We start from the raw sequence: 61,871 nt of genomic DNA, 5'->3' as shown, positions 1-61,871 counted from the left end.
GAGGAGAGGATAATAGTGGAGAGAAGAGGAGGAGAGGAGAGGAGAGGATGAGAGAGGAGAGGAGAGGAGGAGAGAGGAGAGGAAAGGAGAGGAGGAGAGAGAAGAGAGGAGAGGAGAGGAAAGGAAAGGAGGAGAGAGGTGAGGAGAGGAGAAGAGAGGAGAGGTGAGGAGAGGAGGAGAGAGGAGAGGAGGAGAGGAGAGGATGAGAGAGGAGAGAAGAGAAGAGAGGAGAGGAGAGGAGAGGAAAGGAGAGAGGTGAGGAGAGGAGAGGAGAAGAGAGGAGAGGATAATAGAGAGGAGAAGAGAAGAGAGGATAATAGGGGAGAGGAGGGGAGAGGAGGAGAGGTCTGGGGAAGGATGTGAAGTATTCTGAGAGAGTGCGTCTGCCTCTCCTAAGGCATATGGTGTTTTTTGACGCCTTCATGAGAAGTGCTAACCCCATCCTCCACTCTCCATCTTCCTATGCTCTCCCCTGTACACACACACACACACACACACACACAGGATGAATACCCTTGTTTGCAGATGGAGGCAGTAAGCATGTCTCGCATCCTCAAAGACGCTGGGAGTGGGTGTGTGGGTGTGTGTGTGCATGCATGCGTGTGTTCTGGTGTATGTGTGTGTGTGTGTGTGTGTGTGTGTGGTTGTGTGTGTGCATGTGTGAGTGAATGTGTGTCTGTGCATGTGTACTGTACACACAAGCAAGCGTGTATCCGCGTACATGTTTGTTTGCTTGTTGGGTTTTTTTGCACAGCAACGGGGATGCTCGGCTGACAAGCGCCACTGGGAATATTTACAAGGATGTAAATATTTTATTAACAGCATAAACATTTACTGTGGTTTGGTGTGTTGAGGTGCAGAGAGATGCAGCGCTCCTCGCTCCCCGCTCCCGTGCCTCCCCCCCCCACACACACACCAACACACACGCTCCCTCCACCCACCCCGGTTGAAAGGAAGTAACAGTGAGTGGCTGGCTGCGTGCGTTTACCCGACTTTGAACCCACCCTGTGGCAGCAACAGCATTTCCAGCAGCGCTCATTTGGCTGGCTCCCATATCTACGACTGATCTAAAGTGGTGCTGGTTGTAGTGATGTGTGTGTGTGTGTGTGTGTGTGTGTGTGTGGGTAGGGGGCATGGCTCGTAATCTTGTGTAAAATGTGCTTTTAATTTGGCCGTGTGACAGCAGCACATGTTTAGCGCATGCTAATCCAGCGCGGTGCTGCGGGCCAGTGGCGCGGGCCTGTTGTCGGCGAGCTAAATGTGCTTAGTTGCTTTTTTTTTTCTCCGAGCCGACCCCGATCTGCGGGGACCCCTCCGCTACGGACAGAAGCTGTCACAGCAAATCAGCAAGTTCAGCAGCGGAAGCAGCATCAGTAGCACCACAGCAGCAGCAGCAGTGCAGAGCATCGTTTCTTGTCACATTCTTGGAGAGAAGCAAGCATCATGCACGTGGCTCATTCATTAAGGATGAGGATGAGGATGATGGGGGACAAAGATGGTGACGATGATGACAGTGATGATGATGAATATTATGGTGATTGTGTTGAGCATGTTGATGAGAAGCAAGCATGAATCTACACCTGGCTCATTCATTAACGATGAGGATGATGAAAGTACAGAAAATCAGTATTTTACCCTTTTGCATGGATTTCCTTCTGGTCATTTGTGATTTCTGTACCAATACGTATTTCTAGTGTCTGTGGTCTGTGTTAGAGCACCATTTCATTCTTCTTGAATTCAAAGGGAGCCTGTCTCGAGACCTTTTGCTTATCACCAGGTGTCAATGTTTGTATAAACGGTATGGGCCCAGGCCTCTGAAGATCATCCCAGGCAAGGAGGGGGGAGTTTTAATTAAAGAACAATAGAGTGGCCAGACCTGATGGTGTGACAAGACAATACCCCACCTTGGCCTATAACAAGATTTCAATCAAGGATGTTCCCTTGTTTCAGCAGAGATATCAGTGATTCCTTGAGGTGAAGCTGGTTTCTCTCCCTTGATGTACTGCATCCTTGTATCATCACTGTAGAGCATAAAGCCTGTTTTGCAGCATCCTGATCGAGTTTCCAGATCATTTTGGTATTAAAAATGTACAATGAGGATGATGGGGATGAAGATGGTGACGATGATGACCGTGATGATGATGATGACGAAGAGGACGGTGATGGTGTTGAGTATGATGATGATAAAGACGGGTGTGGGCGGCGGCGGTGGACGGTGATCGCGGTCCGAGCGCTGACGTCGGTGCTGTTTCCTTGGGAAGCGGTGCAGAGCTGCGGACGTGTCAGTGCATCACAAGCTGTAGCGGGGCTCTGGCGAGGCGCGCGGACGTGGGTGGAAGTGATGCGGGCTGACAGCTCACTTACTCAGGTCCTCACATGATCGGGCCCATGTGACTGGGCATCGGAGCCCCGCGGGGACGCACGAGCCTCCCTGCATCACCGCTCGTTAGCATCACCCTGTGTTAGCGGTGCGCCATCGTCTCTCTCTCTCTCTCTCTCTCTCTCTCCCTCTGTCTTACTCTCCTCCTCTCTCTCTGTCTTTTTTAAATATCCTTTCCCCTCTCTGTCTCTTTCTCTCTTGTTTCCTCTCTCTATTTTCCTCTCCTTCTATCTCATTCTCTCTCTCGCTCTCTCTCTTTCTCTCTCTCTCTCTCTCTCTGCCGTACCCCTGCCAGGGCCGTAGGAAGCAGCACCAGCTCAGCATCAGCCTCCACCACTTTCTCTCCGTTAGCTCCAGGTCAGAGGTCGTGACAGCATGTGTGACCTTTCACCCCCAAAGGGCTCTCCTCTTCTTTCCCCAAATGTTCACACCCCCCTTTGCTGACATGCTGCGAAAAACAAATAGATAAATAAATCACGACGTGTGGTGGTGATATGGCTCGGGGAGGGAGCTGTGACTTCATTAAAAGATAATCAGCATGAATGTTTCACTGCAGATTGAGTTCAGGTTATCTTGCTTGATGGGTTGCGTTTGACTGGACTGAGCATGACAAAAATGAATTAAATAAAACGAGCAACAGGAAAATACAGCAGACTGGAGAATGTGTCCGCGGAGAGAGTGGCGCGAGCCACGGCCCATGCCATGTCCACTGCGGCGGCCGGCCGTGTGCTCTGCCTGGGGGGCACAATTAAGCTGCTTTGCTGCCCGCGCACGCCCAGGATGAGAGGACCGCTACGAGGGCCGGTGGGGGTGGGGGGGGGCCGCGGTGTAACCTGCGGTCAGTGTTGTTGGCTCAGCTTTGAGTCAGATCTCTCAAAACGTGTTGGCCAGAATCCATGAAAGCGCCGAACGAGTCTATTGGGTCATCAAAGTCCGAGTGTTTTTCTTTTTCTACACCTAGTCGTGTATCACGCACCATATTAGCACTGGCTGGAGAATGCCCTGCAGGAATATTCGTAATAACGTGCTGTTGTAGGTGGAGGAGAGGGCTTATCTGTGGCCAAAGCTTAATGGGGCTTACATGAAAATGAGAAGGGGTGGTGAGCCGTATGTCTGGTTTGTTTGTGTGTGAGGGTTATGGTGAGCCATATTGTCTAGTTTTTTTTTTATGAGAGTTCTTTGAGAGGAAAACAATGTATAATTGGCCAATCCCCCTGAGTTTAGCTCGCCCCCTCCAATTCTTTCTTGATGTGTCAAGCTGCCACATTTAAATAAAACACATGTGTCTGTGTTTATCTCTCCCTCCACAGAGATGTAGGACAGCTCCTCAGAGATCCCCAAACCTAAACCCTAAGGCCTTGCCCCTTGGTCACGCAAACGGGCGGAAACTCACGTAGTGCTTTTCCTCCACAGCTCCAGTTAGGCAGCGGCTCTGATGTGAGTCTGTGTGTCTGAACAGGAACAAACAAAAAATCACAGATTTTGGTACTAGAAATCCAACCCATGTGGGGGAAACCACTTGAGACACACATTTGTTGCAGCACAGGCATGATTTGGTTGACTGTAAATCTTGTAATCCCATCTAATATCCTGAGCAGTCACGACAGATGGCCGTCCGTGGCACTTCCTGCTCAGAGGCTCTCAGAGGTAAAGAAAGCTGTGCAAACAGCGACCATGCAGAACATCGCCTGGATCTGAGAACTGCATTCGTCTCTCTTCCCCCTCGGCCTCTGGCTCATGTGTCCACTCCTCGACTGGCCCTAATGGGGGAGGGGGGGGGGGGCAGTGACAGCGGTCGTCACTTACATGCTGCTACAGACATGACCGGAGGACATGGAGCTGCTGATGGACTCAGTTCAGCTGTACAGAGAACGCTGGTGCATACACTACCCCACAGGGTTTATACTCTCTCTCATTCCTCTACTCCGGTCCTTGGATGAGACAGAGTCAAACGGGGCCTGCGCGTGTTCAGAGAAACGTTCAAAACGCAACACATTAAAATTACATTAAGAGAGGCTTGTGTGAATTAATTTGACACTGTCTTGCCTAATCCACTGGCAGAGTGAGTGAGTGAGTGAATAACAGAATCTCTTTCATTCGTGTTTACTTTGCAAGACCTTTTTCCGTTACGGGTTTAAATTCACCGTCTATGCAAATGATATCTTTGACTAATGCCACAGAAATGACGAGAGGCTTGGAAAAAAGGAAGCGAGCGCTCGCAGTTCTGACTCTTAAAAAATGCCCAGAATTTGTGGGCGAGGGCAGGACAGTGTGTCAGCGCTGAGCGGAGCCGAGAGGAGAGGAGATGACCATGAGGATTGTGATGTCTTTGTTGGGGAAATCAAGGCCTCCCACTCAGCATTAATGAGATTTCTCTGACCTTGTAGGCTCAGGATCAGGAATTTACATGAGCTTGTAATGTACCACTAGGAAAAAGGACAAGACACAGCTCAAGGCTGTATGTTTTCTTTTTATCAGAGTCACATGCTTACGTCAAACAGATGGTAAACCTGCAAGCAAATATCAAAAGGCTCTTTGCCATTCAAACTATTTATGATACATATTTTGAAATATTTTCTACATTTACAGTATCAGTAGATTATTCTTGAGTGCGCGGTGACATTTCAGACAGTGGATTTTTTAAAACGGTCTTTCAGAGCTGAGACTCAAGTTCAATTTTGTGGCATTGATGTTCACAGGTCTTAACTCAAGAGCTCTCTATTTGCTCTTATGAGGTCTCTCCTTTTGTATTATCTCCTTTTGTATTACACTGTCCTGTAGCCCTTGTCTTTTGTTTTTTTTTTTGCTTTAAGGTCTTTTATTTTGTTCTTTGCCCTTTTGCATTTTACTGTAAAGCGCTTTGTACATAACCTGACTCTCGCCAGATCCTGTAGTTCGCTGTCTGCTTCACGGCGGAACTACAGTACAAGGGTCTGGTGAGAGTCAGGCTACTTTGTACACACACTCAGTAAAAATGGACTTGACTTGACTTGCCTTATGTGTTGTTTAGGTATAGCATTTGTGTTGACACTGATATGCGTGCATGGGGCCTCTCGGGGACAAGGTTTTCTGAAGCCAACCTGCCATTTGGAGGAATAATGAGATGGAAATCAGGTCACAGCTGACAGAGGTAGAGAAACTAAAATGCTAATGTGTCACAGGAGATGTTTGAAGGCTCAAACTAAGCCTACGTACATTGGTGTTCCTATTCAACATTTGACAGAGTGCCAATGCTGAATCACACCTGTAACCATTCTAAAGACTTCAAAAGTCAGGAAGTCTATTCTAGATCTAATCTAACATCCACATCCTGGCAGAAAGAGGCAGAAAGAGTTATGGTTAAATAGACCGCTGAGAGTATGTTGTAAACCATGAACACACCTGACAAACCAAATTCTGATAACAACTGTAGTGTATTTCTTTTGGGGCTTGTTATTTAAGAATGGCCACAATTTGTGTGATGACAGCAAATCTTCTACTCAAGAACATCATTAGCCCGCAGTCTGCAAGAATGATTGGTCTGTATTCCCAACATGATACTGATAGTTGTATGAAATTAGTCGCTCCTCTCATAAGTCCTGGATTACTCAGACTTAAGTCTCAAGATTTCTCTTTGTAAACTACTGAATAAAAATAATTTCATATGGGTGTCTCGAGGGACCGAAAGTGCATAATGATTTTTTTGTCAGCTGTTCTGTGCATCACTTTCACACCGAAAATAAAATCAGTGCCTGTATGATCAAAGAAAACAAAGCAAGTTATTGTTGCAAGCTTCTTTTACAAGCCTCGTTTTATCATCATGAGTTTCTACTGGTCGTTTTTGAGCAGGCATGTGGAATGGCAGCTCCTGTCTGTTTTTTTTGTTTTTTTTTCGCTGTGCATTTGCACTGTCCCAGAAAGATAGTGGGCGGCTGTAATTGTGATTCTGACAGACACGGCGCTGGTTTAGCTCATTTTATCGCCGACACATTCAAATTCGTTGCCAATTTTACCCATGAACAGTGTTTAATCATCTCTAGCCCTGTCGCATATTTACCTTGGTCAGGGAGCAGAAAACGATTTCTGTAAAACGCGTCCATTTCGGTGGGCGCTGTCGGTGGGGAGATGGTGCGGTAACTCACCGGTGAGTTTTGATGCTGTCCTGTGCGGTCACGGTAATCACGGCCGACACACTGAGATGCTGGGAAGCTACTGTCTGTCAGCCTGCCAAACACACTCATCCTCATGCATTCTGATGCCATTTTCCCCCCAATCCCCAGCCAAGAAAACAAGCAGCAAGTGTGTGTGTGTGTGTGCGTGTGTGTGTGTGTGTGTGTGTGTGTGTGTGTGTGTGTGTGTGTGTGTGTGTGAGTGTGTGTGTGTGTGTGTGTGTGTGTGTGTGTGTGTATCTGTGTGTGTGTGTGTGTGTGTGTGTGTGTGTGTGTGTGTGTGTGTGTGAGTGACATAGATTTTTGGTTCTACAGTATGAGAGAATAGAGAGAAGGTGATAGAGATTATTTTAGGTTGGTCCAAAGCCAACTTCCCTTACTGTGACTGCAACCAGAGCACACACCAGTAAGCAGGCTGCAAATGCCTCACCAGTATGCTCTTAGAAAAGAGCTTTGATACTCACACTGACACTGTACTGACATGGACCACACCAATCATTTAATCAACCTGGTCCAGAAAGCTCTCAGACCACACTGTGCTGCTTCAAATGGTTAAAGGGGCTGATTGGGACATTTCACACCGGCCCTCTGGAACTTGATTTGTGCAGCACGGCAGTGATTGACAGATAGAACTAGTTGGGGTGGGAGTGCCAAGGGGGAGTGACATGTCCATGAGAATGAGGCAGACAGGCCAGTGTGACGTGCAATTACGCTGCTGGAGAGATCACGTCACAGAGCAGCGTGTGGGATTCACCTGTTGCGTCAAAGCATGTTGTTGTTTTTCACTTTCGCCGTGTTGTTTTGTTTTTTTGTTTACCTTACCCTTAGGGCATTCATCAAATCAGAATCTCCTCTTGCTAAACTTGCGTAATCGGGAGAATCCATTAGTCGAGCTCTGGAGAGGCACGTGTGCAAAAACCTAAATAGTACAGAGTCCAAGAAGGAAACAGGCTTAGGCAAGTGCAGCTATCCTGCTTTGGTGCTGTTTGCGTAGTGCACCAGCCGTCCCTGGGGGCGGCAGGATTGTGTGCTACAACAGCGCGCCGTAATGTTCTGCCGTTTGCGAGACACTGCAGCCCGGATCACGATGCCGCCGGGTCTGGCGGGGAGGAGGGAACGAGCGAGAGATCTGGCAGAGAGGCTCTGTCCTGCATTAAAGTTTTAACTTCTTATGCCATCACGCTGTCAGAGCCCCCGTCTGATGCAACAGCATGCGCATAATCATCATGGCTGGGGAATGGGAGGAGGAGGGGAGGGGTGGGGTGCGCTGGGGGGAGACTGAAGACAGGGAGGATGGTTTTGTGTCGCTCACGCCATTGGATCGCCTGGACCTGTCCACCTCTGTCCAACAGGTGTTATATTAAGTGAATAAGTAGTTATTAAGTAGCTGTTAATGTGAAGTAACCTGGCTTGCTGTGCTTGTTTCTGTGTTGAGATGTCTCTCATCATCTTACACTCTGTTGATGGATGACATTCATTCACTAGGGTCTCACAGTCACCAATGAACAGTCAGTCTCTATTTGGACAGCCTTCAACAACCTAACATGTGTAAGGATGGCGTTTCCCACTTTCCAGTGATGCTGAGAGTGGACTTATGTTGCTGTGACCCCCCCACCGTGACGCAAGTCGCGCCCCCCACACCCTGAGTCGTCTGTGCCATCGTGGCCAGGGAGGGGGGGGGGGTGTTTGTTGTGTGACGGTCTGATTGGAGGATAACAGCACGTGAGGGGGAGACGAGGCAGCAGCCTGAACTTCAGCCAAGTCATCACAAGACCTGGCACTCACTGGAGGGTTGGCCTGAATCACAGATATCTACTTCAAAGCCATTTAATCTCCCTCTCTCTTTCTCTTTCTTTCTCTCTCTCTCTCTCTCTCTCTCTCTCTCTCTCTCTCTCTCTCTCTCTCTCTCTCTCTCTCACTCAGTATGCCTCTCCCTGTCATTCAGAAGTGCAAACTCACTTTACTCACTGATGGGTAATACTTCTGCTTTCATCACAGGGAGATCACACATTTGTCAGGTGGTTCATAAGTAACATTCATATTCTAAAGTGGAGCTTTAGTCCTGTGAGTTGATGTGAATAGACGTGGAGAGAAAAAATCATAGAGGTACCTGAGCGTTTTTTTCCTCAAACGCCAGGAATGCAGGTGGATTTAAATTTGATTATTTGATGTGTATCCTCCTAATGTGAATAAGAAAGTTGAAACTTTCTGTTAAAAGTTTCAGAGCGAGGTATGATAAATGATGCATATTAAACCTTGAAACTCACAGTTCACTGACTGGAGATTAGATCTAGGCAGCTCCAGATGTTCAAGTATTCTGACTGTCTTTTTTGCTGTTAATGAAGCTGATGCAGCTCAGATAGCTGAAGCACAGACTGTATCTTCTCATCTCCGCATTGGACACATCATTCTGTGAAATTCATCTCTTTAGTCCAGTTGTAATGAGCAGTGATATAGAGTTGGAACACAGCACAACATCCACAAAGATGAATACGGGAACAAAACGGAAAAATGAGGGTGATCCCGAATAATATGTACCGGTAGTCACACTTTAATTGTACAGACCCTATAGACTCTGTGCTCAGATAAACAAGGTATCTGCTGACACTGTTAATACAAATGTTATGTAGGTGATGGATTTCATTTAGTACATAAAGGCGATGATTTATTATTAGAAAGGTTGAAGTGGAACTTCAGCAAACCATCTGTCCAATCTCTGTCAACAGACCATCCAAATAAAGCGTTATCAAATTGTCTGCCTGTTCTGTAATACGAAGGGAATGTTTCGTAGGAAGCTTGGGGTTGTGAACCTCTGTTCTCGTCCTTCAAGGACACCTCCGCAGCTGAACCTCAGTGTGGCATTGATGAAGTGTAGTTCCGTCTCATTTTTTTTTCCTTTCAGTTATTTCTTTCCATTTTCTGCTTAGGAGGAGAACTCACAAGCTGATGAAGAGTCCCCGAGGGTCAGGCTTGGTTGCCAGGTGTGCCCTTCCAAGTTCTCAGACCTTCACCTTCAATGGCCTGAAAAGAATTTTTCTTCACATCTTCTGGCATTGGGAAATTGTCACACATATCGGAAACTAAAAGATGTTTTTCCAACAGTAAAAATTAATTAAAAACAACAAAACCACAGCACATGCCCCATTTGCAATTCAGAGGTAAATGTTGACACATTGATCTGATTTCAGCTTTGTCAAAGCCAGCAAATGGAGATGTTGTCCTTGTCTCTTGAAATGATCAAAAGGAAATTGAGTCGACTAGAGTCTACATTTGCAGTCGTGATTTGCATTTTTATTGCAACCTATCAAGACAAACAAGGTGACGGACAAGCTGCCATGGCTGACGTATACCCATATTTGCCTCAACAATGACACTGAAGTGGTCCTGTCATGTCAAGATTCACTTTGTTAGGATCTCTTCCCCTTTTTTTCCACACTACTTAAGGCTACGCTGATATGAGTCACCTCAAGTCTGAATGGCCGTCAGTGCTTATAAACGTTCCTCTGCCTACACTACAAGAGCCTGGAGGTCACTGCTTGCTTCAGTTGTGTTGCGGGCATTGGCACATTCCCATTCATTCCAGCTCACACACACACACACACACACACACACACACACACACAGACACTTACACACACTCGCACTCATAAGAGTGCGTGCTCGGAAGGCTTTGAGAGATTCAGGTGATTTCATTTGGAACTGCCACACGCCATGAAGTCGAGAATACCCTTGATGCTTACCTTGCTTCTGGTCTCTCACGCGTCCTCCGCAGTCATCACAGGGGTAAGTGAGAACCCGGCCGGGGTCAGGGCTATGGGGCGGTGACCTGGAGGTGGACATGCTGGACAGGCTGAGTGTTTCTTTTCTTTGCTTTTCTTTAAAAAATATAGCACTTGTTTGTTCAGGCAAAGCTTGTGTCCGCAACAACCCCGAGGGTGAATTCAGAAAATTCTGTGAAATTGTTAGAGAGAAATAAGAAGCTTTCAAGTAAATTTGATAGTGATAGTTTTTCAAAGTTTACATTGGATGTCATGACAGCTTCCTAATATAGTTATATTACTCTTGTAAGCAAATTGCATGTAGTGGTCATTTTTACATTAATTACAATGAAACCTTCCCAACATCTTCTGAAGTGTTGGTGTGACATTGTATTGTGATTCTTAGAGATTATGCAATTTACACAGTAGATATTAGCATAATGCATTTTATGCAATGTTTGGAACACTCACCCCTGATAAGATCTTTTCAAGCCCAAATAATTGGCTTCTTTCACCACTGCGCTTAAGCATGTTCACATATTTGAATATTTTGAACCTTTGCCACATTTGATATCTCCTTCCTCTGACTCTGAAAATCCCACACCGCTGTCGCTGAGGTTGGATTTTTTTTTCTCAGTTGAGCTGAGTAACTAGTTTTGTGTAAACTCTGCTGAATGAGTCACTGGTCTCGACACAGATCGGATCAGTCAACATTGTAAATAATTAATCTGTGCATGCTGTTGTTTTTGATCAGTGGCTGGCTCTGCTCTCTTCACTGGGGGGGTTCCAGTCTGTCAGCAGTATTAGGGGTGGGACAGTGCTGCTGTCAGGATGGGGCAGACATGCAGAGACTCTAATGGAGATTGAGGTGCGGCTACTCTCTGAAACGGAGAGAAAGCAGCCTCCTCGCGAGTCTGTCACACCACATCAGCTCTGCCGCACTCACCACTCTGACAGACCCTCAAACAATGAGGGGGAGAGAGGCTCTCCTGCCACCTGCACTGATGCTCCTCACATCAATACGCAATCGCCCCCGCCACCATCTAACCCTGGCTCTCGTCTGGACGCAGCCCTTTACTTCTTTAAATAGGCATATGGATGAGCAACATCTTGTCAGAACTTGCAGTGGACATTCAGTTTATTTGTGCCTCTGTTTTGCATGTGTGTGTGTGTGTGTGTGTGTGTGTGTGTGTGTCCATGTCCATGGTTGTGTGTATGCTTTGTCTGTCTGTCTGTGTGTCACTGCGTCACTTCATTCATGTATGTCCTTGTGTGTGTCCATGTGTGTATTGTGTGTCATGTCACCATGAATTCACACATGTCCTTGTGTGTGTATGTGTGTGTGTGTGTGTGTGTGTGTGTGTGTGTGTGTGTGTGTGTGTGTGTGTGTGTGTGTGCGTGTGCGTGACCATGGCAGGCATGTGAGCGAGATCCTCAGTGCGGGGGTGGCATGTGCTGTGCGGTCAGTCTGTGGATCCGGACCCTGCGGATGTGCTCGCCCATGGGCCGAGAGGGAGAGGACTGCCACCCTATGAGTCACAAGGTCAGCCGAGAGCCGACCTGCCGCACACCTCTCACACACAGCTGGTCCAATACGTGTCCCCACAGCTCCCGTTAGTCTGTTTTCAGTGCACATCTGTGTTTCTCCGGGAATATGTTTACTGTAGCTGATTATGCTGGGGGTCTTATATAGCTCGGTTTTTAGAATTGCAGTGCATGGTCTCTGCATACCACATTACTGTCAATTGGTTATAAATATAGAGCATCTCTATACTAGCATTCTAGCATTTCTTTGATCTTGTGTATTAGTAGTATTAGTAGTTAGTGTTGTGTTTTAGTAAATACTGTATTACTAAAACCTCCTCACACACCATTTATTAGTCTGTATTGGAGACAAACTGTTAGCGTGGCTTACATAAGTAATGTTATGCCCCTGTCCCCAGGTTCCCTTCTTTGGGAGAAGGCTGCACCACACCTGTCCCTGCCTGCCTAACCTTGCCTGCATCGCCACTCAAGATGACTCCTTTAAATGCTTAAATCCATATAAGTTCCAAGAATACGAACTGTGAAAAAGCTTTATTTTATTTTGTATAAAATGTGTATTTATTTTAATTGTTGCAATTGTTGTATTCATCTTCAGACATTTATGCTACTTCTTCTAGACCAGCATTTCTTGTATTAATTAATAATTGTTTACATTCGGAGTAAATTAAAAAAACAAATGTATGTATGGTGAAACTGCAATAATGCATTTGAACTCTGTGACAATAGAACACTTTGCAGCTCCATGTAGTGCAGAAGACATGTAAAAAGGATTTATTCAATTGGCATCTGTTTATTTTTCCATTTAACCCCCTTGTGTTATACCAATGATGATTCTAAATGATTCATTGTATCAGATTTCTGATTTCTGGCATAACGGCCGGACCACACTGCCACTTAAATCAGCCCAGAGCCTCATTTGAAAAGAGTAGCTTGTTTATGGACATTCCCCATTTGTTTACAGGTACTGTAGGTGTTCTCCTGCTCTGCTCTAGGCATGCAGCACCTCCACCGGTGCCTTGTTTCGCTAGCTACAGGGTCATCAGCTGGGGACCACCGCTCATAGATGTTTCGCCCCTTAGCCCACAACATCTCCTGGTGGCGGGGTAGTGAACAGGGACGTCTCCCTGACCCCCCTTGCAGCTATAGCTTTCGCCAGAAGTGTTCACTCCCCACATCACGTCCCGCCGTCTCAGCCAGAGCCATGAGTGTTACAGTTGGCTCATACAACAACTTACAGGTTACATCATGAGCTAGCTGTAATATAACAAGCTGAGAGCTTAAGCTAAACTAAAGTTTGTCTCCTGGGGCAATGATAAAGTCTTTGCCATCTGTGTGTTCTGAGTGCAAATTATGGATTCGATCATCATTGCCATCATTGACATGCATCAAACAGCCGCCATGTTGTTGGCGGGGCGTTTCAGAGCCGAGACTATGATTGTGCTAGTCATCTTTTCCAATTTGCATTTGACAGTTACACATGCCCAGGGGAGTTCCCCGACTTCAAGACTCCATCAGCATCAATCATAAAGGCTGTTGATTCGCGTGCTCTGTCTTCATCACTGTCTGTGACATCTAGCGGCCTGTAGATCCTTTCACATGAAATGAATATGCAGAAAGACTTTTTGCATCTGCTTGTCCATCGTCATCAGGTAAAGCTCACAGGCAACCATGTAAAGTCATATATTAAAATGAACAACAAAGACTCTGTTCAACCAACTGGCTCCCAAGGGTTGAAAAATGAACAAATGATGCACTCTAAACTTAATTAAAGGCTTCAAAACATGCAAGTATGGATATGTTGTGAGACATGCAGTGTATTAACATAATTATGATCAATAAGGGGTCTGTGGGTTTAAGTACATGAGAAGTTTATGTTGGTTTCTTTCGAATGTATAGGCTATTTATTTCTGCTGGCAAATGGATTTGTCCTGGGTCTTTGAGTGCTTTAGATTGTTGTGGCATATCAGCTGTAACTGATGATCATGGCATTTCTCTATTTCTACAAATCAGTACAATTCATAAACATGAATAAAAGACGAATAATGAAGTCCACATAGGCCACCTGTCTCTTCCATCAACAGTGGAAAAGAGATGGTGTTGATGGGGGTTTATATGAATTTGTAGCAAAAGAAATAAGTTATTAGAAAATGAATCAAAGATGTGTGCTTGTAATCTTGGTGCACAAATATACTCCCCCTTGCTGTTGTATCAAAGGGTGGCATGAAGCTTCGTGTGACCATCCCCAGCCTGGCAGGAAGTCATGTGGTGTATGATTCATTCCCTAGATATAGACAAGCACCATAAGTGCTCTGAGAGCTGGTCAATTTACATGTTACCAAAATACATTGTGAATATTAAGAAAGTCAATTAGACCAAATGCAATGCACTTGTGATGTCTGACTAATTCCCAGTACACACGCTTGTCCAAATGTATCCCATTAGGCAAGGCAACACTAGCAGTAATTAACTCCATGGCCCATAATCCACTAATGTGGGTGGCATGTTTTGGAAATCGTGAGTGCATTTTGAAAATATGGGTATTATAGTGAAGAGGATCAGAAATGTGACAGAAATAATCATTGTTGATTAAAATGTATTCAACTTATTATTATTAAAACCTATTATTTAGGACATAAGGTAACAAAATCATGTAGAGTATTTTCTGTGACAGACTGGTTGGTAGATTCACAAGAGGAAAGATGGAATGACATGTCTGGCCAACATGTTTGGTCACAGTTCCATTCTATTGTCTAATCCCACTGCCTGGATAATTCATCTCTTTATGCTTTTAAATAATATGCTGAATAAAATGCTGAATTACCACTTGCTCTATTTTGATTAAAAGCCAGTTGAGTCTCATGTGTGCGCATGTACTTTGAGATGGCGTTGCAAAAAAAGCACTTCAGCTCAAGGTAAAAAAAAAAAAGGCAGCTCAAGTGCAGATCTGAAATGACTCAACACTTTTCAACAGCAGTGGAGCGGAAACACTTGGCTTAATGAAATACACAGGTGAATTTCAGCACGAGCATTTATCGTGTCAAAACTGTCCCTTTGCATGTGTCAAGAAGTCATAGCATTTAGAAAACTTCTTTTCCGGGGGGAAAAAGAACACTTGGATCACTTGCTTCTAGGTGTCACAGAAGTGACAAGACAACTGATCAGACAGATAGGCAGTTGCATGCTGGGACAAACAGGAAGGGTTTGGGGAGTGAAAACCGACCCAACGTGCCGCTCAGTAGCAGGCAGGGCATCCAAGTCTCCCACTATGCCCCAAGCCTTGGGCACAGTAATCAGGGACATTGAGACAAAGGGCTCCAATTAGGGCACTGGATTTCCACTCGTATCACACTGATGGAGATTAAAATAATGAGTGTTTTTTTTTCCATACCAATCAGTGGTGGTGAGTGTTTACAACTAAGTTTGATCAAATGAACTGGATGAGGTTCCATTTGACGCTGAACTGTGAGTTCAATACGATGAAGATGCACAGATGCACAACGAGGTTGTGCTGCCACTGTATTCGACGGACGAATCACCGTGGTTTGCTGCTGGCTTCACTGAAATTGTAGTGTCAAATGAGCATAATAGGTCAGAACACACACTAATTTAAAGCACAGTTTTACGCCAAGAACAATCATCAGTCATCACTTTTATTTTCTTCCTTTTGTGTTCAAATTAGATTGAAATCTGATGAGTTATTTACAAAGGTCAAAATGTCATTAACGATTCATGTTGAGAAACCAAACAAACTCCCTTTTTTCATGGTCAGGTTTCCTGAGCAGGCAGTCAAAATGACACTGTGGGCTCGTGCACATTTGGACACTTCCATTGCAATGTACCTCAGAGCACCTCCGCACCTGTAGTCCGGCATGACAGCAAGCAACACTGTCAATTATGATGAACACACTTAGCCGAGGCTCCCAAATCATCCTGTTACCACCCTTACCACCGTGTAGGATTTGTAGGACTACACTGCAGATTAAAGATGGGATTACGTCCACGAGACTGGGCAGCCCCTCTCCACTAACAGCTGATCCAACTGTGTCTTAATCCAAAAACTTACGCAATGCCAGGGAACCACAGCAGAAAGGGAATCACTGACCAAGGTGTATCTGTCACATGGCTCTGACAACAGTGTGTCAGCTATATTACAATACAGCAAATACAAAATGATAACACGCTGCATGGGTTGTTCAATTAAAATTTGAACAACCGATCAATAGTCAGTCACGGTTTATTTCATCTTCAGTATAAACAATGCAAATGTCTCCTCACGACACTGCCACTGACCTATGGAGCCAAACAGTCCTTGATCACACGGAAAAAAGAGATGTTGTGGGCCTGTTGGAAAGGGAATGTGAGAGGGAGTCATCCACATACTCATTCATGTGATACATACACTTGCAAAAGTTGAGGTTTGATATTTCAACACAAACAAAATCTACCAAGATTTTTATCAAATATAATCGCGATAGAAACAGATAAAAGCAAAACCAATTTACATCATTTACATTATAATACACAGCTTTGTTCAATTCAACAATTATCTCCAAACAAATATACATACATGTTTATATTTATGTGAGAAACATCTTCAAATTATTTCAGTTGTCAGAGTCAGTCATTATTTCAGTTAGAGCCATCATCACCACCCTTAAAATCTAAAATAGAGTGCACTGTTGAAGAAGGGGGGAGGGGGGGTTGATCACAAGGTTCAGACCCATATTAAAGCAACGTGGTTTCTCAGATGACACAATATGGCTCCATGGGTGTCTGGGTACCCACACAACAAGGAAAGCAGGCCCTAAGACGCATCCTCAGTTCTTTGTTGAAAATGAAACAGATAATTGGATTGGCTCCCGCTTGGGCAAATGTCAGCCACACGGCCGCCGTCAGGTAGACCTGTGGAATGGTGCTGCCTTTGACAAACACTCGAAGGTAGCACGTAATGATGTAAGGTGACCAGAGGACGAGAAACGCGAGCGTTATCATGTAGTACATCTTCCCTATCCGCTTCTCCATCTTAAACTCGTCCAAAACTAAGAGCCTTCGATTCGCGTTGTGCGACGCTTGTCGGATGCCCACCAGTGTCGGTGGCGTGGGACCTCGTCCAAAGCCTGCAATCCAGTTGGCAGCCGCTTGGCCCGTCGCACCTGGGCCATGAAATGTCCAGTTTTGGCTGATGGCCGGGATCAGCTGCGCGGGTTTCATCTTCCGATGGTCGTAGACAAAACACAGCATTTTGATATAAACGACGTGCGTTGTGCCCACTATGACGGCCAGCATCAACATAAAGCCCAAAGTGTCGTTTGCTTTCACATATCGGTGCTCGAAGATGCACTGTTCTTCCTCTCGAATGAATTTATATGTGCCCACATCAAACACAGGAGGGAATGCCATTGCGATGGAGAGGGTCCACACCATGCAGATAATAGCTACACATGTCCACAGCGTCATTCGTTTGGAATAAAATCTGTGGTGAGCGATTGCCATGTATCTTGTAACGCTGACGCAGAAGAGCATGAATGCTATGTGGAAACAGAAGAGGACTGCCATGAACGCAATGATCTTGCAGCTTATTAGACTGTATGCCCAGATGGAACCACTGCTTATGGATATCATCACGAAGGGGAAGCACACAGTCGTCCGAATGATGTCGGCCAAGCACAGATCGAGAAGGAAATAATACGGAGCCTTGTGTAAGGTGCTGTCTTTCAGCACCAGGAGGGATAGCGATACGTTCCCCATCAGACTGGTGCAAATGACGAGTCCAAGGGAGGCTAGCTTCACCGCAGAGGCTGTGATAGCATAATTCTGAAGCGATGGGTTGCTTTCCCCCAGATCACTTGTGTTCGCCATCTATGCGGCCACTCTATTGACGAGACGTGATAATCCAACATTAAGTGAACCGTAATCTCATTGATTCCAGTAATGTTTACATCACAGGCAAAAATAAAAACACCCCGTTGAATTTGCAGTTGGTGACAAAGATACTGCTATAGGTGCATACAGTAGGTAGACAACAGAAGCAAACATTTGTGTTGTCTGCACTTCAGTCGGTGAAAATTCAAAACACATTTTCGTTTTACGCACAGAAAGATACTAAAATACATCTGAAATCCATCGAATGCGATGAGGTCATCGTTTTATTTCTTTTCTTCAGATTCTTCATTTTAAGCGATGTCGTTTAGAGCAAATAGCTCAGCAAATAGCCTAATCCATTCTTGCATATTTCACAGCTGCACATCCTGACACGCGTTATGAAGACGATGTCGAGAAACATTGTATCCAAAGTCTATTTTTCAAAGAAAATGATTAAAAATTAAATCACCAATTCTCCTCGGAAAGAGGTGGCTCGCGACAATCTTCTGGAAGAAAGATAGGCCGTCACCACCATTGCACTCTGCCAAGGAGTAGGTCCATGCAAGCAAAATCAGTATGGCTCGCTCCAGTGAACAAATTGCACAAAAAAGAGAACACCAAAAAAATAACAATCTTCCGTTCGGAGAAAGGTTAAACGTTCGCATGCAAATCTTCAACGTTTTATTTCACGGATGTAAACAACAGAAGCCTCCAGTGGCAGCAGGAATTGACACGACTTTAAGGAGGCTGAGAGCGATGGAAGTGCATCGTACGTGCTAAAAAGGTGCAGTCCGCATCCTCCGATCAAGACATGGTGTTATCCCTCAGTAGCTTCCACTTTACCAAACAATCGTTCCTTGACACAGACCTTCCCCGGACACAAATATCACTGTCTGAAAGGGACTGGCATGAATGCAATCGTCTCAGTCTGAGTGCTCCGAATTCATCAGGGCGAAATTATCACAAGGAGTCTTTAAAGGTACAGACCTACCATTTCCGCACAGTCAGGAATCAGGTTCTCACAACTTATTTAATGATCACGGTCATAAAAATCAAAACGGTCTACTTCTGACATGTTCTAATTATTTTACAGTTATAGGCTACCGAATTTGATAGATCAACTGCAGTCACCTATGCTAATAGAGCATGTCACTCAATAACAGAACATAGTTTGATTTGGAGGTAATACAGATTTAGTGTTTTTTTTTATTTTTGTTTTATTTCAGTCAAAGTAGTGCTATTACATTACATAACATAGGCCTACAGTTAACATGTCTTAATGTGGCTTTATCAATATTGTGAAAGTATTACCCTGAGGATCCTTTAAATGCACAGACCGACCATTTCCACCCAGTAAAAATAAATCAGGTCCTCCAACTCACTTAACAAATCCAGTGTTATAAATGCCGGCATCTGCAATGTTCCAATCATCCAACCTAATTTGATGATAGATCAGGCCTATAACAGAGCTAGCCACTCAACAACAACAGAACAGGGCTTGTTTTCACTGTTATAACCCAACTTACTGATTTACTGTGTTGTTTTTGTTCAGTGGAGGGCAAAATAATAATAGTAAAAAACAAGTTACTGTATAAATAATTTGTTCTTCCCACACCTCTAAAACTTTTGAATGTGGTGTTCTCAATTCTGTGCACTCCAAAACCACCAGGGCAAAATCACCCCAAGGAGCCTGTAAAAGCACAGACTTACCATGTGTGCAGTTAAAAATCAGGCCCCACTTATTATTGATTCATTGTAGTATAAGTCAATGCAGACCAGAACTTTCCGGTAATTTCCAATAGATTTGATAGATCAGTTTAAGTTATCTATATTAGTAGACCTATACATACCACTGAACAACAGAACAGTATTTTTTTTCTTTAAATGGAAGTCACAATTAGTTTTTTATCCAAACGTTTGTTTAGCCACCAACACTTAACACATTCATAACTATGGGGGTAGCAACACCAACACAAATGACAAATTATGTAAAGTAGACACACTAACACTTTGATCAGTGTTTGACAGTCAGACTATAATGGACTTTTTTTTGGAGATGAAGCACTGACATATCTTATCACTGCCACCCTTTGGTCAAACAATGAAAGTGTTCCTTTATGGAAAGAAATATGTCTCAATTATTTGTGAAAGCACAATGATCAACACATATTCAGCAATTTACAAATGTGCTTAATCCATAAACTCCCTACCTGTGATTTATAAGGTCGCATTTGAATAAACTTACTATGATGCACACATTAATGTCTAATTTGCAATCGGTATGCGCCCACATACACACACACACTCATTGTCAATGTGTACTTAAGTTATAAGGCACATGTTACAGTATTACTTACCATAATACAAATATCTGTATCTTAAAATAGATAATACAATTTTCTGCATTATAGGCATAGACTAGCCTTATTGGTGCACCCTGACCAGCCTGGTGGCAAACTTGAATGCTCCCATTAGACCAACTTAAGTTTAATATCTGTGTTGGTTACACCCCAGTGAAAGAGTTGTCAGATTAGGCATGAATTGCATTTTAGATAAGGTCTCATTTCTAAAAGTGAGGAATAAGCTGTGACCAAATTCATTTTGAATTCTAGGCTATGGGCCAGAGAGGGATATAATGCACCCCCCATTTCCCAGAGAAACAAACAAAAGAGGGTTTGGCTATGCTGAATATGAATTAAATGGCAACACTGAGCATTTTGGGATGCACTACCTATGTAATACATTCCAATAAAACATACAATACAGGACTGCTAAATACAATGGAGTGCCAGCAAACTACAAACACTGTGGCTAATGAATGAGGAAGCCGGTCATCTCTGGGACTGTTGTACATGAGGGCCAAGTATATGCATCCCAGCTCACTGGAGGGAGAGCGAAAGTGTTTTTACAAGATACAGTCCCCGTCCACAGCTTGTGAGTCAGGGTTGAGAGAGCCCGCTGTTCTGACTCAGAACTCAGGGGCTTGTGTCATAGCCCCATCCCATTGTCAAAAGCACAAACACACAAGCACTCTGTCTCAAACCGACTACTTCTGTGAGTACACTTTCGTGCAGCACCCTATGTGCCCTGTGTGCTTACTGGCATAGTGTGCACATTTTAACAGAATAGTGTCGTCTCATATCAAACGCTAAACTCCGTGCACTTCACGGAAATGACGATCGTAACGTTTAATATAATTTTATTGGTGTCCTCTATTAGACCGTGACAAGGTCGTACGGTGTCAAAACATGAACAGTTTATGTTATAACTTGCTTGTTCCTCTGTAAAGTGTGTTTTCCACCGCTGCTGCTTCAGATTTCTCTACCGCGATTTCTACGAGTTTGAAAATACTCCCTCCCCTTCCGTTATATAGCCAAGTCCATTGAGGGCGAAGAGTGTCCATCGTTCCACACTCAACTTTTTTGACCGTTATGAGTGCACCATTCGGGGACTTGCAGTGCCCTTCGTATCGTTCGAAATTTCAGTGTGAACGCCCTCACACATCAAATTAAGTATTTTAAGTGCAGAAGTGCGCGGATTGAGACACAGTGAATGTTCAGCAATAAAGATGCACCACGTAGCACCCGGGAGAGAACCGAGAACTCTTCAGAACGGAAGAGGAAAATAACAGAGGTGGACATCCCAGCTACAGAAAGTTATAGTCCTATATACACTATTTTAAAGGAGGGGTTCGCTATATAGAACCCCTTAGTCCTAGATTCCAATCAGATTTTGGAACCAAAATCCTATAGGATTGAATGAAATCTAATTGGAATCCTGTACTTTTTGATAAGGGACCATGCAGGGTTTAAAGGACAGTTAGGGTTTAGGGTTTTCTTTTATGGACCCTTCAAAATGGTTTAAAGAACCATTTAGGGGTGCCATATAGGAAGCACGCAATATGGTTCCATACACTTAGATAAGTTTACTCTAATTAGCCTAGCACAATTGTGTTATAACAATAATTTGTTCAAGCACTCTTTCTGAATTTGATTGGACAGGCTTGGTAAAATAATTTCTTTCACCGGTCATTGGATAGGTATAGCAGTATGGGTTTTAGATGCTTCCGTGATACAGACCAAGTTTATGTGTAGAATGTTGAAAAAAGGCTTCCAAATAAAATTTAAAAAATGTTGGAATTTAGCCCCACCTTGTGGACATTATATAATTTTCAGCAGGACAGTTATCTTCCAGAATGAAGATTACCGTCTGATTTTGTTGAAATCTCAATGTCGCCATCATATTATGAGTGTGGGAATTGATTTCCTTATCACATATTTTACAATATTACAATAATTGCAATACAATAATATGTAGTAGCCTATTGTGCTACAATTAACACAACTTGACAATATGGGAATGGGAATGATAAAATAATGCATGAATTTATGTCCTTAGTATTGTGTCTATTCAGTTACTTACGCATGGAGAGGTATTTCGACATGTATAAAAGAAAACCAAATCACACCTCTGTTTCAGAGATCTATATAGTGCTGTCTCTGTAAATGTGCTTCACAAAAATGCCATCATGGGCACAGACAACAAAATCACACCATTTGGTAACACTTTATTTTAATGTGTCACTGTTACAGTGTACCTACCTAATTAGGTACAGTGGTACAACCTGTGTAACAACATGTACTATCAGGTACTATCATTGTACTTGTACCTGATTGTACCTGATAGTACATGTTGTTACACAGGTTGTACCACTGTACCTAATTAGGTAGGTACACTGTAACAGCGACACATTAAAATAAAGTGTTACCCACCATTTCATTCCTGTGACCAGCACCTGTCCCTGGACTTGCCAATAACAACATAAGTTAACGTTTTTTAGAACTGCATAGTCCTTTAAGTCACCTGTTTTCATTTCCAGTCATGTGTGCCTAATCTGATGCGGCTCACTTCTCAGAAATGTAAAGTCACTCCTTCCCTCCTCGAGCGCGCAGAGAGGGAAACCATGACTTGCTCTTGAAAAGACATGAAGTTTATTGGATTTTTACCTTGCAGACTGTCACCAAGGGGCCTTAATGACAAATGTTACTTCAACGTTATGTTGTAAGATCTATTATATCTGATATTGGTGTTATATATGTATATTTGTATCATTGCCCCTGCTCTGACTAGTCTACCATAGTGCAGACTGACAGATCAATCAGCCTCCCAGTGCACAGGTAGCTTGAGTTTGTTGCGATTGACTGACGTCTTTTAATAGTAGGACATGATTGGTCCATACGGTCAACAAAACTACGTATTTAAGACGAATTGGGTTTTGTATTCACCTGATCTGACCGAAACATTGCAATGAATAGCTACAATTGCAAGTGAAGACAGTGTGCGGGAGCGTTCTACTTCTTTGGATTTTGGTGACCCTGTGGTCCTTCTCCGACGCACGCATCTCAAAGAGGTGTGCAAAAGCCAAAGCACAACTAATGTTACTGTATGTCAGCATAGGCAGGTTGAGGGTTGATGGGTGAGTCCCAAAACTCTTCCTTGTTGTGTAGAGCATTTGCTGATGGATAATTTTACTATGTCTAATAAATAATTTTGCGCAAATAAAGACAAGAACCAGTGAATTCCAAATGACAACACAATTGTATTATTTTTGCAAAGAGAGAGAATGATACAACACAAAATTCATTCCAGACTCTGATCATTTTAGTCTGGGGCCTTCTTTTATACCAGGGTTTACGTATCTATACAAGAGTTTACGTATCTAGGGTCTTGCCCTTTGACATGCTCACATGGCTAAAACTTGGACAATAAGCTCTGGCCCACCAAACATGTGTCACGGGGAACATTTCAAACAGGGAATCTGAAGAAGACCACACGGTCGAAATGTTTTTCTGTGCTAGAGAAAAGAGATAATAAAAGTAAAAAAGAAGGATTTCAAGTGTGCAAACTTTTTTTCCATTTTTATGATTCACCCTTGTTCTGCACCTTGACCTGGGATGTGCACATACCTTTCCACTATAACATTTCAAACAGAACATTACTTCTGATACAACAACAAATACAGAACTTGTGGTCAAGATCTTGGGTCTAGGGCAACTCTTGTTTCCCATAGATAAATCAGGTAAAAGAGGACTGCACAGAAATGTTGAAACCTTATCTAGTGCACAAGAGTACAAAGAGTACAAAAAGATTAGGCTGGTATAGAGATAAAAAAAAAAAAAAAGAACAGACTTCTCTATCAAAAAGATGAAGTCTCGATTACAAAGTATGATTATACAGAACATGGTTTACAGTACGAAGTTACTCTTTTCTTTATTCACTTCAGTTATTATTTCCTTTAATCATTATGGTTAATACTTCCTTTATTCACTTATGGTTAATAATTCCTTTATTCAATATAAAGGAATACACATTTCATTAATAATTATATAGGAATACACATTTCATTAATCAATGTATAGAGGAGTACATATTTTATTAATAATTGTACTTAATCACATTTGTAATATGTTTTTTGGCTGTGTGAAAATAAATTATTTCTTTATGGAACCATGCCTCTGTTATACGGACCTGAGTATCTTACTGAGTTAAGGATACTGATTCTGAATTATGTCTTTGGGTGCAAATCCCATCGTTGCATAGTCAGCTATTCTATCTAAAAACTATACCACTTGCCACACTTGGTTTGTCAACTATGTTATCCTATGTTGCAGAATTGCACAATTTCCTTTTTCAAACGAAAGTATGCCAAACTAATGACTATCTGCTGATGATATCTTTTGAAGAGTGCCCGATAAAAGGAGGAACCAAGGCGCATACTCAGTAAACAAGCTCAGCATTCATGGAGATGACAGAGGACATCTATCAAAACTTCCCTCAGGGCAAAGATGACAGACATCCTAAAGGTAAAAATGAAGGGACCCTAACTGAGAAATCAGCATTGGTCCAAGATTGTTGGGAAAGTTAACTGATTGGTTTAAGTTTTAAAAGTATAGATTTGTTTATCTATCAGTTCTGAAAAGAAAACAAAGGGTGTGGCATATGGCTTACATGATTATAGCCAACTGAGGGCACTGAGGTCCAGCGGAAAATTAGATTAGAAGCTCAATTTTTGCCTGAATAAAAAAATGAAATAAAACAGCCGTTGAAAACGTCTCATATGACTGCATTCTTGATTCAGTTCAAATATGTTACCGGTAGTGTCTGCTGTGTGTGCCAGTATCGGACATGAGCATCTAGTAACCGCCTGTAGCCATCTATCCTTAAGAGCTAAAAAATACAATTTGAACTGTGTACAGGTCAGGAAGAGCCTTTCATGCACCTCTATTTAAGCAAACATGTTCTTATAACATAGGCCAAAATTCAGCAAGGATATTCAGATAATGGCTCCACAAAGTTTGCTGTGGCCCAGTGGTTCTCAAAGTGTGGGGCGTCATACAAAAGTCATGTAAGTCATACAAAGGCCGACATGGATTAAAACTAGATGTGCCGCAAAGTGGTACAAAATATGACTACGCGCAGTCCTTCACATTCTCTCCGCAAAAATGAATCACGCTTGTCAATTTGTTTCCATCTCCTACTCCAGGGGTCGGCAATAGGCGGCCCGCAAGCAAAAAACATCTGGCCCGTGAGATCATTTGAACCAGAGAATGAAAAAAAAAAAAAAAACACACACACTTTTAAAAATCGGACTGCCAGTCTCAAAAATGCTCTATTTTGAAACGTAATTTCAATTTCAGAAGAATTTCAATCAATCTAAATGCTTAGCTATTTGTTTCATCTGGATACGAGTGAAGAAGCACGCAGCGAGGTGCAGCGAACGCACAACATGCAAAAACAATGAAGTCAGGACAGCGCTGGTTCTGAAATTCCAAACTAGTCCCTTAAACACAAGTTGTCATTCAAACAACGGACATAGGCTTATGGTGATAATTAAAACACGACTTCTTTTAAACAGGCCTGACATCAAACAGGCAATTTACGCACATACAACTGTGAAAAGTAAAACACGAGTTTCAAACATAGCGTGCGTGTTATTTAGGAACGCAACCTTGAAATTAGCATGCTTAGTTTCGTGGTGCCGTCTAATATTGTACTCTTTGCATGCAGAGACACCCTCGTTACAGATCAGGCATGAGGGCTTTGCATTAATAAAACTAGGGAGGATTAAGGCATAGTTCTCTGTCCATTCATCATTAAAGATCCTGTTTTCGCTTGATAGTGCCATTTTTTGACAGCTAACAGCAACGCGTAGAAATGTTTTTGTGGTGTTTTTTTTAAACACACAGGCATATAATAGCGCCCCCAATGACCAGTCGACAAATTTAACCTACATCAGCCTGCTTGAATGTCTCTGCTCTGTCATCAAGAGCGCCTACATTTTTTATTATCACCCCTCCTCCGATATTAATTAATTAATTAAATTAGCCATTGTTTTGGTTGTGGACTTGTGGCCCGCCATGTAATGGCTTGGAAAATATCTGGCCCGAGGCCAAACTTAATTGCCGACCCCTGTCCTACTCCATCCCCTGCTGCAACTTTAAGTATGTAAATTAGTGTGCATGTGTGCACTTGCGTTTGTGTACTGTATGTGTGCTTCTCTATGGAGTTTAGTTTTCACCAAAATTTTCGAACAACACTTTTTCAAATTGAAACAAAAATCAATTCATCAAGATGTCAAATACAAAATTGAAACAAAAAAACATAAAAATCAAAACGGTCCGTGTAACGCTTTGCAGTGCTTTGTTCTATTTGCAGATTTCACATGAAAATAATGAAAAAATGTTTAAAATTTCTATTATTTATTTTTCAGACTACTCGGTAAATTGATGATTGTTGTGTGTTTTATTGTTTTGCATTGAGTACACTTGGGATTTTCTCCTCAGAAGTTCGAAAGTCAAACATTGACTCATATTCTAACTTTGTGTTTTTGCGCTTGGGGTTGGACTGAACCATGAACGCTGGGGGTTACCGGAGAGTTGCGTTGTGGCCCAGAGGTTTCACTTCACCCGATGTCTGCTTGGGTTAAGATGGATGTAATTAATGGGCATAGCCTACTTTTGTCAACTTGTTGTTTAACAGCTTCTGTAGGCATGTTGGTGGAGAGGTTTTAGTTCATGGGTAGGGTTGCTCACATTTATTCAAACCGTCAACAACCGTGAACAAATGCTATCGTAGGCTTGCATAGGCAGCATGAAAGCGTCACCGACTCCGCACCATAGACCCCCCCCCCCCCAACACACACACACACACACACACACCAGCACCATCAGCAGAGATTGCAACAAGTGCATGAGACAAGTTACTGTAGGCTATCTGAAGGACTGTGAAGTCTAACCATCGAGGGCGCAGGTGAGGGAATGAGGAGTTGAGCGGTCCTCAATCGCCTCCAGTCGGTCTAGATAGGCCTACGTCTCGAGCTCACTTGGCATGAATTTGACTTGATAACTCGATCTGTATCATTTATAGCCTATCTCTGCAACTGGCCAGAGGCGCCACGTAGGCCTATACATCCCTTGGCGCGTTTGGTTCAGTCCAACCACGATGCAGAAATGGAAAAATGGAAAATTGGAAAATGGACTCAATTTTAGTTTTGTTTCAAATTCATTATTTACCGTTTCAAAAACCACACTCGAAAGTTAAAATATAGCATCAATTGTCCATTTGCTGAGTAGTCTGACAAATGGATAATGAAAGTTTTGAACCCATTTTCCATATTTTCATGTGAATTCTGCAAATAGAACAAAGCACTGCAAAGCGTTACACGGACCCAAAACTCACAAACAAATTATTTGTGATTCTCCAGTCCTACTGAGAAGCACCTGTGATATGGAATTTAATTTGTGCCAAAATGTTCGAACAATACTTTTTCAAATTCAAACAAAAATCAATTAATCAAAATATCAAATACAAAATCGAAACAAAACAAATTAAGTCAAAGGGAAAAAATCAAAACTCGCAAACAAATTATTTGTATAGTTGCAAAATAAATCTGTCTTTAACTGTTTGAATAACTTTACTTGTCTTTTGATTTACAATAATAATAATAATTTACAGCGACATCATTCGTGATGCTTTTTCAGTTGCGATTCTGGCTTTCGCGCTTGCGCTGCCTGTCTTTTTGCTCGATTCTGGCACAAACTTCACATGAGGGTGGATTTCTCTGGGGTGCACTCCTATTGGCTGATGTGTTTTGACTGACAACTGAGCTACTACGTGTGTGTGTGTGTGTGTGTGCATCAGGGGTCAAGGCCGTGTAGATTAGCTTCGGCATGTTAGCATACGCCATATATGCTGCACGGAGCATTTAGAACCAGCTCCATGCACGAAAATCCGTGTTGGGCACGAGTTCTCATGCGCGTACATGTTGGTGGACGGGTACCTATCTGGCGGCTATACAGCCAATCGTTACTCAGTGCGGGACTCCACTCGGACTCAGGTGTGCGTTCCCGAGCAACTTTTTCTTCTTCTTGTTATGCGGCAAGCAAGGTATGTGCATTATCGCCACCCTCTGAGCTGGATGATGACTCTCTTTTTACAGAATGTCCAATAAAGATCAATGTAGGTCCATGCGTCATTTCCAGCTTTGGAACTTGACTGACCATGCCCACACTAAGCTCATGCACAAGTGTGGGCACGAGCTCTCCTTATAGCTTTCTTCTGTATCTTACGTCAATCAGTAAGCTGGCACTTAACTGGCTAAGTAAAATTGCACCGGAAACAAGCCCCTTGAAACGCCATGTTGAAGCCTGAAAAAATCATTGCATTTTGGCAATTTTCACTAGCCTAGCATTCCCATTGAAATGAATGGGGGCGGGACTTGTTCACTTTCTCCAGTTCTTATAATACCTCCATGTGTGCATCGGTAGCTTGAAGAACAAGGTTAGGCTACTCGGAAGAGTATTGCCCGTATTTGTTGTGGTAATGGAAAAGCCAGCTCTGCTATTAGCTTTGTAAGTTTAGCTTTTACCTCAAACAGACTGTATAAACGCTTACTAGTAGCTAACTTGCTAACAATCACCCTAAGAAACGTACAAAACGAAACTCCTCACCCTATGCCACTGCAAGCGGTAGCATCTGGCTAATAGCTCAGTTCAGCTGTCAGTCAAAACGCATCAGCCATTAGGAATGCACCCCAGAGAAACCCACCCACATGTGAAGTTTGTGCCAGAACTGCAAGCAAATTCTTGCAAATAACAACTGGCCTCCTGTATGTAATGTGCAATTGACGACTATAAAAATAAATAATACATTCAATAAGGTGACGTGGTAACACTTTACAGTACAGATCAGTAATAAGTGGGTAATGTTATGTAAGGGATAACGGCTGACGAGGTGACCGGTTCGATGGAAATAATGGCTAGGTGGAGGTCTAGAACCTAGAGTTACCTCCGCCGTGCCATTATTTCCATCGAACCGGTCGACCTCGAAGGCCGTTATCCCGCTTATCTCCTGTTTGTATCTATCAGCTGTATATTTATTCCACCGTTGCCACTTGTGTAGTGTTAATTTCCTATTACAATGTAAACGTTTACATTGCTAAAACTGTCTTGATTGTGGGACTACTTTCTGCCACATATCAACTTTCTACTTGCAGGACAAAACTGCCGTTACTAGTTCTAAATGGATGGTTGCTATGGCCAAAGGCCAGACGTTAGTTCTAAATGGCTGGTTGCTACGGCCAAAAGCCAGTCGTTAGTTCTATCTCTCCCGTTGTCAAGCGGGCATATCCCAGGATTCTGATTCACTTTAACTTTGAAAGATCGCTACTTTTATAGCCTACATGTCATACAACTAGCTACAATCCACCTCCGTCATATGCTACAATGTTCTGCACGTCTGTATTTCAGCTTGGATGCAACGTGACGGTTCATTTAAACTTCGCAACGAGTTTGGCAAATTAATATTCAAGTGTGATACGGGAACTACTTCGAAGGTAGCAGGTTATACGAAGTTAATGGCCACCCCATCTGCCAATCAGAGAAGAGAATTCCATTGTTGAGGGAGATAAGGTAATATATATGCAATTTCATGGTAATAATATTTTTAAACCACATATTGCAAATAATTAATGTGTAATTTCTGGACAATTACTGTGCAATTACCATTCAACAACAATTCAAATAACTTGGGTAAAATAAAATGGTAATAACTGCTGTAAATATGTACATACCAAAGCAATAAATATTTAGGATTTACTTATTGTGACATTCTGTAATTATACCAACATGATGGTGCTATGAAGGACTAAATTACATAGTAACTTCTAAGTGTTATGGCACAATAACACAGTGGTCAAAGTTTCTGTAATAGTTAGTTTGATGGTAAATTGTGACCTGTTATCTGTTATTATGATGAAATAAGTAAGGTATTTTCACAATAACTATATGGTATCAGGGCTGTAAAATACTGTTTTGTCTTTTCGAAAGGATTTCAACAACTCCCCACAGTGCAGAAAACCTTTCAAAAAGACAAAACAGTATTTTACAGCCCTGATACCATATAGTTATTGTGAAATTACCTCATTTATTTCATCATAACAACAGATAACAGGTCACATATTATGTCACAATAAGTAAATCCAAAATATTTATTGCTTCAGTAAGTACATATTTACAGCAGTTATTACCATTTTATTTTACCCTTAAATCCAAGTTATTTGCACTGTTGTTGTATGGTAATTGAACAGTAATCGTCTAGAAATTACACATTAATTATTTGCAATATGTGGTTTGAAAATATTATTACCATGAAATTGCATACATATTACCATAGCATTACCCACTTATTACCCATCTGTAATGTAAAGTGTTACCGGTGACGTTTACTTGCCACTGCATAATTGTCAATGAAGCATATACTGAGCATAGTTGCATGTGGTTGTGGCAGTGAGTACGACTGATAGATGTGGATCAATCTCTGTATACTCTCTTAATCTTGCCTCAGCATTTGTCTGATTGAATCTTTACCTTTGGGGTCATAGACATACTATGGATGTCTGTCTTTTGAAATTGAGTATTTTTTTTCTGCACAGGAGGCATCTGTCACAGAGTGATCACAGGAACTCTGGGGCTGTTGTGTGTTGTCTTGCTGACTATAGTCATAGTACCGGCAATGCGTCTCACCCTCTGCGCCTCTGAGAGAGACCTGTTACAGACTAATCTCAAGATCTTGCAAAATAATGTTTCTGTCTGGCTCTCTGGTCTCGGTGAGTTTCTATTTGCTTATACAGTATGTGTGCTGTTCAAGCCTTACTTTTTTTAACAGTTTACATCTCCACACAACCCAAATGCTTGTTGAGATCATTGATGACTCAGGTTTTGTTTATACAAAGAGAGTAATGGACAATGTGTTCACAGAAGCTGTCTTGACATTTTGTTATTTAAGTCTTTGACATGGAATGGAGCATTACATTTGCTCTTCTGTTCCCATTTGATTCAGAGAGACGTCTGCGGGAAGGATGGATGTTGTACAATGTAAGCCTATACTACATATCTACTGAGAAAGGGTCATGGGATGAGGCCAAAGAGGACTGTCAAAAGAAGGCTGCACACTTGGTGATCATAAACAACAGAAATGAACAGGTGTGTGTGTGTGAATTAGTGACTTCCTACTTTTTAGCCCTTGTACACCTCCATGGCGATCTGTCGACTATGGCATATAGTGGGTCTTGAAATGTCCGTAAGAACCCATAGTAATGGAATATCCATGTTGTTTCTATTCATAATATGTTTGTTTCTGGCCGGTTGCTACGTACGCTTTACCTTGACAACACATTTGCCGGCCAGCTGAACCAAATTCTGCTATGTAAGCTAACGATGATCAGGTGACGCTGGGTTAACTTAATGAGAGCAGTGATACATTCCATTACATTGATGTTTTTATTCCTTGAAAGTTCACATGCTTTGTGTTATTTTCCATATTATAATTAATAAATGTTGTTAGAAGGCTTGAGGAGCAACAAGATTATTTTAGAACATCATCAATTCATCAGGTCCCTTTAAGGCCTGAACACACCAACCCGATAATCGGCCTTCGGGTAGTCAGGAGCGGTTGGGAACTCGAATCGGTTTGGTATGTCCCGTGCCGTCGGGAGTCGGCGTCAGCGTCGGGGCTAATTTTGGCCAGTTTTGGCCGACCTGACATGTAGAGTCGGCCAGTGTCAGTGTCAATTACCAATCTGATTGGTTGAGTCTACCCTTTGAAACATCTAGGTAGCAGAGGACTTTGTTTAAAACTAACCATTAGCCATACATTCAGCGATGTGAGTTTCAAACTCATTTTGATAAACCTTCTTAACTATTTTTGCTAGAACTAAGTTTCTGAACGTGTGTTATTTCAGGTTATTTCCCATTCACTTTTCGTTTACTGTGCTAATATTAGCTAGCAAGCTAGCTAGGTTCACGGGCGAAAAGTTATTTTCTGTTCCAGAAATCACAAATAAGAAGGTATCCCTTCGATATCTGTTCATTTTAGTACATTCTAACGTAAGGAGCAAAGATTCCAGAACAGAGCAGGATTGATCACTTTTGACAAGCTCAGGTGTCGTCCCAGACGCTGGCTACAGTGCTGATCCTAAAATGTTAGCTGATCCATCTTGCTCCGCTATAGAATCTTTGGTAAGGAGGCAGAACGAGACCCCTGTCATAATCGTCATGGGGAGATTCCTTCCAAACGGCCCTATCACGTCCTTGAACTGACGTCATGGGGCGGGATCCAGCCGGTTGCAGGCGCGCAAAAACAAATGCAGAATTTGACTGCAGGCGTCTTCATATGTCTTCTTCCCGCGAGTTTTGAGTGACGTGACATGGTCGCATTTTTGTGACATGATCACAACATTTCTTCAAGTCAAACAACACGTCTAACCAGCATGCACTGCATATTACGCAAATTACTTGCAGTTTGGAGTCGACTGCATCCAACTGCAGTCGACTTGACAAGTCGAGTGAGCCTATTTTCTAATCGTTCACACGCAAAGGATTGTGGGTTATTTCTTCACGCCGAGGATCCATCGATGCATCCTTCAAAATTCTCAGAAATTCTCAGAACGAAGGACTCAGTACTTGATAGAATTTTAAAGCATCCTTTACTTTGGAACAGTAAGTAAGTAAAGTAAGGTTTATTTATATATAGAGCACATTTAACCACAGCTCACACTGTCCAAAGTGCTGTACAAAGTGCATAAACTAACAAATAAAAAATAGGATAAAATAGATAAGCAAATAAATACATATACAGAACAGTGATTTAGGCTAAGATGACATCAACAGACAACACTTAATTACAGACATAACAGGGTAGACAATTAACGCACAGGGAAGGCCAATGTAAAAAGGTGTGTTTTAAGCCTGGATTTGAAGAGGGTTATTGAGGGGGCATTTCTGATGTCAAGTGGCAGTTGGTTCCACAGCTGGGGGCCAGCAACAGAAAAGGCTCTGTCACCTTTTTGTTTTAGCCGGGACCGTGGGTCGTGGAGGAGGCCTTGGCTGGAGGATCTGAGGGACCTGGGGGCTACATGGGGATGGATGATGTCAGCTATGTAGCTGGGTGCCAGGCCATGAAGAGCCTTAAAAACCAAAAGCAGGGTTTTGAAATGTATCCTTGACTGGACTGGAAGCCAGTGCAAGGAGGCTAGGACAGGTGTAATATGCTCACGCTTTTTTGTGTTGGTGAGCAACCTAGCTGCTGCATTTTGGACCATCTGAAGTCGTGCCACCAGTGTCAGAGGAAGCCCAAGGTAGAGGGAATTGCAATAGTCTAGACGGGAGGTTATGAAGGCATGGATGATTTTTTCCAGATCATTGTATGAAAGAACAGACTTGAGTTTGGAGATTATTCTTAATTGATAAAAACTGGTCTTTACAACAGATGAAATTTGCTTGTCCAGGTTAAGGTGGGAGTCTAAAATGACACCCAGGTTACGTGCATGAGGTTTCAGATAGGGGGTGAGGGGGCCAAGGTTGACAGGGATGGATTTTTTGGGTCTTGAATGCCCAAAGACAATGACCTCAGTTTTGTTGGAATTTAACTGAAGGAAGTTGTTGGCCATCCAGATCTTTATTTCTTCCAAGCAGTCTAAAAGAGGCTGCATGGAGCTGCCAGCCTTAAAGGGATATTCCGCCATTTTTGGAAATGCGCTCATTTTCCACCTCCCCTCGAACAAAACAATCGATATTTACCTTGTTCCCGTTCATCCAGCCATTCTGTGAGTCTGGCGATGCATCTTTTAGCTTCAGCCTAGCATAGATCATTGAATCAGATTAGACCATTAGCTTCTCGCCTGCTAGCTTCATGTTTAAAAGTGACTAAGATTTCTGGTAATTTTCCCATTTAAAACGTGTCTCCTCTCAAGTTAGAAAGTGCAATAAGACCAACTGAAAATGAAACCTTCCGTTTTTCTAGGCTGGTTTGACATGGAACTACACTCTCATCTGGCGTAATAATCAAGGCAACTTGCAAACTACTGGCACTACTACTGCTTGTTGTCTATGGGACTATTTTCAGATGCTGCTTACGATATCACTGCGCCTATGGTACGTTTGCAAGTTGCCTTGATTATTACGCCAGATGAGAGTGTAGTTCCATGTCAAATCAGCCTAGAAAAACGCCAGGTTTCATTTTCAGTTGGTCTTATTGCACTTTCTAACTTGAGAGGAGACATGTTTTAAATAGGAAAATTACCAGAAATCTTAGTCACTTTTAAACATGAAGCTAGCAGGCGAGAAGCTAATGGTCTAATCCGATTCAATGATCTATGCTAGGCTGAAGCTAAAAGTTGTATCGCCAGACTCACAGAATGGCTGGATGAACAGGAACAAGGTAAATATCGATTGTTTTGCTCGAGGGGAGGTGGAAAATGAGCGTATTTCCAAAAATGGCGGAATATCCCTTTAAGTGGGATGTACAGTTGGGAGTCGTCTGCATAGAAGTGGAATGAAATATTGAATTTCCTGATGATGTTACCTAGGGGGAGCATGTACAGGCAGAAAAGTATCGGACCCAAAATGGATCCCTGGGGAACACCGTAGGACACAGGGGCAGATGATGATGTGCACTGGCCTATGGATACAGAGAAGGTTCTCTGGTGGAGGTAGGAGTGAAACCAGTTTAGAGCTATACCCTTAATGCCAACCCACTGTTCAAGACGCTTTAGAAGTGTGCCATGGTCTACAGTGTCAAAAGCAGCACTGAGGTCCAACAGGATCAGAGTGGCATTATCACCTGAGTTAAGGGTGAGCAAAAGGTCATTTGTCACCTTTAACAGGGCTGTCTCAGTGCTGTGACGGGCTTTGAAACCAGATCGAAATGGCTCTAGGATCTTTGTTGTGTTGAGGAATGGAAGCAGCTGTGTCAACACCACCTTCTCCAACATTTTTGACAGAAATGGCAGTTTTGAGATGGGCCGGAAGTTATTGGGACATTTAGCATCCAGATTATGTTTCTTGAGCATAGGCTGGACAACCGCATGCTTGAAACATACAGGAACGGTGCCGGTGGCAAGGCAAGAGTTAATGACTAATTGAATGGGGGGACCAATAGCATCAAAGGCATCTTTGATGATCTGCGAAGGGATAGGATCGTGTGGGGCTGTTGATGGTTTCATGTGTTTTACAATGTCCCATAGATCAGTGCAGGACACTGCTTGGAACCTGTCAAAAGTAACTGTGGGAATGGGTGAATGGGGTGAAGTGTCAGATACAACAGGTGTGAACTTTGCTCTGATGTGGTCAATTTTCTCAATAAAAAACTTCAAGAACTCTTCACAGCTATTGGTAGAAGCCTCTACCTCTGGAGAGACTTGGGGGTTTACAATTGAGTTTATAGTATTAAACAGGATTCTAGGGCGGTTGGAGTGTTTGTTTATGATATCAGAGAAATGCTTAGCTTTGGCTTTTTTTGCTGCAGCTTGGAAGTTGGACAGTGCATTTCTGAATATTTCTAGGGAGACTAGAAGGTGGTCTTTTTTCCACTTGCGCTCAGCTCTACGGCAAACTTGCCTAAGGTGGCGGGTGGAGATATCAAGCCACTGTTGGGGTTTAAAATTAGGCCGTCTGAATTTAAGAGGGGCCACAGTTTCAAGGATAGCTGAACAACATGTGTTGAAGAGTGATATTAGCCGTGTTCAAGTTCAACTCCAAATGACCTTTTGCAGCAACGAGAGCTGCCGGTGGCAGCAGGGGAGGGGATACAAACGCTGCTATGAAGTTGTACACTCTCTACTTCCCGTAGTGTAGACTTGGCTAGACTTGACCATGTGACGAATCACGAGGCACGGACCCGCACGGACCCTTGTGGATATGAGGCGGCATCTAAACACCTGCACATACGTCAGGGATATAAAAGCCAATTAGGGCAAAGACCTGACGTCATGAAGGGAGGGTCTAGGCTCCGCTGCTCTCCGCAGTACCTCCAGAGCGGCTGCTCTGCTGCTCCGCAGCAGCCTGGCCACGCCTTGCTCCCGCGATAAGTTGAGGCCATGTGATACCGACTGCCGAGTCGAAAACACACCCATCTAGACCATCGTGGACAGATTTTTAACCACGTGCATCTTGTGCTGCGCAGTTTTTGTGCTGCGCAGCCAACTTGAACGCGCCTATTAGCTCATCAGGGCTGGAGCAGGGATCATGGGCAGCGATGGAGGCTGTGATAGCATTATCCAAGTAACATTCAGAAAACTTACTTGCAGTAAAAGAGTTAATATGACGAGAGTAGTGGCCAGGGGATCTGGCTGTAGACAGTGAATTAAGTAGTTGAACATAGAACACAATAGGCATATGGTCAGAGAAGGATGCATCCTCAATGCTTAAGTTATCAATGGAGAACCCATGGGACAAAATCAGATCGAGTGTGTGCCCGTGAACATGGGTCGCCTGATTTATGTGCTGGAGGAGACCGAACGACTCCATTACATGGCAAAACTCGCTAACCAAAGGTTTGCCTGGACAACAGACATGAATATTAAAATCACCCAAAATCAACAAACGGTCGTAAGTTGAAGCAAAATGAGACAGAAAGTCTGAGAATTCTTGTATGAAACACTTGACGAGAGTTGATGACGCAACGTCCTTGAAAAAGTGGCTTGGAAGGACCCATCCTTGACTTTGAGAAACACCCGAATAGACCTCTGAAGTTCGCCTACAAAAAAGCTACCATCTTTGCCCAAATAAGGAGATCTGGTATGTTGAGATTTTTTCTATGGGAAAGTAATAGTGCGTTCTATTAACCTTCCGAGGACGAGATCCGAGGACGTTGCCTAGTGACACGCACGAGCACGCCCCCTTTCCTCGGAAGGCGCCCTCGTCTGCTCGTCGAACTCAGAGGAGACCGAGGAAAGTTTCCGAGACAGATTCCAAGATGGCTGCGCCCATATTCATTTGTAAATATTAACGGTTTTCATTGTGTTTGGACCGCTTTGGTGGTTTAAATGACGATTTCAATCACTACAATGCCTTACTGCGTCTGTATCACTGCCTATGGGAATGGAAATCGGCCTTGTTGTGAGTGCAATATTGAATGAAGACTTGTTTAACTGGTGTTGGTAAATGTAGCTAGCGTTGCTAACAGAAGCTAAACACGCCTGGAACTTGGCCAGTGCTTCCGCAAAACGTGACGTCTATGTTCGGACGCGCGAAAGATAAAAAAAACGGTTGAAGTGCAGACGTGACATCACACCCGAGATCCGAGGCATCTCGGAGAGCATAAACGAATGCACTATAACATGAGGATTTTCAATTATCGCACCTGTTAAACTCTCGCGGGGATGATGACATTGGAGATGCAGACGTTTCTCGCTACACAGTTTTGTCCACTGCCGTCTAGTGGATTCTGTGATCTTCGGTAGGTGAAGAGGGCACAGTTTGATCTTTGCTACCCCAGAGCTAACTTACAATGCAACTTACCATAGGCAGTCAGCTTCAATTAACTCCCGGATCTCCTTATATGGGCAAAGATGGCCGCTTTGGGTCCTTTTTGTAGGCGAACTTCAGAGCTCTATTACGACGAAGTATCTTGCTCCGCCTTAACAATCTTTGTCTACAGCAAGCCTCGAATATGAGAACCGTATATTCCTGAATAAATACATTTGTGAAAAATCCATATTTTACTCTAAAGTCATCTACTTTGAGTTACAGCTTCACAAGACCTGGCTTCAGGCCTCACTTGTGTTTCAAGGCCATTTCAAGTATAGAGGGCCAAGGTGTGGGCAGTTCCAGATGTGTTACCGACTGAAAGAGCCTCTATAATCCTTTGCCAGTATCACTGGCATAGAATTCATAGAATTCCTCAGACTGTCAGCTTTCAGTAGAGGTCAGTTTTTTCATGGTGGGCCAAAGTATGTGGGAGCAGTGCCCTCCTGAGTATGTGCAATGCAGGCAAGTCAAGAGACTATGGCTGATTTCCAATCTCTGTAAGGCTGATTTCCCATCTTATAAAACTGATTTTTCCATCTTGACATTCTGACCTCCTGAAGTTGCATCTGTAAGACAGGGGAGACGACCCCACAGCTGGACGCTCTTTGTGGTCAGGTTACCTGTTTGCATTTGACTGTCTCCATTGTCTCGAGACCACAATATGGCCAAGGCTCCCGGCCCCATGCCAGGCACACTTCCACTCCCCCCTCTCCACGCCTCTGATGAACTAATGTTGGAGTCTAAAATGTATCTGTTTCTTGACAAATGATAATGTATCTATGTTTGGTATCATTTTCAATGTCTCTGTGCGAGAAGTAAGAGGGTCTCAGTGGTACAATTGTAAAATAAGTGTAAATATGTTTTCTGGTGATCTAGGCGAAAATTGCCTGTGTTCTAATGAGAAACCTTCCACTCGCCTCTTTGTAATGATAAGAAGATCGTAGGTTACGAATGTAACTATGGATCTGTGAGACCGAGGGATGACCGTCACTATCCTTGTCGCTCGGACCATTCTGAGGCGTTCAGGGATAGGAGACTGACCCGGGAGCATTCTCTGCTATTTATTAATGCAAGTCGTTCTGCTTCCGGAGGTCATGGACATGACTATTTTGACATATGGTCTCGGTGATAGGCAGAATGAAAGTGATCATTCCTTTTTAGACCGTAGTGACGGTCAGAGTGAGGTCGAAACAGATACCCTGTGGAGGTCCAAGGTCTTTCTGTAGCCACAGCGTCTATATGTTAATTTCTAAGGTGGAACTACACCGAATGCCTCCTGAAAACGAGTTACTGAGAACTTTGGAAGTGCACAGGAAGTTTATTTAAAAAGACAAAAAGTTTACAAGCAGTACCTTCATAGAATCTCTCCGCCGAATCTTTTAATCAAGTCGCGATAAGCCGACTGGCGACTGACGAGCACGAACGAACAGGAAGGACAGGGGAACATATTGCAAAAGTAATTCCATAGGAAATATATGGTTTTACTGTCTACATGAGCATGATGAGTAACAAAGCTCAAAATGTTTGCAATATATCCCGTCCTTCCTGTTAGTTTGTGCTCGTCAGTCGGCTTATCGCGACTTCACCACAAGATGGCGCCCAGCGGAGAGATTCTATGAAGGTACTGCTTGTATAAACAGTCTTTTTAAATAAACTTCCTGTGCACTTCCAAAGTTCTAAGGCCGCGTTGAGACTGCAGACGAATCTGATTCAAATCTGATTCCTTCTCATATCCAATTTTTAGGACTGACTGTGCACACTGCCTTTAGCAAGTGTCCAAATCGGATATGGCTCTGTTCAGACTGGGTCACATTAGTAACAGATCTGACAGGTTGCTGTAGCAACAAAAGCAAACATTTCTGCCATCAGGAGGAAATACTTGCTAATTTGGTGTGATTAAACATAGAACAATACAACTAAGTGAGTGTTCATTGAATGCATGCATACGTGTGCGCATTTGCGCGACAGAAACCGAAACTAATCAGTGGCAAGCTCCGCTTCAAACTGTTGGAAGGCTATTTAATTATATAACGGCATTTAATAGAACAATGTGGATTCTTGCAACTTCCAACAGAGCAGAGACTGTATAAGCTCTATTTAGCATTGATGTTAAGTCACGTTTAATATAACATGCAAACCACATCCAGGAGGCACAGACGTGACATCCAACAACACAACACGTTCGTCCCATGATATGTGAAAAACAGGTGTTAGAAACAGCGAGTTAGCAATGTTTACAATGTTTACAACCATACAGCATTGGCAGCAATTGGCAGTAGCGTACAAGAGGCCTCACTTATATCCCAGACGCCACCGCGGTGCAAACCTCACCCACGTCCGCCACCGCCACATCATATTCCCATTCTCTATTACAAATTGGTGTGATGTTAGCCAGGACTGATTTGGTATGTTTGCATCAGATGGCAAACTTTGATCTGTTCTTGCTAGGTGTCCCTGGCTCTTGTCCTTTTTCGCTGCCAAAATGAAGATGCAGCTAAATAACAATAGATAAGAGATGGGTAGTTTCACGTCACGATTACGACAAGTGCTCGGCTTTTTCCGCACATCTCTGTGTACCTCAAAATATGAGATTATTCTGGACATGCCTGTCACTCAGTGGATGGGATAATTGATTGATTGATTGATTGATTGATTGATTTAATTATTTATGCATGTATGTATGTATGTACGTTTTTGGGCTTTTTCCTTTATTTGGATAGGGCAGTGAAGTTTGACAGGAAGTAAGAGCTGTCTTTCCTAACAAGTGCATGTGCAATGTATTTGTTTGTCATGCAGGAATTTCTGGCCAACAAACAAAAGGAATTCTGGATCGGGCTAACGGACAAGGACAAGGAAGGGGACTGGAAATGGGTTGATGGGACAGTCCTCACTACTCAGTAAGGCTAACCTACTCAAATAATAGTCCAGTCAAGGACTCTCTTTTATCCAGCTGATGATGTACATTGTCTGTTGAGACTGTTGTGTTTCTCTGTTGTTTTAGATTTTGGGATGAACTCCAGCCAACTAACGATGGTGGGAATGAACACTGTGCTGAGACCAGACCTCGTGCCTATATTACCAACTGGAACGATGTGCCATGCTCTACACCTAATATTTGGGTGTGTGAGAAAAGCAACACACTTGCAAACGTATAGCACAACAGCAGTAATTAAAAAATGAAAGCTTACTCAGTTGGTCAGTTGGTAGTTGTCACTGATTAGTTGTCAGTTTAATGGTAGTTTCACCACTGCTTCGCCGCTCACCATGCTTCAATGTTTTGTTCTAATATTCATGACACATTTAAACCTTTCCTTGGCCAAATGCAATTCTTCCTGTTGTGCCATCTTTACAATATTATGAGTATGAGAATTTATTCTTGAATTTTCCCCTTAGAGATCAATAAAGTATCTACTGTATCTATCTATCTATTTTCCTTTTAACATATTTATTTATGTATTTTTCAAATATATGGTGCCATTGTTCCTCCTTTGACATTTTGTAAAGGTCTATTAGCAGAGACATCATACTTTTGCAAAAGTAGCAGATAGGTATAGGACTCCTTTCTGCACTTGAGTGAAATATGTAGGCCCTATAGGGAATTCTAGAATGATGAGGCTATTTATGTTTGTTACTATAGTGTGATATCTGGACACTATAACTTACCTTATTAAAAAAAAGTACACTATGCAAGGTTTTCACCTATAGCCTACTGAATATGAATTTAACCTTAAGCCAATTTGATGGTAAACGAACTAGTTACAGGTGAATCGTTCACCTAATAAAGCTATACAGTTTAGAGTCTCCGCCGAGAAAACCAGCCGTGCATCTTTAAGAACAGTGTCCCAACAAATCTCATGAAACGTTACAGTAACTTGTAGATATAGTTCTTTCAGATGTCAATGGCAATTGATCGCCAAACATCACAAAATATCTCCGTCTCCACTGTCGTTGTAGCCTCAATAGCCATTTAACCTCCGAATCATATAGCCTGCCTGTAAAAATTTTGCTTTCAGAAAACTTTTTCACTGCATTTCGGTCATTGCTTTTACCTTACCGAAAGCCATGCAGCCTATTATGTATCCAACTGCTGCCTGCAGCCTACTTCCTAAACTTCAATGTTTTTGTTGTTGTTTTGAAAGTGTCACGAAACTAAATATTCTTCCGATACCTATGTTGTAGGACAATGTTCAACCTCACGCCCAAGTGCTTACATGTTTACGCCTACACCGTGGCGGCTTTTTTGAAAGGAGGAATATTCCCAGCTAGCACGCACACGTTGAATCAACGTTGACATTGGTTGACAGAGTTGAAGGTTGAACTGCGACGTTGATAACCCGGTGCTTCAACGTTGAAACCACGATAGGCCACCTCTGGACCTGACTGCATCCTTATGTAAAAAAAACGAAAAACCTGATCCCACAGTCTCTATTCATGTATTGTTGAGGTTGAGATTTTATCCCCAGAAGAGCGTTAGTGAGACAGAGGAGAGAGTCAGCGAGAGAGAGGATTGTGTCAGTGAGGGAGAGGAGAGGATCTGCGAAAGAGAGGAGAAAGTCAACTCATTGCATGGTTAGGTACATGGTTTTAAAGAGTTACACAGTTGTGTACACATTCAAGAGACCGAAAATGTTTGTGTTACAGCAAATGAGGTGGGCCGGTCTGGTCCAAATGCCAGGGACGTTTTTTTGTCCCAGTCCTCCCCTGGTCGCAACTCTCTCTTTCTATTGCTCTAGGCAAAACAAAGGCGCACATGGCTGACAGGAACTAAAACAGGGACAGGAAGTAAACTAAAGCACAAAGAAACCAGGAAGTGAACAAAACCCTCTACAAACTGAAAGATCCAAAAGACACCAGAAACACAATGTAACCTCAAATTAAAGGAGAATTCCGGTGTGAAATTGAGCTTAACTGTACCGAAACATGTTAAGGTGTACTCACACGTGTTTTAGACGCACTTTCACTCACCCCCAGCATTCCGAACTCCTCCGTTTTCAGCCTAGCTTACAGTAGGCTTGAAGCTATTAGATTGGGCATTACGTAGCCTATGCAGCTAAATCGCTATTTTTAAACCATTAAAAAGGTTCCAAGTAACTCCACACTGCATTGGTTGACTTCTGAGGGTCCTGACATTTAAAACGAGATACTGAGAACTTTGGAAGTGCACAGGAAGTTTATTAAAAAAGACTGTTTATTCAAGCAGTACCTTCATAGAATCTCTCCGCTGGGCGCCATCTTGTGGTGAAGTCGCGATAAGTCGACTGACGAGCACAAACGAACAGGAAAGACAGGGGGACATATTGCAAACATTTTGAGCTTTGTTACTCATCATGCTCATGTAGACAGTATAACTATATATTTCCTATGGAATTACTTTAGCAATATGTTCCCCAGTCCTTCCTGTTCGTTCGTGCTCGTCAGTCGGCTTATCGCGACTTGATTCCAAGATGGCGCCCAGCGGAGAGATTCTATGAAGGCACTGCTTGTAAACAGTCTTTTTTTAATAAACTTCCTGTGCATTTCCAAAGTTCTCAGTATCTCGTTTTAAATGTCAGGACCCTCAGAAGTCTACCAATGCAGTGTGGAGTTACTTGGGACCTTTTTAATGGTTTAAAAATAGCGATTTAGCTGCATAGGCTACGTAATGCCCAATCTAATAGCTTCAAGCCTACTGTAAGCTAGGCTGAAAACGGAGGAGTTCGGAATGCTGGGGGTGAGTGAAAGTGCGTCTAAAACACGTGTGAGTACACCTTAACATGTTTCGGTACAGTTAAGCTCAATTTCACACCGGAATTCTCCTTTAAGACACCAGAACCCTAAACTGTGACACTTGTGGCATGTAGGCTACAGTAGGAGCATTGATTTGACTCATCAGTGGCTCATCAGTTGCTTTCGTCACTGTTCTTGTCTAATAAAGGCTAATAATATGTACAGAAGGACGTCACCGACCTCACAGATCACAAGTTTGTTCCCACCTCCATTTCCTTCCAGATGCCAGGTGGTTGGAGAGGTGTTATTCTGCATCTGCAACTGCCCGTTATCTCTCAGAATGTTCTAAAACAAGTCTGCAACTTGTCTGATGTTGTGAAAATGTCTGAAATGTTACCATAGTCACCATTTGTCATCTTTGTGGAGGCCTTAGATAGAACGATGTGTTCCATACGAAAATTTTTAGGCCTATCTAAGTTTACTGTGTAGTATGTTGTGTGGCTGTATCAATACTGTGTCAGTAACTGAAACCATCCCTTGACATACAGAGAGAGACGCCTGATGTCTTGCTTTGGATCAATGTATTACTCAAACATACACTGAACAGATACGTTAGCTGTGAAATGCAGATCATAACACCAAAAAGCTAATATACACTGTATATACATATTTATACCTTTGCTTGATACATCATACTTTTCCTTCGCTTTGGACAAAAGCGTCTGCGAAGTCCGATAACCATAACCTTTTCTGCGTGGGGTTGGGGCCTAGAGTCTGCCTCTGCATTTGGGTCATTGTACAGATTCGGTGCTAAATAATTTGTGATTGATCAGGATGAAAAAAATGGATATCAAAATGGTAAAATGTTTAAAATTTGATGTGACAAAGTAATGTGTGTAGGCCTACTTGATAGATACTTTTCCACCATCGTAACATGAACAGTGTTCAGCCATACAACCCATTAACATTGAAAAAAATTTGACCAGGTTGAATGTGATGGGGTTGAAGATTAAGTTCATTTAGATATCAATTTAGATATTGTTATACTTCCTGGCTTTAAAAACAAAACACATACTGTAACTATGAATCTCACAGTCACACACAGTCACACATCTTGAAATAAATCTCTATTTAAATGATCTTCCCAGTTATAAAGAGAGATATGTAAAACTTTGAAATGTTGCAATTTAAGTGTAGTTTGATCAATGTTACAGTTATAACAGTAGAACAGCTTGGGACACTGACACTTCTTAAATGGCACGGTATCTGTCGAATTACCCATTCAATGAATTGCGCAATTTCCTTTTTAAAAAGCTATATTAAGCTGATGACTGTCCACCTTTTGGTGTTCGTATCGCATGCAGGAGTACGCAATAAGAGAGAGCAACCGAAGCACACAGACAGGCAGTAGCATTCATGGAGGTTGTGGACATGAATGTCTATCAAAACATGCCTCCTGGCCATCATAACGAGTGCAGAGATAACAGACATCATAAAGGTAAAGGACTCTGATGGTCCAAGGCAATTTTGTTCAGACGGCTAACGCTAGAAACTAGAAGGGCTGTGACAGGTCATTTTGACTATGACTTTTTTTTAAAGAAAAGAAAATGAGTTCTACTGGTGAAACTTAAATTCCAACGGTCACAATGACCATGGTAGTTCAAGTAGTTTTGGAATTCTAGTTTAGTGTTACATTTAAGATTTATCTAAATTATATTTGAAGCTTAATAGGCCTATTCACCTGAATTGAGAAAAATTGTAATGTTGTTGAGTTAGTGGAGTATGTTCTTGCTCTTTACTCTGGCAAGGTCTCCCAGAGTAAGAGTTAAAAAATATTTTTGCCACAAACTGTAGTGTACATGATGTATGGTATGTTTTTCAGAATGTGTGTTTTTCAGATTTTCAGTTGGAACAACTTTGTTTCTTGCAAATAGTAGGCCTCCTGAATGTAATGTGCATTTGACGACCAACCGACAAACCGCCTGTAATTTTCAAATCTGGGCTACAGCGCTGCTTAAATAAATAATACATTTAGGCTGACATTTTCTTCACTACATAATTGTCAATTAAGCATATAGCATAGTGGTTGCATGTGGTCATGGCAGGGAGTAGGGCTGATAGATTCAATTCAATTCAATTAAAAAAAAACTTTATCTATCCCCGAGGGGCAATTTCTCCATGCAGGCATAGTGACATATAAGACGCACGACAAAAGACAAGACAAAAGAGAGAACAGGACAGACAGGGGTGTGTGTGTGTGTGGGTCCCAGTCTCCTAGTACCAGAGAGAGGAGGAGGGGGCTGGGAGCATATTTGAGTTGTGGATCAACCTCAGTATGCTCTCTTACTCTCAGTGTTGAGTCTGATTGAATCTCTGGGGTCATAGACATACAGGACACATCTGTCTTTGGTATTGAGAGAAAAAAACACACAAAAAAACAAGGAGTCTTTTTTCTGCACAGGAGGCATCGGTCTCAGGGTGGTCATAGGAACTCTGGGGCTGTTGTGTGTTGTCTTGCTGACTATAGCAGTACTGGCGATGCTGTTCTTGCATCGCACCCTCTGCGCTTCTGAGAGAGACCTGTTGCAGACTAATCTCAAGATCTTGCAAAAGAATGTTGCTGTCTGGCTCTCTGGTCTCGGTGAGTTCCTATTTGCTTATAAGTCCACACACACACACACACACACACACACACACACACACACACACACACACACACACCATACCCCCCCCCCCCACACACACACACACAATATATACATTTTTAATTAGGCTACTATTCATTTATTATTTAAAGTTGAGCTGGCTCTTGAGCACAAGGAATTTATGGACAATGTGTTTACAGAAGCTGTCTTGACATTTAAGTCCTTGAAATGGAACAAAGTATTACATCTGCTCTTGTATTCCCATTTGATTCAGAGAGGCATCAGCAGGAAGGATGGATATTACACACACCTAGTGTAAGCCTATACTACATTTCTACTAAGAAGGCATCATGGTATGTGGCCAAATTGGACTGCCAAAAGAAGGACGCTAACTTGGTGATCATAAACAACATAGATGAACAGGTAGTGTGTGTGTGTGTGTGTGTGTGTGTGTGTGTGTGTGTGTGTGTGTGTGTGTGTGTGTGTGTGTGTGTGTGTGTGTATGTGTGTGTGTGTGTGTGTGTGTGTTTGTGTGTGTAGCAGCCAGGCTAGCCTCCTAAGAGCTCATTACAGAATTGGTGTGATGCTAGCCGGGCTAGCAGCGCTGTGCAAAACCCCGGGCACGCTGATGTCTCTGGCTCTTGCCTTTTTTTGCTGCTAAACCGACAATATTAGAAAATAAATGGGTAGTTTCATGATTAGTACAAGCTCTGCATCTCCCGTGTACCTCAAAATATGTGATTATCTTTGACAAGTCTGTCATTCAGTGGATGTATGTACAGTATGTATAGTATGTATGTATGTATGTGTGTATGAATTTATTTATTTATTTACTTATTTATTTAGGGCTTTTGCCTTTATTTGGATAGGACAGTGTATCTATATGGCTCTGGGACAGTGGAGTGTGACAGGAAGTCAGTGGGAGAGAGAGAGATGGGGTGAGATTGGGAAATGACAGCACCCCTCCAGATGGGAGGATTATACTTGATCACCTTTTCCATCTGACCCTCTGCCCTCACCCCCAAAAAGTCCAACTGCATTAACCCTCCATGGCAGAGCTGGCTTTAACAAGTGTATTCAATTTAGCATGCTTAATGTAACAGTACGTGTAGGCTATACCCATTTGATAAAATACATTTGCATGCACATCCCTCGATTTCTATACAAAATATTGTTGACTAAAGAACATATTTAACATATCCAAGTCTACACACCACTTATAAATGACATCGTTTTTGATTTGTTTGCATCATATGCAAGCGCAGGGTGATACTTCTCCCCATTCTAGTCCAACCCCAGCCTACATCCTTGTCAAACATCTTGTGCAATGTAAGACACATTTGTTTGTCTCGCAGGAATTTCTGACCAAAATTCAAAAGGAATTCTGGATCGGGCTAACGGACAAGGACAAGGAAGGGGAGTGGAAATGGGTTGATGGGACAGTCCTCACTAACGGGTAAGGCTAACCTTTTTTATGTACTAAAGAAAATAAGCACTGTTGAATGATTGAACCACTGGTTAGATGCTAAACTGCATTTCGTTGTACTGGTTGTACTTGCAGTATATTTTACAACAACAATAAAGCTCAATCCAATCAAATCTTATCTAAATAGTATCCAGTCAAATAATTAAAAAATTATCCAGCTGATGATGAACATAATAATAATAAGAATAATCATCATCATCATCACAATAATAATCATTATTATTATTATTATTATTATTATTATAATTATTAATAATACTTAGATTCAAAATACCTAAGGTTGCTTAACAAAAACAAAAAGAGGTTTAGGGAAGGGGGTGAGAATAGGAGTGCTGTTAGGGGTGTGCTGTGAACAGGTGTGCTGTTTTTTGAGCGCACGTATAGGGAGGGGGCACTGCTCGCTACTTAAAGAACAGTATCCAGTCAAAGACCCATTTTTTTGCAGCTCATGGTGTATATTGTCTGTTGAGACTGGTGTGTTTCCCTGTTGTTTTAGATTTTGGGATGATAAAGAGCCAAATGAGCCAAGCCACGGGGAGGAAGACTGTGCTGTGATCAGAGAACATGGCAACCTTACCAACTGGAATGATGAGTCATGCTCTGCATCAAGGCTTTGGGTGTGTGAGAAAAATCATTTTGTTGCCGGCCTCTCTCGGTGATTACCCTTGTACGTGATCATGCACCTTTTAAAACAGTAATTGAATTTGATAGGACTTGCTAGGTCAAATGTGTTTTGCCTGTCATTGTAAAAGTATAACAATATGTGTTTTTGATGCTTGATGAAATCTAATTCAGACACCAAAATAGGTTTCTGTGTAGGAAAAACATGTTGGAGTTTCAATTAAAGCAGTTCATAGCCCCACCTTGTGGAGCATATTTTTTTTTCAGCAGGACAGGTTTTCCGGAACCATTTGATTTTGTTGAAATTTCATTAATGCGTGTTGTCATATTATGAGTGAGATCATTTATTTTCTTATTTGCATACCAAAAAAATTGGACGGACACACACACACACACACACACACACACACACACACACACACTCAGATATTTTTTTCTTTACTATTTACCTGTGTTCCATCATACTTAGTATTGCTCTACAAAATTCCTTATAAATATATAGCCTATACATTAATAATACAAAATACATTTAATATTTCATAGATATTCGTCATCATTTACCTTCATGACTTTGCATACTTCTTGCATCATTAAAGACAACTTAACTATTTTCATTTGAATTGAGTGGAAGAAAAACAGCCAAAAAGAGCTTCAAGTGACAATGTCAAGTTGGTTGAGAGACTGAGCAAAATGTGTCTAATATATGTAAATTGAAAGTAAATAAAAAATGGGCTTTGTTTGCACTTTTTTTGCTTAATATGTGCTGTGTGTGCTATAACTTTCTGTATCGCTCTACTCTGTAAAAAAGTCAAAGTAAAGACAACATGAATAAGTTAGTGTGTCCAAACAGTTGACTGGTTGTGTGTATGTATATATATATACTGTATATATATATATATATATATATATATATATATACATATACAGTATACTATACTTTGAAATGTATGGTTATGGTTATGGCTATTTAGCAGACGCCTTTGTCCATAGCGACATACAAATAATAAACAATACAATAATTAAAGTAGGTATATAAAACTCCAGAAAATTCCTTGATTAGTTGAGTATTAATTTAACACATGTGGGCCAAAGGATGCAAGATCAATATTTTGTGAAAGAACACTGTATAAACAAGTGAAAGAGCATGTACTTTCTCATGGTGACATGATTTGTTAAAAGCCTTCTATGACCTGTCAGTCATTTCTTTCTCCCACTGATACACAGCAGCTTCTTCCATCCACACTCTGCAAATAGTACTCTGCAACTGAGTGAAAACAGCCATACTGTATTAGCAGAGACATCATAAGAGACTTTGGCATCAGCCACAAAATGCAAAGACAAATATAGCGCGATTATTTTACTACAATGCCATGACAAACTCTTGCACCAATATTGTGACAAACTTTTGTGACAATAGAGACCAAGTTTTACTATACATTTGTGAAAAAGTTCCGGCAATCTTGAGCGACAATGTTGCTACAATTTTTTTGACAATATTAAGGCACACTTCTTTTATGATGATGTTGCAACAACATTTTTGCAAGTTACAAAGAGAATTTAAACAATTATGGTTTACTTTAACTTTTCACAAAAAATATTTCAGAGAAATTTGAGGGTTCTTCTTTTTTCAGAACTAATATGACCATGACCCAAAGTGTGAATAGGTAAATTGACTCAAAATATTTTATTGTTGTAGTGCCCTCTAGAGTTGTGGCAAGGTACTTACAATCTTGTGAGATTGATGCCAGGCAAGGAACCTACACACCATGTTTGGTGCATGTGACCTACAGTTTTTGCTCTACTGTATGGCACACAAACAAAAGGACAAGCCGTGCAAAAACAACTGGGTTTGAGCAGCTGCTCTGCAGACATATTGGCTGTGTTTGACATTACAGGCTAGTAGTCCAGAAGAGAGAAAACTCAGTAGCACAATTACTTTGCAGATCGATTGTGGTAGTAAACGGGTAAAATCAGTCCTCATAGAGGAACAGTGGAACATATATTCAAGCAAAAGGCCACAGAAACAGTTCTTAACAGTCAATTTTAAAAATAATAGTGTTGTGTTAGCAGTGCAGCAGCACTGAACAAGTAGCTGGACTAGGTACTACAGTATACTTGTGCAGTGTATGTACCACACTGCAAATGACTTGGCAAACGAGTTACATCCAAACACAAATTTAAACTGAGAACCATAGCTAAAACAAACAAACAAACAAACAAAAAAATCACAGAGAGGCTAAATTAGAGAACAGAGCGACAACAAGTGTGACTTAAGTGTAAAAAAAGTGGGGGTAATACATACTTAGAGAAAAAGTGAGCTCAAAAGTTACTGGTAAGGTATAAACTATATGTCTTGAGTGGATCCACCAGCATTGAATCAGGTTACCACAGGCTCTGGAGAAGACACAATATGTGTGAAACAGTCCCATACTCTGAGCTATCATCCCCCACTGTTTATGAGTATGAATCTGGAGACCAGATGCTGCAGGAGGTGAAGTGTCTTTGAATTTGTGCTGTTTATGCATTTGGTGTCCACCGAGTTCATGTGCAGGTGGAGGCAAGTGAAAACTTTAAGACACCAGATTCCCTCAAAGCACACATGGAAGAAGAGTGAATAACAGTTCTGCATAATTTGACATTACAAAGAAATTACAGACATTGTTAACCAAAGCGACTTAAAACAATGAAGAACAATAAAGGTAGCCTACAGAGCGACTAGGATATTGGTGCAACAATAAGTGCTATTCCCATAGAATAGAATAACAGTTCAGGTGATGTCAAGGGAGGGAGAAGAGGGAGGGTCAGGAGGATAGGGAAGAAGGAGGTAAATGCTAGATCAAGCATGTCCAGTTGTAAGTAGTGCTAGGAGAGGAGGTACTCTTGGAAGAGTTGGGTCTCCAGTTAAACAATAGGGCAAGCAAGTGTGTCTTTTAAATTCAGCAGACAAAGATACCTGTTAAATTTGTCCCCCTGACTTTCCTCCGACATCAACATTACAGTATATCAACAAATGTCCTAGGACAAATCATTCATAAAAACTTAAAAAACAATGGGACAAGAGTCTGTAAAGGTGATATTGATATGTCATTACAGGCATTTTCCAACATAGCCTATTGTGAGTGAGGTGGTGGGCCTATTTCTCAGATCTAACTCCATGGATTTCATCTCATGAAAGAATACTGCTACGAAGGGGTAGAACCTTCTAGCCAGCTCTGAAGGCCCTCACTATTGCATTCTGTCATCAGATACTGAAGCCCCAAGAGAGTGGTTTACAGTGATCTTAGAACAGCTAAAGGGCATTGCTGGCATGATACAAATTGGCTTAGCCAATCATAATCGAAGACTGTGACTATCAGGGTTTTTTTTTTTTAAGTTGATAGACAGTAGGCCTACAGGGAGTAGTATTCCTCGTTAGTTCATCAATCAGTCAAATAAATAACACAAGGGATTTCTGCTTCCTTCAACTAAAACATGAGAGAGGATGACTTTTAGAAGACTTTTTTTTAACTGTGTCGAGGAACATCCTCTGAGTTTACTTTGCCCTCTGAATATCATGTTTTTGTTTGTAAAGTATATTTACTGTTACTCTAAGGTATCCCTCTGCACTGTAGCTTGAATGCTATTTCTCTTGCTTTGTATAAGAACCTCAGTTGAATAAATGCAATGCATGTCTATCAGCTACTTTAGTGACTTGGGTGTGCTATGGATGCTGACATGCATTTTGCTGTCTGATTTTCACTTCATGAAAATTGGAGAGAAGGTTGCGGGGGCAATGGGCAGATACAATGAAAGTCTCCGGATATAACTATGGAGGACGGTAAACAGGATTCCTCATGTTAGTAGCCCAAAGTAAAGGACTACATTTACAGTAATATAGGCCTACTTGAAGTGTCCTTAGTCTGTTGTTTCAACTGTTACTAATACGTAACTAATCTAACCAGTGTGGATGCTCTTTGTAATGTCTCATCGGTAGGCATGAAGTGATTGTTTCTTCATACTTTTTCATTTAAAGTGGACATTGGAAATACATGAAAGGATGTCTGAATTGCTGCCCATTTCTTTTGTCTAATGATCTACTTTTTATTACATTTCAAATAAACTTCTAATAACTGTCCAGAATGAAGGCCTACTTAGCTCCATGAGCAAAAGGATTCTCGCAGATTGTATAATCTTTCAGTAAGCTGAAAATATAATACAGTTTTAGAAATACAAGTATTAATGACAACACTGGAAATGGAGAGGTGTCGAGCAGTATTATTTCCCCAGAAGATTCGCCAAGATTGGATGATTCAAGCAATATCTGGTGATACTGAAATGTTGCTGGAGAGAAATGAGCTTTAATTTGCTCAAGGTAAAACTGATTTGCTTAAGATAAAATATAGGGTACTTATCAAGGCAAACTGGTTTGATGTAGAGATCGGTTGAACCACTATTACCATCATCATTACAACTAAGCTTCTGTATGAACTACATTAGTCCTGCCATAATCAAAGATATCAGATCTTCATGGGTTGGTTTCAGCCCTTGTGTTCTTGTGTTCATTAATTCAAGTGTATAGGCCTTTACATTATGCAATAATATTATCATTATCCTCGTTAACAATTTTCTTTCTTTAAATTGTTATTGCTAGATTTTTCACCATTCCGTTTACTCATGTTTTTCTACGTGAATGTGCAAGATACAGCTTAAAAAATGAGGTGAAAGTCCCTCAGTAATTTTTATAGAAAACAACTAAATGATTTTATTATTTCTATTATTATTATTATTATTATTATTATTATTATTATTATCATCATTACATGTGTAGGAGTGGCAGGCCTTTGTTGCACTACAGCTTACCATGCTCTCAGCAGCAGGGGAGAACTTCATTTGAAAGCCATCCCCTTTGGAAATGGAGAGTGGATTCTTTTCATTTGCTTAATTACCTAATTAACAGAAAGCTAATTACTTTGTTGTGTGCATGAGTGCATATGGAGAGGGTGTTACATAACTGATAGTAATCCTCAATTAATTTGTTTTAAAGCGGCACTCTATCAAGCCAAGCCAAAATCCACGGCGCATCGGCTTCGGCACATAACAAGATGTCAAAACAAGCGAGACAAAAACACTTTTGTCTTAGACTCCACATGGCTTACTACACCAGTACACAAATATGGATCAGCTCGCTCTTTGTTAAGTGGTGAACTTTGTAGGCTGTTTAATTGTCTTTTGAATGTGTGTTTGAATTAGTGTCACTCTGGGGATTCTGAATGAGGAATGCACATTACTGTGAAAACGACAATCAAATTTGCAATGTGAGCTGTTAAGATGATAAGATTGATATTCTTCATGTTTAGATAACACTGTAGCATTTCTATTAAGCTTTGTTTTTTTAGTCCTTATGCTCCTAACATAACATAAGAAATGCTTTCAGAGAGGCATGATTCAGTTGAATTTGCCTGAAGTTATTTATGGATAACCACCTACAGTATCATACACAGCTTTTTCTCTACTAGGCCTAGGCTATGATCATGCAATTCTGAACTAGAAAAAAACATGACTGATAGAACTACAACACAGTAAGGGATGGATAATGAATGTTGCCTTGATGTCTACAGGCAGAAAATTACGTTGTTGAGTTTTAAACGGCAAATTGGGGCACGTTTTTAAATTGGGAGATATATGTGGCACCTTCACAGCGACTGTGAGTCAATGTCCGGCAGGTGTCGCTATGTACTAAAGGAATGGAATTTTCAGCACACAAAACCACAGGGACACTACAAGCTGCAGCCAATGTGCATAAGCTACCAACCATCGATAAAATTATTTTCTCGTAGACTATAATTAAATGTCCTGTGCTCAATAGACCTTGATCAAGGACAACAACTTGAAATCACATTTCATTAAATAGCTTTTGATACAGATTGTGAGTTCCTGTTCTCGAGTTTTTTCCTCTATATTTCATTATATTACAAAATGTTTGGCCTAAAAAAAAAACAGGCTACAAATCAACACAAGCGTGGACTCTGTAAAGTTGTAGGCCTATTTTTTCAAGTGGAGGTAGTATAGTCTACAACGTGGATAGGCTATGGCTGCTGTAACCTGTAAACAATCTCAGTCTAGCCTACTGTTTCAGCGACCAGTGATCATATTCAAGGGAGAAAAAACTTTCAGCTGATTTAAACTTCCAAAATGTGTAGCCTATAATAAGAGTTTAAACCATCGACCAGAATTTGATCATTGTCATTATTCGTTTGATTAGATTGTCATTCAAAAAATAGCATAGAGTATAGGCTATAGCCTACCCATGAAGAACATTGTAGCCTATGCCTCACATTAAGAACTTGAGCTAATGCACCACTTTTAATGACTTTACACCAACACTGATTGAACCAGGAGGACATTCATTCTCACTGACAACTAGACTTGCTGGCATAAGGATTTGTCCTTCTCCTGAACTTTCACCTTCCGAACTTGCTCCGATTCATTGGACAAAGTGCAGAAAAGGGGGAAAAAGAGCCCCGTTTGCCTCAGCTCTAATTATCCCGCTAGCCCATGCCACTTTCACGTTTTCAATAATACTTTTTAGCTTGCCGGCCATTTCTGCATGGACATGCATGTCGCATTTTTCGAAACTAAGTGGTCAGACGGTCGCTAAATCCATGCCTACTTTTCTTTTACATGTTCAATGAAGATCTGCAATGAATGTTGTTTACCCCAGCAGGTGGATATGACGTCATGCGGACTTGCAACACAAAAAATAACAAACATCCAAATCCGCGATTCCCTTTTTCTTTCAAGGCGCATTAAAGTGTAATAACATCAGAAGGATCGCCCCTCATATTCCAGACAGAAGGTGGTGTGAAACCGTAGAATCCCTCCGTGAATACAGCGGGGATCTCTTGTTTCGCATCAAGAGTTAGTTCCCCGAGCGGAGTAATATTGTTAGTATTTACTGTCGTTGTTGCATGCTTTCTTGGTATACAAGATCGCACGTATAGTTGATTATTTCAAGACCAGAATTGCGCTTGCTGCGATTATCAGCCACAATCGAATTCCGGTAAGTTGACCATGCTCTCTTGCTTTTTTTTACTCTTGATGCATCCTTGTTTGTGCACATGCACATGGAGTTTTGTCTTTGTTAAGACAATGTTTCGGTTATTGTTTCTTATGGTGAAACAGAGTGATAAACAACAACAACCCAATTAACTGCGGGCAGGAGGAATTCATGTCAGGTGTCTTCTGCAGTGGTCTGTTCGGTCGCGGTATTTTATTCCAATAGGTCAGTGATTCAGGAAAAACAGACACGCCGCGACTCATTGCTACTTTTCTGAAAGTTAGCTAGCTCGTTAGCTAGCAAGTTGTTGCTCTCGCATCTCTCTTGGGTCCATATCTTGATGAAGTGTTAAAACAGTGTCCAGACGATGTGGAAACGGATACTTCCACACAGATAAGCATGCATTTGTTTTGAAACGTGTGTTGCAAGTTTGAAACTGAAGATGTGCATTCTGGGCTAAGTAGAAAAGTTTCATACCCGATTTGTTGGGACCATAACCAGGGATTAGTGGCTGGCCCCACGTGTTGTCCTTTACCACAAACATCGGCAAACACCACATTTCTGACAGCATAATGAGCAGGGATTGCAGAATTTGTACGATTTATGTTTTGTTTCCCGTATGCCTATATTCTGTTAATGATAGAATATAGTTTTGCTTTGGAAAAGAAACTATGACACAACATTGTTCGTATGTTGTTTCGTATGATCTGGAATGCAAGTGTGAAACAAAATTCATTTTTCTTTAAACTTTTACTCTACGTGCGAATCTCCTAGTTTACTATTAACACGCAACTCATTTTCGGAATAACCATCGCTCTTTAGTCATAGAATTTATGTAGCGATTGCAACACGATTCATTCGCAGAGTTCCACATTCTGTGCCTGTTGTTTCTGGTTTCCACGCAAATGTTGCTATTTAGACAAGATTACAGTTCTTTCCTCTGAGTTGACCTTCAGACTGTTCTGGAGAACTTTTACACATAAATGTTATCGCAATTCTTTCTTGAAACATGCATTTTCAATCTAATACATAGTCGTTACAGTCTCTGCAAATGATAACAAAGGTTGGAGACTTAACTTAAAGTTTGTTTTGATATTGCAAAGCAACTCATGTCTATTTTAGGCTATGCATCAGGCTACTGCCAACAGATTATCAGATTACTCCCAATAAATTAATTTGCACATAATTAGGGCGAGATTGCTGACATTTATATGTAGTCTAATTGTTGCTTTTTGTAATACTGTTTGCCGAGACATTGGAATGGCTACCAGAGTGTCAACAATATGCTTTGCAGGTTATTCATTATATATAGGCCTAGTTAACATAGAAAAACACATAACATGAACAGTATCTTTTTCTATATTTGTATACCACATTCTACTTAGCCAGAGGAAACTGGATAGTTACAACTATAAATCTGCCTGTGATTACTTGTTAAAACCTTTTCACTTTCATATTTTTTTAAAATAAATTTTCCATCCAATCCACCTTGCAACTATGGTGAAGTGGATAATTCTCCACACATAAAGGGTTAAGATACATATAGACACATGCACATGGTGGTGGATTTCCTGGGACCTACAGTAGGCTATCTGAACGTCACACTTTTCCCATTGTTGTCCTTCACAATTATGCTGAAAAATAAAATAAAAGGCAACTGCAGCTTTAACAGTTAGCAGTGGCAGAGCTCACTTTTTCGTCGGTCTTTGGATTAGGCCAGTCATTGTCTGAGGGGGGAAAAACACTTTTTTGTCAGAGAAGTAAAGTAAACAGCCTCCAACAAGCGAACCTTGACAACCCAGATTAAGGAAAACACTGGAGATCAAACAGCAGCGCTGCTGGGCTGTTGTCATGAGCTGCCTGGGAGAGAGCGAGGCTGCAGACTATTTGAACAGGCGTCGGGGTTTGTGTGCTCACTTATGCAGAAATGGACCTTCGCAAATGCTGACCCAGGTTTAAAAGAACAGGGTGAACTTTCTTTGAAACTCTCCATGCCTGGTGTTTAGCTTTACCTCAGCCTCAGCCCCAGCCCTGGCCTGCCGCTCCTCCTGATTATTCTAGTAATGGCAAGCATAGCAATGCATCAGTGAGTCCTCACAGTTTTTTTTTTTTTTTTTTTTGCAAGAACCGTTAGGGCATCTGATGTATTCAGTCCCTTATCATGCAGTGAAACACTACTTGAAATACATTTAGTCTAGTGTTTTATTACCTTTTTGGCCTTAAGTTGTAATTATTTGGCTATATAAAATAGTGTACGGCGCTGTGTATGAGCTTGTTTTCTTCAGGAAAAATATTCTTTATGGCTATTAATAGTTTCACAGTCTTAATGTTCTGTTCATGCAACTTTATAGAATCTGTTTGATCTTTTCCTGAGGTAGAGTTTTGGACAAATATATTTAACAATGCAATCCCATTTGATTTCTAAGATCAGACTGTTAATAACCAATTCAAATGATATATTTACAGTGCAAAAAAAAGTAGAATTTAATTAATGTAAAAAACAAATCCTCAGAAGAGGTTATCAGTTATGTGTCGCCAGTGTGAGTTTGTGGCATTGTGTTGAGCCAGTGGTGGCTTTGAGAGATGGAGGTTGTTGTGTCCTTTCTCCAGCGGCGTGATCAGGCAGATGTTGTCTCTCAGCGCCGTGTCCTTTCACACTGTGCGCCCCACGACAAACAGACAGGTCATTGGTTAAGGAGTGGTCAGCCCGCAGGTGAGATCTGAGCCGTGTCTTCTCCTGTCGCCATGGAGAGGAGAGAGTGTGAGCAGTGCTCCTCTGCGTCTATACTACCTTGTGATGCTCAGCTATTAATCTGTCCCCATGTACAACACTGATTGCCCACGGCACACTGAGTATTTAAACACAAGTGCATATTTCAATGCACAATGCTGCTGTCTTGCATAAAGCATCTTGAACATATTTGCATATAGATATTAATACATGAAGAAACTTTGCAATCATGACCGTCCATGCAGGCACATGATCTTTCTTCAGATCTAAATAAAGAATGGAAATGAATGCAGTGAGCACTTCTATTTGTTTCTTGAAACTCTTACGAGCCAGTGTTTTTTTTTTTTTTAATGCTGTGGTAGTCTGTGGTGTTCAGCCTTGTCTAAGTATACCAACATAAATATTGTTTGTAGAAACAGACAGACTGTACACGGTGTACATATGGGTATGCCCGGTCTACTCTGTGTCTGCTATCAGTTTGTGAAATGTTGAGACACTAATGTGGAGTTGGGTAGGAACACTCTATAGTCACGTAGTCATATGAGCAACTTATTCTGAAAGTGAATGCATACAAGCAAATGATTCATTTCGTGGGCTCTTGCTATGTTTCAGTGTCTACTAAAGTGACCCGTGGATGTTTTGTCTGCAACCAAACACCACAAAGATTTCGTTCTGTAATATACATGTAATTACAGTAGGGGACTAATTGACACATTGAGCTAAATACCAGGAAATAGTCATTAGAATTATTTTAAATCAAATTAGTCTACGTGCTTTCTGCGGCTCTGATTGAAAATACACTAGGTTGTATGGATGCTTATCTTGAACAAAAATAGGGAACTAAATTGAAAATACTGATTGGACTCATGTTTCCTTCCTTTTCATATTGTGTAATTTTGTCCTGTATTCCATTAGCCAGATGTTATAACTTTAAAAAGTAATTTAAGTCATTCAAAGTAATTCACCAGTAATTCACCAGTAATTCACTTTCTGTCTTGTTTCTTTCCAGAATTGTGATAGAAATAATATGTTCAATATTAATATGTTTAATATGATAATTTGTATCAACCTGTTGGTTGTTGTTGAGTTTAAACAAAAAGAAAACAAATGTGCACTCTTGCATTCTTAATGGAAGCAAATCCAAATGCATCTCATTCTGTGTTTGCAAAATGTAAAGAAATTTCAATGTGAATTTGTTTTTATTGATTTAAGACTCAAAAGACTTTATTTACCATATGTACAAGCATGGAGAGTATGGCACACAGGCATTTTTGTGCAAAGCTCTTATAGTCAGCATTTAGAAGAAAGATGCAAGTGAATAATGAATAGAGAATAAATAGACTAATTTATTAAAACAAAACAAAAAAAACCCCATTAAAAGCCCATATCTGGACAAGTTAAGAAGTGCCCCTAAGTGAGCATATGGGGGGGAAAGTATGTTCTCGGACACGTTTGTGTGAGATTTTGTGAATAGAAATCTGAAAATGTATGAAAATCATCCCTCATCCTCTGCCCTCATGAGCTTGTCATTTCTTTACCATTTATTGTCTGTCCATGACAACTGCACATGTTTGACATCATGATTGTGGACCTTTGATAAAAAAAAATCATTTCCTGAATCCTGGTCATTTGGTCATTTTTTAAATGTAGCTTGCCAGATTAGTTTCCAGTGTAACAGTTGAAATGGGGCAATTGTTTTTGATTCTCTCCAACCAACTGTTTTGCGAACAGCTGGCACAGAAGCTGAGTGGTTAGATAACTTTAGTTAGGTGTCAGTTGCTGATGTATCGATGGTGGAAGATCAGATTTGACATACTAGCATACATATGAAATGGGACAGTGTCAAAGGTTAGACATGTGGCTGATTTATATTGTGCCCATACCATTTTCTTTGACTTGCATCCAATACTGCATACAAGGCCCCTTATATGTTGCAATATGATGACTTGGACTTTTGGACGACACTCTGGTTGTTGCTGTGGCAACAACACCCACTTTTTATCTGCCATTGTTTTGAGCTGACCACACCTCAATTATACGATAATGAAGTGTATTATTTATGAATGACACTGATTTTTGGATTATGTTTTTTTTTTTTCATTGAAAATTATTTGCATCATATCAGGAAGTCGTCCACCCCATGTCACAAAGAGTCAACAATAACTCAGCTGTGTTAAATTAGTCTTCACTGGATATAACCGATGTTATTTACCAGCACTTGGTCAAGCCAAGCTTGATCCTGCATTCAGGCAGCCTATAGTTGGACAAACAGAAATATTAGCCTAGTCTTCTTTACTGACATATTGCTCGATTCGTTGCCAGTTACATCACAGACAACAATCAGGAGCTTGTGTAACCATTTCCATTTGATGAGGAACATGAGCAGTTGTTAGTAGGAGGATGTGGGTAATGGAGATTACTGGGACCATTGATTTGTGATGGGGGTGGATTTGCACAGCTCAAGAGTTTCTTCCTGATCTTACCTGCAACTTGAAGGTGAACAGAAAGACTACTTTATTGTTCACGTAGGGTTACTGTTGGACTGCAGGGCTGTTTGAGTCCATTTTCTGAAGAACACTAAAGACTAAACCTGACTCATTTCGTGATTTGAAACATGTCTGCCTTTTTTCATACTGAAATCTGAAAGTTAGCAGCAAATGTTCTCTCTCTCTGCAAAATATTTTGCCATGGATCAGCTTAAAGGGAAGTTTGAAATGGCTTTAAAATCAATCACTTAAATCTTAAGTGAGTCTTTGTAGTCATTTGTTATTTTATTGTTCGGGTCTGTAATGAATTTATAATCAAATTCTTGTGAATATCCAAAGTCACATTAAACAAACAAACAGAAAAACAATAGATAAAACAGAATAGTCTTCGTTTAATTAGAAACATGGGTAGATGACATGACGTGGCTTTTTCACCGTCACAGAAGATAAAACACAATTAATTTCACATTTTCACATTTTAAAATACTGTAAAAGGTTAAACATTTTCTTGCTTTACATGAATTTGTTGTTTTAATACCTGAGTTATTTATCGCTTTTCAGAACTTTGAGCCAAACCTTACAATTGTCCTATGGTGTGATGGTAGACAACATAATCATATAAATATTAACTTTTATAAATAGAGGAAATAATGTTTCAAATTTTTAATGAACGCTCCTGGCATAATTGTGCAAGTGTCTATTTTACTAAGTGGCAATCACTTTTCCCATACATACATTTCTAAAATGGTAGGAACTCCGTAAAGTTCGTCACAGAAAAAAATGTCCTTTGGTGTTATGCAATAACCTGATGTTAAGTTGGCCAAAATCATGGACAAATACATTTAGTTGAAAGACCCCATTCAAGGTCATGTGACTGAAGACCCCAATGAAGCCCTGGAGCAGTGAACATGGTGAGAATTTCTCTCAAGAGTTGTTCAAATATTCAATTATGTTTTCAGACCACTGAAGTTGTTAAGTTTTTTTGTCCTTTGGTGTGACACCCCTAAATGCCATTTTTGTATTAAAATTTGTATTTTTAACAGCAGGACTATGTAATATTATGCAAATGCATGATGCCAGTTGCTAATGACGGCTCAGTTAGTATTAGCATGGTCATTAACTGCCACAAAAGCTTAAATGTCCTTTGGTGTGACAGGAAATGTCCTTTGGTGTGACACTTATAATGACTTAAATTCAAATATTTATTGCTATTTTAGAGACGACATACAATGTTCTGAAGTGTTACTAAAGCAACTATAATATAAAGTACATGAATCTAAAACTTTTTTTTTTTATAACAGAAAGAACCTCCCTGCAGGACCTGTGGCCCAACCTGCCCTGGAACTTCCAGTGTTGCCACCAACGAATAGAATGTCATTGTAGATAATTGTGTCAAGTATGATTAAAAACTGCTCTAACAGCTGAAAAAACAGCCTGACCAGCTTAGGGTGGTTTGCTGGTTGACCAGCTTGTTAACCAGCTTGTTTGACCACCTATGATGGTTAACCAGCTATAGACCAGCAAAAGTCATGCAAAAACATACCTGCAGCTTACGATGGTAATTCTGCTGGTTTTGCTTGTCGTACCATCTCACGCTGGTCA

General features: G+C 41.4%; 4 protein-coding genes across 9 annotated transcripts in view; 3 read left to right on the top strand and 1 right to left on the bottom strand.

Moving 5' to 3' along the window:
- The first annotated feature begins 10,239 nt into the window (after positions 1–10,239).
- Positions 10,240–12,355, top strand: prok2 (prokineticin 2). Its single transcript, XM_062545891.1, has 3 exons — positions 10,240–10,311; positions 11,704–11,829; positions 12,230–12,355. The coding sequence occupies exons 1-3, from the start codon at positions 10,240–10,242 to the stop codon at positions 12,353–12,355; spliced, it is 324 nt and encodes a 107-aa protein (XP_062401875.1).
- A 3,708-nt stretch (positions 12,356–16,063) lies between these two features.
- gpr27 (G protein-coupled receptor 27) lies at positions 16,064–17,690 on the bottom strand. Its single transcript, XM_062545071.1, has one exon. The coding sequence runs from the start codon at positions 17,688–17,690 to the stop codon at positions 16,575–16,577; it is 1,116 nt and encodes a 371-aa protein (XP_062401055.1). The 3' UTR covers positions 16,064–16,574.
- A 6,794-nt stretch (positions 17,691–24,484) lies between these two features.
- Positions 24,485–40,941, top strand: LOC134092521 (hepatic lectin-like). 2 transcript variants are annotated; one of them, XM_062545423.1, is made up of 5 exons: positions 24,495–24,556; positions 30,685–30,858; positions 31,092–31,234; positions 40,355–40,455; positions 40,560–40,941. In XM_062545423.1, the coding sequence occupies exons 1-5, from the start codon at positions 24,499–24,501 to the stop codon at positions 40,711–40,713; spliced, it is 630 nt and encodes a 209-aa protein (XP_062401407.1). In that variant the 5' UTR covers positions 24,495–24,498; the 3' UTR covers positions 40,714–40,941. The 2 variants fall into 2 exon arrangements, 1 of the variants encoding a protein (XP_062401407.1); XR_009940243.1 differs by lacking the exon at positions 30,685–30,858 and having other exon boundaries at positions 24,485–24,556.
- A 13,808-nt stretch (positions 40,942–54,749) lies between these two features.
- Positions 54,750–61,871, top strand: part of foxp1b (forkhead box P1b) — a 181,226-nt gene continuing 174,104 nt past the window's right edge. For 4 of the 5 annotated variants that reach the window (XM_062545753.1, XM_062545761.1, XM_062545760.1 and 1 more), the window contains exon 1: positions 54,750–55,055. The gene's annotated coding sequence lies outside the window, so the exon portion shown is untranslated. The remainder of the gene's footprint in view (positions 55,056–61,871) is intronic. The other variant, XM_062545759.1, reaches the window with a different exon arrangement.

Source organism: Sardina pilchardus, chromosome 9 (genome assembly GCF_963854185.1).
Source record: "Sardina pilchardus chromosome 9, fSarPil1.1, whole genome shotgun sequence".
Classification (NCBI taxonomy): domain Eukaryota; kingdom Metazoa; phylum Chordata; class Actinopteri; order Clupeiformes; family Clupeidae; genus Sardina; species Sardina pilchardus.
Note: the sequence above shows the minus strand (reverse complement) of the source record. Positions and strands in the feature narration are given on the sequence as shown.

Coding starts and splice junctions, on each gene's coding strand:
- gpr27 (XM_062545071.1), bottom strand. CDS start 17,690: ATGGCGAACACAAGTGATCTGGGGGAAAGCAACCCATCGCTTCAGAAT.
- prok2 (XM_062545891.1), top strand. CDS start 10,240: ATGAAGTCGAGAATACCCTTGATGCTTACCTTGCTTCTGGTCTCTCAC. Junction 10,312..11,703: donor CCTCCGCAGTCATCACAGGG/GTAAGTGAGAAC, acceptor TGACCATGGCAG/GCATGTGAGCGAGATCCTCA. Junction 11,830..12,229: donor GCCACCCTATGAGTCACAAG/GTCAGCCGAGAG, acceptor CCCTGTCCCCAG/GTTCCCTTCTTTGGGAGAAG.
- LOC134092521 (XM_062545423.1), top strand. CDS start 24,499: ATGACAGAGGACATCTATCAAAACTTCCCTCAGGGCAAAGATGACAGA. Junction 30,859..31,091: donor TGTCTGGCTCTCTGGTCTCG/GTGAGTTTCTAT, acceptor CATTTGATTCAG/AGAGACGTCTGCGGGAAGGA. Junction 40,456..40,559: donor GGGACAGTCCTCACTACTCA/GTAAGGCTAACC, acceptor CTGTTGTTTTAG/ATTTTGGGATGAACTCCAGC.